Source organism: Manacus candei, unplaced genomic scaffold, assembly GCF_025592945.1.
Source record: "Manacus candei isolate 608988 ecotype Guabito, Panama unplaced genomic scaffold, ASM2559294v1 h1tg000026l, whole genome shotgun sequence".
NCBI lineage: Eukaryota > Metazoa > Chordata > Aves > Passeriformes > Pipridae > Manacus > Manacus candei.
In genome coordinates, this window is record NW_026138074.1 from 4,175,087 (window position 1) to 4,247,175 (window position 72,089).

The 72,089-nt window shown below is 44.8% G+C and overlaps 2 protein-coding genes across 14 annotated transcripts in view; one reads left to right on the plus strand and one right to left on the minus strand.

Moving 5' to 3' along the window:
- GASK1A (golgi associated kinase 1A) overlaps positions 1–1,059 on the plus strand; it is a 9,625-nt gene extending 8,566 nt beyond the window's left edge. The window contains exon 5 of the mRNA XM_051789082.1: positions 175–1,059. Within this exon, the coding sequence (XP_051645042.1) occupies positions 175–385 (211 nt within the window). The 3' untranslated portion in view covers positions 386–1,059. The remainder of the gene's footprint in view (positions 1–174) is intronic.
- Positions 1,060–22,613: 21,554 nt separating this feature from the next.
- POMGNT2 (protein O-linked mannose N-acetylglucosaminyltransferase 2 (beta 1,4-)) lies at positions 22,614–54,155 on the minus strand. 13 transcript variants are annotated; one of them, XM_051788997.1, is made up of 4 exons: positions 51,318–52,004; positions 33,989–34,093; positions 28,332–28,479; positions 22,614–24,920 (listed from the first exon to the last, which is right to left on the minus strand). In XM_051788997.1, exon 4 carries the CDS (start codon positions 24,826–24,828, stop codon positions 23,092–23,094), a length of 1,737 nt encoding a protein of 578 aa, XP_051644957.1. In that variant the 5' UTR covers positions 24,829–24,920; positions 28,332–28,479; positions 33,989–34,093; positions 51,318–52,004; the 3' UTR covers positions 22,614–23,091. The 13 variants fall into 13 exon arrangements, with proteins under 13 accessions (XP_051644957.1, XP_051644960.1, XP_051644961.1 ...); XM_051789000.1 differs by lacking the exons at positions 28,332–28,479; positions 33,989–34,093; positions 51,318–52,004 and adding exons at positions 48,194–48,340; positions 53,644–53,661; XM_051789001.1 differs by lacking the exon at positions 28,332–28,479 and having other exon boundaries at positions 51,318–52,005.
- Positions 54,156–72,089: the final 17,934 nt, after the last annotated feature.

The window sequence follows — 72,089 nt, forward strand, 5'->3', positions numbered from 1 at the left end:
GCTCACCATGGGCAGAGCTTTAAGCAGGAGGCTCCTCACCCTGTGTTCCTCTGGGTGGGCATGCATTTGTTCCTGAAGCACCTTTGCTCAAGTGCCCTGCTGCTTCCCTCCTACCTGCCCAGAGTTCCCTGTGTAACCCCTTCCCTCCGTGTCTCTTCTGCTCCTCCTCTGCAGCTTTCCAGCGGCGGCAGTGGCCACGCTGCGATCAGGCAGACTGCAGAGCCTGCTGCTGGAGTCACTGCGTGTGGACCGGGAGCTCTGGGACAGCCAGGGCGGTGCCAAGGGCCTGATACCCCTGCTTCAGACCATTGACAGGCGGGCACGGATCCTGCTCAGGTACATCCAAGAACACAACCTGACGGTGTTTGAGGACTTGCCATGCTGAACTGACCTCCAGTCAGCACAGAGTTCCTGCCTGGCAAATCCCAACGGCAACAGATGTGCCTCACGCCCTCAGCATGGGTGATATGAGACTGCTTGGCTCTCCACAAGGTGTTTCCCTCCACCTTGTAGAATGCTCTGGAAAAGCAGATGGGATCACAGGGAGTGGGAAAGACAAGGAGGAGATGTCTCCTGAGACAACCCACAACTGCTTGAGAAAGGCAACAGTCATCAAGTCATGGTCTCAGCATGGATTTTCAAAGGAGGGGCATATCCATGAGATTTTTGAGTGCCTTCACACATACGCACACGCACACACACATGCACACAAACACAAACATACACACACAGCTACTATAAAAACTGGAGGCTTGGACAATTGAACATGGACTCTGGTAAGGGTTAAAAAGCAGTGGAAGAAGTCACTGACAGCCTTTCCATGCTTGTACTGGACTTTTTGATGATGCTTTCCAAAACATCCCAGTCAGAGAGGCAAGGAGAAACCAGAGGTGAACTTTCTAAGTGGATTAAGCAGGGACAAGATGCTAGAGCTGAGCTCTGTCTGGCACTCCCACGGAGGGGATCATGTGTGCTTGGGAGCAGTGTAAGCCACTGCTTGAAGCTGAGGCTAGGCAGGACCTGGGACTGCAGGAGCACTGGGCAGCAACAGCCTTCACATAGCCCATGGTACCATCCCTGGTGAGTGCCATGTGCCGTGTGCCTTGTGCCATGCCTCAGCAGGCCTGGGCTGCTGCCAGGGTGCATTCTTGATTTGAAGATTCAAATCTCTTGCTCACTGCTTCCCTTCGCCATCAGGGGATTAAAAGGCAAAACTCCCACGGTTGTGTTTAGCACTCCTGACTGCTCCCTTGGGCACGGCTGTGCAAAACTCTTTCCAAGGCTTGCAGAAATATGTTTTAACAAAAATGCCAGGCTATTTCAGCAGAAGGCAATCGAGTGCAAAACTCTTTCTGAGCATGCTGGCACCTCCGGCAGAGCCCATCCTGCTCCTGTCATCCCAGCAGCCCACTGTGATGAGGCACAGCAGCATCCCAGCCAGGCAGGTCTTCAAGTGTCAGGGCTGATAGATAACCCAAAAGCAAAAAGAATAGGAGGAAAAAAGATACAGGGATGGGCTCTATCACTCCCCACAGTGTGTTTCCCAGCTGAGGCATGCAGTCAGTGTTTGCTTGCCAGGAGCTGCCAGTTCCTGGCCTGTGGGCCAAAGGTTTGCCACCAGGACAAGGCTTTTTAAAGGGGCCTCAGGGAGCAGCCCTCCATTTTTCCAGCCCTACAGGTAGAGGCTCCATGCTTGAGGCACCCCAAATCACTTGTGCCTTTGGGAAGCCTCAGTGAGACTGGTGTGGGCACACTTGCAGAGCTGCTGTCCCATTACCATAGCTTTGGAGAACATGGCCACCCATGTAGGAGGGGAAGAAAAGGCAGGTATTGATGCCTTCCCCACCCCATGACTCTTAACATCATGTTAGTTTGAGAGCCTGCAAGGGGATGCTTTAACACCCATGCTGATAAGCGCAAGCAATTACCTTTTTTCCCCTTTTTCCTCTTGCTGAAGAGAAGATGAAGTGAGGTGTGGGTGACATGAATCAACAAGCACGAGTACTCTCAGGAAGCGTCAGCACTCGGCATTGCAGGCACATCAGCATCCAAAGTGCCATCAGCATCTTCCTGGAGTCCTGCCCTCCAGTTAACCAGGGAAAGCCTTTCCCCCAGCACCCTCTCCACCCCATGAGTTATCATCCCATTTGCCATGCCATGGGATGGATGACTGTCACGGAAGCCTTGCTAAAGCCTGAATTGTGGAGATTTATTATTGGTAGGTGAGCTCAGCTTGCAAGCATGGAGGAGAGTGAAATAATTCAACCTGGTTCCTACGAAAAGCCATGCCCAGGCACGACTATATAAGAGTAGAGGATACTAAATGAAACATAATTAAATCCAAAAAATATGCTGTGAAAAGCTGTGAGGTAAAAAGAGAGTTAGGGTGTGCAGCATTAGTCATAGCCTTGTTTTTTCTCATTAAAATGAGAAATTTCATTAAAAGATAGGTTTTCATCCCATGTAATCCAAGTTCTCAGTGAGAACTGAGAGGCAGGTGGGGCTCTGTGCAGTGGCCAAAGCTTGTGGACTTTGCTGTGCTGGAATAGCAGCTTTTGCCTTGCTTGTGGTTGCATCTTCTCAACCTTAACATTGCACAGTGGGGATTTTTCTGGGGTTTTTTTTGCATTTCCTTAGTTTTAATGTGAGTTTGTACACATATGGGTACATCTGTAAGCAGTGACGCATGTGAATAAAAATCACTCATGATTTAACAAAGAGCCATGTATGGATAAATGAGAGAACCAAAAGCCATGATCTTGCTGAGACTGATCATTAATCTTCTTTAATTTGTCATTTGTTCCATGGGCTTGCCTATGTAACCAGCACAGGCTCTGAACTGTAGTAATGGCTGTTCAGAGGAATCCCGTGGACTGCTTACATCAGCCATGTAGTGTTTGGTTCAGTTTGCTCCAGCTGTGAATGTGTCATATTTCCTATGATAAACTTATTTTCATGGTTATAACTATTTTATAGTTATAAATATTCACTTGGGACCATGCTTGACAAACAAGATTTCATCTGAGCAGTGATCCTGATTTAACCAAATTTTACCGGATATTATTATGGATGCTGTTGGGATGTGGTAACAAAAAAAAAGGACATGGTCCAAGCTGGCTGCAGCACTGGGGCAGGATGGCTTTGGCTTTAGGAAGGCAGCAGCAGCTAAGCAAGGGAAAAAGCAGTGGAGAAACAAGGGCTTCTTGAAGGAGGGCATTCCTGCAGCACCCTCATGCTCACCCTTGGCACCACAGGAACGTGCTCTGAGAATAGCCTTTGAGAGCACGGGCATGCACCTTCCCAGAGCTTCACCAGTAAAGAACTGTTTCATGCTGCAGTGATCCAAGTGACATGATCTGTGTTTAACAGATCTCTGGCTGTGCACAGCCCTTCAGCTGGCAGAAAATAGGGCTGGGGGATGGAAGGCAGGGGTCAAGCTGGCTCCCATCTGCTGGACACGCACACACGTGTGCATGCCAACACACACTGTTTCACTACTCCTATTCAGTCCCCAAAGTTGTTGACCCCCAGTCATCCCCCAGCAGCCTGCTACAGTGCTTTGCTGGCCCCACCCTCCATAAACTAAATACCTTTTTGCTGCATTTAAGGGCTATTTCTTGAGCTGCCCATTGTGGCCACAGGACACTAAATAGTCTTTGCAGCAGGCCTGCATGGACCTCACAGAGCAGCCTGAGCTTTCATTGAACCCACCCACTGGCCAGGGGTGGCACCAGTGGGGTGGCACTCGGGGGTGATGTGACGACTCACCCTTGTGCTTCCTTCCCCTTAAGGGTGGGTTATTACAGGTGGCACGCAGAGACCCCAGAAGATGCTTGGCAAAATCCTCCCAAGCATCCCTGTGCCATGCAAAGGAAGCGTGGGCTGACTGCTGCCTGAAAGGCAAGAGCTAGCAAGTAAATCCAAATTTATTGTTAAATAACTGGATATAAAAATAATCTGGCTTTTAGAAAGCAATTTATTTATGCTTTCAGTACTTACTTAAATATTTATGCGGAAAAGGAAAAAAAAAAGTCTGCTCTGACACAGGACTATTGTTGTAGCAACGGCCTTTAAGATAAATGGAAGTAAATTAGCCTGATGTTTTATTTACATCCAGCGAAGCAGTAGATAAACTCTCCTTGTGATGGATTTTCTTCATTAGCCGGGCGAACGCCTAAGGTACAGCTTTTGACATTGTTTCTTCCATGTGGTTAGACAAACAGTTTATCAAAAGAGTATAAAATTGTCAGGAAAAGGAGCAGATTAATGGGCAGTAAAGTGAAGATCATTGAATTTATGATATAAGTAGCAGCATCACTGGAGCTTAAGAAATGGCTTATTAGATAACCGACATGTATCCGCACACAGAAGCGCTGAGCCCCCTGGATCTGCCGCGCTGTCAGTGGCTGCTTCCCAAATCCCAGTGCAGGGGTCCCCACGCTGAAGCTTCACCTCCCTCCTCCCTCCCTTTCCTTAGGTCTGGGTTTGTGCTGTAACTCTCTAATTGGAGCTTGTGAACATACAATTTCCTCCCAATTAAAAACCCCTAAGACTTTTAATGGCTTCAGGGATTACAACCTTGTCTTCATGTCTGAGCTGCTGTAACTGTTTCCACAACATATTTTGTCAATTTTGGCTGCTTTTACAGCAGTGATAATCATACCTATCTCAACAACAATAATGTATAGGTCTTAAGATTCTTTGCAAAAAAACCCCTTCACATTAGCAGCTTATGGATCCCATATGGCTCCTGCAGCAATTACCTTTGGAATGATAATTAGCTGTCAGATAAGGCAAATGGGAAAAAGGATACGGGGAACCTGGGAGAAAGAAATGTTCCTGGAGATGGTAGAGGGGCTGTGCTTGTGGGTGCCTGACATCTCTGCCCTGCCAGGTATGAGCTCAGGTTTTCAAGCTTCAGAAGAGGGATTTGGGGTGCAAGGACGACCAAGAAACACGAGTTTAGCCGGTGCCATGAATCTCGGTCTCCAAGAGCTGTCTCCAGCAGGTGGCATTGTCTCGACAGGCTGTCTTTTCCCCATGCTTGCCAAGGGCGTCTTAAAAGTTTCATCTCCGGACCAGCAGATTTCAAGCTGCTAAAGCATCATTAATTCCCTAATTCCCTTGCAGCCTAATCCGCCCAGCTGTACTTTATATCCCTCCAGCAGCACTACCTTTTCCCCTCTGTTATTCTTTTTCCAATGAAAATCTAGATTTACAGAAGCAGAGCATTGCTCCGAGCTGGGAGCAAGAAAGAGAGGGATGAACGGTGGCTGCTTGGAGAATGAAATGCCACAGCACCCAGGAATCTGCCCACCCAAGTGTGGACCCCTGTGCACAGCACCCACAGGATTTCTGGATTGAAGACCTCAAATGGTGATCATGTTTCCAAGAACCTGTCCTCTAGAGATATTTTGGATACCTGCTGTTTTGGTAGGATTGTCTCTGTTCAGAAAAACTCATAAACTTCAGGATTTTTGAATAGGCCCTGCAGTCGTCCCTGGGATGGATTTTAAAATGATACATCTCTCAGAGCTGTGTGCTGCCAACCAGCAGATAACACAAACCCAACCATGCTTTGGGGCTTTGAAATCCTCTGGTTTGTAAGCAAGGCGAACCAAAGACAGGAACAGCCTCTCCTAAACAGGAGGAGTTTTCCATCCAAAACTATCACCATGTGGTCCTTGGGGATTTCCTTGGGTTTTACTGTTTCACTCCTGACTGAAGGATCAGCCTCACTTTTTCTCCTTTTCTGAGTTGAGCCAGGTTTTATTCCCCTCAGTCATCATCTAATCCAAGGGATGATGCAGGTGCAAAGGAGTTTCTTGCATCTGGCACCCTGTGCTCGTGCCGCATGCACAGGGTGGCGAGGTGATGCATGTCCCTCCAACTTCTGAATGAAGCTTGGGTTTGGATGCCACGTGAGGTTTTTTTCCCCTTCTCAGTTCCTGTCCAAGTTCCACGTTAAGCAATCAGACTTACCATTTTACTTCCTTTTGGGATGGGAGGCTGTAATTTGTGACACCTGTGCATCATCAGGCAGAAGAGGGGCGCATGCAGCAGGAGAGATGAGGAGGAGGAAGGACTGAGACTTTCCTTTAAACCCATAACTTTTCTTGACCAATACCAGGAACTAATATTTCAGTCCACAGGGGTATTAACTCAGCTTATAGGTTGCCTGGCCTTTCCCTGGCTGTCTGGAGGAGGCAGCATGTGGTGATACCTTCAGAAAGTACTTGAAAGGGATGGATGAGGATTTTTCCCACTGGTTGCTTAGCCTTGGGAAAGCAAAGAGAAACTCTCCAAGTATGGCAGTTCAGTCCTGTCCCCACCCAGTCCAGCCAGATGAATACAGGTGGGTTTCAAACCACGTATAGGGAATAGCCCAAGGAAAACCTGAGTCCTCACTCTGCATGGAAATGGAACATTTCAATGGATGTGCCCATGCGGGGGTATTTCCCCAGTGAGAGGTGAGCACGGCTCCACTGTGCTGCTGGCCAGGCTTTCTGCTCAAGCAGGTATGGGACCACCTCTTCCAGGCCTGCTTCTCAAGTGAGTTTTGCTCCACTGGATTTAATTTTTGGCCATATCCAAGCAGGAATGGAGTTTTTATTGAGGATGAGGCAAGTAGATATAGTGGCACAGCCTACACTGCAGATGTTGCTGTATTTTTGCATGTTTTTGATTTTAATTGCCCATTCTGGCAGCATCAGGGAAGGCTTGGAGTAAGAAAGGCATCTCCCAGGGCTCTTTATGCACATAAACAGTTGGAGGTTTACTGCCTTGACCTTCCCTGAAACAAGTTCTTGGCTCCTCTGAGTTAAATCATGGGGAAAAAACCCAGATCCATTAAGCTGAGCTGCAGATTTGGGCTTCTAGGCAGCACATCTAGGTGCCAACAAGATACCAGGAGGGTATCTTGTCCCACAATTGGGACAAATCTTTTTTAATGGTTTTTGTTCATTTCACTAGGGTCTGCCAGCTCTGTTCCTTGCCTACAGTAAATGTTCTGGGAGCAGGGAAATGGTGATAATATTCAATTTAAGGCACTTCAGCACGGTTTCCTTGATTTGGAGTGAGGGGGAGAGGTGGGGCAAAACATATGCACAGAATGGACTGCTTAGGTCAGACACTTCCTGCTTTATCTTCTGAGTGAGAAACCTGGCATCACATGCAAAGACCCATAATCAGGTGTTCAGGAAGAGTTTATCCTGCCCACTTGAGTTGAAGTTGTATGCTCAGGATGCAGAGATCAAAGGTCTCTTTTGCTGCACTGAGCAATTTGCTGAGGAGCTTTAACTGGAGGGATAAGATGGTGTAGCTTTTGCACTGCTTCTTCCTTACCTCAGATAAAAGAGATGAAGGTCTCCAGGACCTTAAGCAACACTAACTGATCTCAGAAAATTTAAATGTGCAGACACATGCCTGTAGCACATGGAGACAGGAGACCCAGAGGCCTGCTTTCCTCCACTGGCAAAGCCAGGGGTGTTGGCACAGGTAAGCTGTGCTCTGCCACAGACAGCTGGAAGCCTCTGCAGGGTGCTGCAGCTGGTGCACAGGCTGAGCAGCCCTCTTCGTCTCAACCCCACCATGGAGGCCTGAGAAAGGACCTTCTCTGCAAACATAAATTTGTAGACTCCTTTTTTCCCCCTACATGTAGGAACTATATGGAGGGTCACCCTAAGTTGGAGACTCCTGGTGTGCCTTCAGCCCATCCTAACTAGTCCCAGCACCAAGAAAAGTGATTTCTGTGGTGGGGTTGAACTAAAGCACACACATCAAATGGGATGACATCACAGAATGGATTGTGCTGGAAGGGACATTAAAGGGACATTCCAAACCCCCTGCCATGGGTATGGACACCTTCCACTAGACCAGGTTGCTCTGAGCCCCATCCAGCCTGTTGCTGAACACTTCCAGGGATGGGGCACCCACGACTTCTCTGGGCAACCTGTTCCAGTGCCTCATTATCCTCACAGTAAAGAATTTCTTCCTGATATCTAATCTAAACTTGCCCTGTGTCAGTTTGAAGCCATTCCTCCTTGTCCTATCACTACATGTCCTTGTAAGAAGTCCCTCTCCAGTCTTCTTCCAGCTGGTTCCTTACTGGCAAAGCAAACAGCAGAAGGGGAGCCATTGCTTACTGTCCCTGTCCACTTGCCAGGGACTTCAAGCCTTGGGCTTGGAGAGCATTCAGGACTGATTTCAACCCAGCCTCCTGCCTATGCTTCTTGCTGAACGGCTGGTTTCAGAGCAGAGCTGCTGGCTGAAGTGAGGATGAAGTGGAAGGGCTGATGCCAGTCAACTAGGGAGGCTTTGCCTACAGAAAAGTGCTGGCAAGGGGGCTCAGTGCTCCTGACTTAGGGAGGAGGCTGGGGGAGCTGGCCAGGCATAGGCATTTCACCTCTTCCATGCCAGAAACAGCCAGAAAGCCATTGCTCATCCAGCACGACTGACCTCCAGCGCTGAGCCGAGAAGGCACTGCAGGGCAGGTTGGGGCAGGATGCCTTGGCGGAACAAGACCAGCTGACCTGCCCAGACACTTTGCTGTGGTCCCAAGGCTTAGGAAGTAGCTTTAGGAAACCTTTTGACTGCCATTCCACAGCTGTTGTTATTCATGGTCGAATCTAATGAAACATGGGTGTTCCTGAACAAACTGCATTTAACACTGAAAAGACATGGGTTCAGGACAGCTTGGAGAGACTGCTGGGCAAGAAATGCAGCCTCCCTCATCAGCTTTGACTAAGCCAGAGGCAAACAACAACCATGGAGGGGTGAAGTCAGCCACCATGGTCATGTCCAGGGTTTTACAAGGAGAGCACACAACTCCTGGGGGAGATGAGGTCTGCTGAGCTACCTCCCAGGCAATGCTGGGGCCAGCCCTGTTTCACAGCAACGTTTTGGGGCACATGGTGCCACCAGTTCCCATGTCACCAAAGTTCCCCATAGGCTCTGTGGAGATGCTGGCACCATATGGGAGTCCTGTACTTCAACTACGCTCAAATAAGCTTTTGGTATCAGCAATGAGGTGATGTATTTCCTGCTTTCTTCCTCCATGAAGGTGAGATTAGGACATCGGAAAGTCCTGCTACTTAATCTTCCTTTTTAAGGGACTTGGAGAAAGAAAGGTATGAAAGAAGAGGGAAGAATAGAGCACTGAGAGCGGGAAACAAGCAACATGTGTGGGAGACATCTCTACTTCAGCTGGGCATGGCCTTTTCAAGCTGATTACTGTTCAAGAGGTGGGAAAAAAACTCCAAAACCACGTGGGTGCGCTTCTGTGGCAGCAGAACCCAGATAGGTAACATGACTTCACCCCCCAGGGCTCTGCTCCAGCCTGACCTCAGGCTGTGCAGAGAAAAACGCTGCTCAGTCCTTCCCTTCCTCTCCCACCTGGTGATGCTTTTGCACATACCCTTCTAAAAGATTTCATCTTCCTGGGGCGTTTTGATTGCTCTTGGTAGAGACTGCCTTTTTTACACCTGCAGTGTTATCCCTTCCCTGCCCCTGCCTGCTCGAGCTGCCTCTTGCACGCTCCACAAAGCATCCAGGCAGTCTTCTGTTTTAATTGCCTTTGCCCACCTCCTGGCCTGCCCTCACATTAGCTTTAGGGGGTGTAGGGCAGTGGAAGGGCTGGGAAATGGGGAACATTTGAGCGCTAAGAGGCAGAAGAAGGGAGGTAAGCAAGTACCTGCTGGGCTGGTGGATTCGAGCCCTGGCATGGTGGGAGCAGATGTGTCAATGCAGGCACCTGCATGGATATGGGCAATAATTTCTCTGTCTTCGCAGAGCTACAGCCTTGAATTTTGCCTCTTTTATTCTGCAGGGACCACTGACTGCAAAAAACAGATGCCATCTGTCCACCATGCCTTGTAAATCAGATTTCAATCATCTCTGGGAGAGGGCTGTCTCCTGCTGAGTGCTGCAAACCAGGTCTGCAGGAGTTACTCTGCAAAATTTACATTTCTGAGATAGATTAGTGTTTAGGGCTCCAGCTTCATACCGAGGAGGCTGAAATTCAATTTCTCCCCCTCTCACAGATTTCCTGGCTGATGGTGGAAAGTGGCTTAGGCCGTGTCTGTGTTGATCAGATAAGTGCAGATCTGGTTTCACCTCTGGGATGATCTCCCTCCCCAACACACACCGCAGCATATCTGCATACAGTGTGAGCTGGGGAGCTCCCATGGCCAAGGGCACCATCAAGCTGGGACAAACAGAGGCACCTCCAAGATCCAGTCTTGCTCCATGAAAACCAAAACCACAGGTAGCAGAGACACTGGTGTTGGAGTTGCCGTCTCCTCTGGCGCTGCCAGTGGCTGATTCACACCAGCCATGGGCTTGCTTGGTGGATAATGCCCTTGTTCCAAGGGCTGGTGGGTGCTGCAGTAGCTTACAGTGGGCAGTGAAGGAGAGAGAGACAGGGAGGAAAATGGCACAAGGTGTGACTTTGTCTGATCTCGTACAGCCCTTATACAATTCTATAAGGCAAACAGTGTCTTCCCACAATAATAAAATGGGCTGCCGAGGATGCTCACAAGTACAGGTGAACTGTCCTACTGTCCTTGTCCCCTTTTTTTTCAAATCATTATATATAGCAAAATCATTGCTGGTATTACAAGGAAGCTGCAAAGCTACCTCTTTGTGAGTAAGGAATCAATAACTTGTTTTCTTCTTCCCTCTATGAAAACAATACCATTAAATCATGTTGGTTTATTAAAAAGGCAATACCCCCCAAGCACAAATGGCAAGGCTGATCATAGTCTTCCTGTGTGGAGATATAGCTCTTTTATCCACAGTCTCTGTAGACTTACTTTTCAAAAAAGAGCTTAGGAAAGCCTCTACAGACATGGTTATTTATTAGTTGGCATTGCCAAGTTTTGATCCCCCCAGAGGTACCCGCAGAGGCAGAGCAGACAGAGACCAGCATCACCAGCTGGAAGCTTTGAGACGAACCTCTGCCCCTTCTCCTCCATCCCAACCAGCCCGTAGCTCACTCACCTCTGCTGTTTCACACAAAAGAAGTGCACCCTTCCAGAGCATGGATGGAAGAAGGTTTGGGCAGGGTTCACGAGGCTGGTATGAGGTGTCTGATGAGCAACTTCTGGAATTAAGGACATAAAAGCTAGTTTGTAAAAATGGGCTAATGAGAGGTAGCGTGGTACCTGGCTAATGGGGAAAGCCCATCCTCGACTGCACAAGCCCCCTGCAGTGCTGGGATGCATTCTAACCAGCACTCAGATATCAGACAGGAAAAGAAAATATTTTCCATCTTTTTTCATAAAGATTCAATTCTTCATTCCACCAACACCCTGATGAGGCACCTTTACAAATAGACATGTCATGAGCAAATATTTTCAAAGTAATTAACTTAAGTGTTAAAAAAACCCCCCAACATCTCTGTTCTACAGCTAGTAGTTGTGGAGCTGGGGTGGGGAGAAGGCGGAACACCCTCCTTCCAGAGGACCAAAGGAGACCATGGATTAAACCAACTATTGAGCTGGTTTCTAATGAGCCTGCTGCAGCTTTGCCAGCTGGATTAAAGAAATTAAAATCCTTGGGCAAAACAAATATTTCCATTCAAGTCCTATTAGTCTTCCCAGTCTTCCCCAGTCTTCCCCCCAGATCTTTATTCCTAACCCAGATGCTCAGCCCAGTCTCATTTATGATGATGCCTGGACTGATGTGTCACATCTATTTCCAGGTGAGACTGTGATGTCTGGAGGATGTTGGGACCATCACCTTACTGGAGCCCAGAGAGCTCTCACTGAGTCTGGCTTTGTCCTACACCCCTCCGTGAGATCCTTCACTTGTGGCCCTTCTCACAAGCAGCATCATTTCTCCCTTCTTTTTCCCTCTGCAAAGGAAGATAATATAAAGACTAACCCCTGCTGAGAAATTAAAAATTCATAGGTCCCTTGAGACACAAGGTACAGCTACACAACCAACTGCATGAGCAGGGAAACAGATTTTCTACGTGTTGGGGGAGGTTTGGCAGGTATGAAAATATTTCTCAGCTGAAGACTCTCCCTCTGGTTTGGATTAATAGCTTGGGTCCAGCTTCACTCCTCCCATAACAAATAAATTTTAAGACATAACTAGCCCAAGAGAAGAAGTATCTGCTGGATGTCTTCTTAATGCCATAATTTTTTCCTCTGTAAAGCATTCCTCTTTTAAAAGCTCTCTGGCTCTTCACAACTCATTTTTCTTGGATTTTTATGAAGATGTCTGTACTGAGCACATGCAGACAGACAACCAAGTTCTCATGTGGTGACATACACGATACACGTGGCAAAAAGAACAAGGCGAGCTGTTCCCAGCAAACAATTTATTTCTACTTCTGAATTCTCAATGAGGAGACACAGACAGGGTTTTTTTAAAATAGTCAGCTATTAGTCAAAATTATTTGACACTCCACATGGCTGTATTTGGCCCTGTTGCTGCTCACCCTGCAAGGCAAGCTCCCATCACCAGTGTCCACAGCCCCTTTGCCACCACCCTGTCACAGGCTTCTCCTGCCCAGAGGGATAGAGGTTTGCACATTTTTTTTCCCATGGTTTTGGGATCTTCTCCTGCTCTAGAGAGGACCCTGAGCTGTGATTAAGCTGTCACTGGGATAAAGCACTGTGGGAAGTTATTAAACAAGAACTCAATACAATCCTTTGTACTTTTCTTAAACAAATAAACGACAGATGTTCCCTTCAAAGTTAAAAAAACACTCACAAGCTCTGCCTTTCAACCCCAATAATATCCCAGCAAGATGCTGCCAAAGAGATCCTTAAACCCAAGCATTGAACTTGATGTCGAAACATTAGCCCCAAACACAAGAGAAATATGTCCATTTCCTCAGTGTGTCTGGGAAGAGCCGGACTTTGGAGGGCTTTCACTTTTGCTGTCAGGTGGAACAAGATGTTTCACCTAAAACGTGGTAGTTATAAATCAGGACTTAGAACTCCTGCATAAAAGTCATCGAGCAGTTCTCAGCTCCAGGTGTGGCATGGGTTTGGACAAACCTTTATCTCCCTTTTTGGCAAAATGGAGTAAAAGACAGTCTGCTACACAATTTTTTTAGTCTCCCCAAATGAAACCCTTCATCGAGTGCCCTTCACTATTCATCATGCTGTCTCTAAAGGTGGGAGGAAAGCAAGTAAATATGGAGAATAAAGGGGGACACAAGTGGCTCCCACTGAAATAACCCTCTTGCATGGCAGAGGTCCTCTCTCTGGGGGGAGAGCTTGAAACTCACACCTCAAGGAGGAAACAATTCTGATAAATGATGGGGAGCAAGGCCAGCACATCCACAGGTGCTCCACAGTCCTTCAACTTGGCCAGAAAACAGTGACAGAGAACAAGGAAGCTGCCACCAAATGCAGAGAGGCTTTAATCCTGCTTTTGCAGAGTGCAAGAGAAAACTTTTGAAGTGGGAGGTGATGCACCGTGATGCACAGTCCCGTCCAGGCCTGGAAAAGGCTGGCCTTACTCCATTGATGCAAGCCCACTTGGTCCTTTCCCCTGCTTGCTGCTACTCTGCTGGCACCAGGGGGGCAACTGATGAGAGCTGGCAGGAGCCTGGGCACGTGTCTGAAAGCCAGAGAGAAATGGGAAAGACGTGGTGTTAATTATGATGGCTTGGGACCAGCTGGAACTGTCACGCCGAGTTAACTGAGGAGAAAACAGCTCACGGCTCGGGGATGACGCGACTCGGGGTCTTGGCAGGGGACACCAGATGAAAACCACCACCATGTGCCAGTCCCCTGCCCTTTCCCAGCCTCCGCCCTGTAGCATCACCCTGGTGTCACCAGGGATGCAGCTTGGATAATGGGAAAATAGAGCGAGCCCACTGGCAGCAGCATTTGCCTTTGAAGCCCTGCCATAACATGTGGGCTCCCAGACTGGCAGGGTTTGAGCTGCCTTCTTAGCTAAACTGGGAAATTAATTACCCTGAGCCATAGCCCCCAGTGAACGATGGGCAGGTCAGTCTCAGAGGTGCCTGGTTTCAACTGACTAAATCAAGCTCAGCAAAGTAGTCCGGAGCCTCCTCGCTTGGTGTGCTGCAGGACTGTGGCTTTCAGCAGAGAGGATGTTAAGGGAAACACCATACATTGAGGTCTGAAATAGCTGGAGCCCTTGGTAACTAGAGAGCTGAACTGGAGTAGCAGCAGACACACATCAGGTGGTTATTTGAACGCTTTGAATGGAAGCGGACAAAACCTCCTAAAATAAATGGCACTGGGTTTATGTTTCTTTTTGCCTCTGTTTCAAGTAGATTTACAATTGCCTTGCATTTATGGGTAGTTTACATTTTTTAAGCATTTCAAAACAGTTTAGCCTAAAAACACGCGTTTCAAGTCTGTTTTAATCTTGTGGTGAGGAACAGATTCCCCTGTGAGTCAGGGAGCTTCCGAGTTAAGCAATAAACAGGTCCCTTTTATTAGCCATCTTCAGATTTGCCTTTGTACTATAAATCTGTGCAAAGGTAAGTAGGTTCCCAGGGCAGCCAAGGTGGCAGGAGCCCCCAGTTTCACAGCCCCAGCAAACTTGGCTGGGCCTGCAGCACTGCACACATATTTCATGGATCTCTGCTTTGGTCTTTTTCCCCGGTAAGCAATTGTGTCCAAGGGCCTGATTTTTGTTTATTCCTCTGCAACCTCCGTGGTTGTTTACATGAAGGTAAAGGGTATGAAAAAAGCTATCAAACCAGAACCGAGATAAAAAGGGAAAGGCTCCATGGAGCTGCAGTTGGATGCACTGACTGCTCCAGTCTGGGTTCAGGCATGTTTGCTTGCTCCTGAAGCTGCTGATCATCCGATGCTGGTAATATTTTCCTACAGATTATAGGGGTTCTTTTTACTTCCACCATGCAGAGAGATTTCCAGGTAAGCGGCTTATGTAGCCTGGAGCAGCACAAACCGAGGGGCATTACTGCTCTGTGTGGGTCATTTCACGGGGCTTTTTTTCCCTGAAATGTTACTGCTTTGAAAGAGAGCTGAGAAAGCAGAGCCAAAATCCTGGCCTAGAATTGAGTGGCTTGTTTATGTGTGGTGCTTACCCGTGGGGCCCTCACCTGAGCTACTGGTGAGGATGCATCAAACTGGCCACTAATATCCTCTTGCTTTTTATGGGATAAGGATCAACTCAGTAGGAGTGGGCTAAGACCAGTGGTGCTTGCCTTGGGAAAAACCATATAGGTAGCTGTGTTCATCACAGCCTGGTGTTACATACCTGCCAACCTCACCTACACCACTGCTCTACTAAGTGTAGTCTGTTGGTCAGAGATTTCCCAAACCTGGGTTGTAAAAAATGCACTTTTTTTCTGAGGAGAAGGCACTTAAATTAGGTCCTTTCTCAGAAAGGTAATGGCACATAAAAGGGGAGCATGCAATATGGACAATGAAGCCAACTGCTCTTCTAAAGTTTTCTTTCTGCCTACAAGCTTTGCAGAACAATTTTTTGGGGAAAAGGCTGAGATTTTCACCAAAAGTTCTGCACTGCAGACAGGGACTCTCAGGTCAGCCCCACTGATTTCCCAGCCCCTCCTAGTCTCCCTAATAGAGCTTTTCGTTTGGTTTTTTTAATGCAGAGGAAGGAAAAGTTGTCAGAGAAACAAAATGTTTTTCATAGAAGTGGCTGGGATGTGCAACCAATGGTGTTTGGCCCCTTGGAGCTGCAGCAGAGATGTCTCTTTGTCCACCTTCTCCAAGGACACAGCATCTTCCAGTCATCAGCATCAACCATATGTCCTGCAGTCACCTTCTGGCCAAAATGAAGCAAGTGGGAGGTAGGAAAAGAACAAGAACCTGAAACCCTCACTCCCAGACAACTAAATCCCATTCTTCCCCTCAAGCAAAATGCATTTCAAATTGCTCCTCTGAAGCACCATCATAATCCTGAGGAAGGAATTTGGAGGAAGAGGGAAGGAAAGAGATTTTTCACAGCTGTTTGGCTCTGAAACTGAAAAGTATTCATGCATGGAGGAAAGCACCTTTCTCTGTCAGAATGAAATGCATGAAAAAAAATGTTTAAGAAATATGGAAGGAGCACTCATCTTCCATTGTGCTGCACAAGTGATGCTGTCAGGGGGTTCCTGGCCATAGCTGGACATACGCTGGTGTTTTCCCATTGAGCTCTCACCCCTGCTCCTCTCTGCCTAAAGTCCAGCTCAAATTTGTGATCTTCTAATGGCAAAACAGAAGATGGAATCTAGAGAAGACTGAATAAATAGAACAAAGTAATAGAGAATTATATAAATTCTTGAAACAGAGGAGCAGGATTGGGAAAAGAGCTTGTATGAACAACAAATTTCCCTAGCTAAAACTGATGGCTTGGACCTACAGTCCTCCACTGATCTCTAACCTAAAAAACAGCAGACTCTTCAGTAATTCACCCCAGATGGCAGTGCCCCGCATGCCACGTCCCTCTCCTCCATGCTTCTTGCAGTGAGAATCCTGCAAAAAACCAGAGACATTTCATGAAAACTTTATCTGGATGGCCACTAGTGTCCCTACCCTGCTAGTCAGCTTGAGCAGCAGCCTGAGCCTCTGCTTCCTAACCTAGGTCTGTCACACCTTGCCACCAAGCAGCCATGACCCCTGAATACAAGCAGACCTGGTCCCTGGGGCTGAAGGGTAGGGAAAGGCCAGTGTTCAGCTCTGTTTATTTCAGCGCTGATAAAATCACCCCAGCGCAAGGGATCCATTGGAGTCCACACAGCAGCTGCTGTCTCAGCACCCATTCCTGGATGGCAACAAGGACCTGGCAGGTTTTTGCCAGGCAGATTGAAGAAGCAGGAAGAATTGACTCATCATGGAAACGTCACACCGCTAGAAACGTCCACAGGATAACACCGTCGGAAATCCACAGACACTGGGAAAACAACATTGCTGCTGGCGACGGAATGCCTGCAGAAAGTCCCTCCTCCATTCACCTTGCCACATGCTGGCCAAGCTGGAGGAGGCAACTACTATTCCTAGGGGCCAGAAGAACATTAAAGTAAGGAAGGACAAAAGAACAGGGAGCCTCTAGGACAGAGAAGAGAGATCTTAAACTGAGTGAGAGTGTCTGTGGATGCTACATTATGCATACAGGGACACAGCGAACCCAGAAGGTAAATCAGGCAATTGGAGCGAGCTGTTTGAATACACACCAAACAAAGGGAAACTCAATTAAATTTTAAAGGCAACACATTTGAAAACGGTAGGACTAAGCGACATTTAAAGGTGATGATCATTGCCAAGTTATTTCGAGCAAACAGGAGGCTATTCTGTGTATCTGTTTGAACATGCCAACAATTAATTTGGTAATCGGCATGTTCCGAAGGGACGATTTGAGAGGGTGACAAGGAGGGCCAGGCCCTCAATCAGTGTAAATTCACGCTGGCTTGCTGCGTGGCAGCCAGCCCCACACTAGCAGAGGGTTTGGCTCAAGCCCCCTTAGGGGGGATGTGCTGGGGGAGGTGACTTCTCTTACATAAGGACGGTGATATGCCTCACACATGTGCAGATGGTGATGCTTCTCTTACCACCCACAGCACAGATGGACTGTCAGTCATCACACTGAAAGCCATTCCAAGAGTGTGCCTACCCCAAGTCCAGCAGGGAAAATTAAGTGCTCTTTTATCCACGAAACCTACCCTGCCTTACACAACATAGACACCAAAAGCAAAAATATTGTAGAAACATGTCTACTATTTATAAAGCTCAGTAGATGAGACAGAGCAAGAAAGATGCTGAAGTCACCCTTTTGTTCAACATAAATAAAATTATGGTGTACTTAGAGTCCCTTTCACCCATGGATCTCAGAGAGCAACAAAGGCTTGGGTCAGAGCCCTTGCCAGTCCACCTGCAGTAAGTGTGGCTCTGCCTCGGAGCCATCTATGCCAACAGCCTAGGGGTCTTAAAATTATTTATTTCCTAAGTGTCTTAATTTGGGTCCTGTGAGGTGCTGATGTCTCAGGACAAGACATTCACAGATCCCAGAGCGGTGGGTACACAAAGCCTTAAGAGATGGGGGCAAAAAGGTGGCCTGAAATGAAAGAATAAGATTTTTTAAAAAAATGATTAAACAGCTCTAAAGAATATTACTGTCATAAATTTACCTTGAGTAATGTATTTAGTTGTGAAAGACTGAGATGATGAAGCTAAAAAAGGCACTTTGAATCATTTCTTACCAAAATCTTCTAAGAAATGGTCTGGTTTCATCTGCAAACATATTTCCTAAACTGTCTCTCAAAGGATTTGGTTTTGCTTCATATTTTCCACCCTTTCACAGTAGTTCTTAAAAGTTCCAGGTTATTGCTCTCCAGAATTATTATTTCCTTAAGAAAAGGATCTGTCCAAAAGAATCAGGGAAGGGGAACAGAAGAGGACAGAAAAATCTCAAACTGAACTCTGTAAAACCAAATATTTTTATTATCTCCAGTCACTTTCTGGAGGTGTAAAACCCATATTGGGTGACCAATCTGGAATGCAATTAGCCCATCACTGCCAGCCCCCACCACCCACGAGCAATGGGTGACAAGAAAGAAGCCAAAAGCTTAAGAAATCCATACGGCCAGTAAAACAAAAGTGCGATAATTTTGCCATGTGAAAGATAGCCAGTAATAATTTATAGCAGCCATTGGATGACATTTAGGATTCTGGATGCTTGACAAGGGCTAAGTGCACTGCATAAGCACCAGAGCATCTCACCTCTGGCTGGTGAGATGATGATCAGCTGGTGGCCATCAAGGTGCCCCAGCTGTCTGCAGAGGGAGATAAGGAGGAACTGCTCTCAGGGAACCAGCATCCTCACTGTTTCTCCCCTAGCCAAAAGCTTAGTGATGTTGTCATGCTGCACTCAGCCATGGGACCGAGCTCGGGACACCGACCTCTAAGCCACACTCCATCACACGGAGGAAAATTCCTGCCTGGAATAAGGGTTTAAAATCCACACAGAAGATGTCGATAGTAGCTTGGCAGAACACAGGCTATCTTCAATCAACTATTAAAACAAGATTTCATCATTATTTCCCTGTGTGTTAGGTTCCTGGGAAGCTGGCAAACAAGTGCCATAGAAATTTTCTGAGGTGAGCTCCCCAGGTCATCGTGCCAAATGCCACCTGCCAGGCTGCATGGAACAAGTCCCTCCCACCACTTGATAGTCCTACAGATAGTATGACTTGGTGGCTTTTCAGCCTTATTTGTGCTACTTTATCCTGCTCCCCGCTCTTCCAGGCTACCCCTCCAGAGCAACTGGCCTTCTGCTGCGTGGAGCAAGGGCTGGGCTGTTTAGGACAAGCCACATCCGTTAAGTCTCACCTTTCCACAGTCCTGGTGGCAGAACGTCCTCGAGAAACACACCTGAGCCAAACTAGAGTTGAGCCTCTTCAGAAATGTTTCTATTCTTGGATATGGTCTTTGAGGGTGAGTATGGGCCATAAGCAGTGGAAGGTAACAGTAATATGAATTGCTCTGGCTCTACTGAAGTCATACTTGAAGGGTCCTGTCCCATAGGGAACTGTATTACCATTAAGCTGCAGCTCCTGCTCCAACACTTCACAGGTCCGAGCTGGTAAGTGCTCCATTTGGTCCTTCTTTGTCCTTGTATGTCAGTAAGAGCCCTCCCACCGCAGCCACAGGCTGCTCCTTGCACTTGGGCTAATTAAAAGCAGACATGAAACTGCAGCCAGAGGAAATCCTTCTCAATGATCCATTCCCGTAAGCATGGACAAGCCCAAGAACAGCGAGTTCAAGACCAGCATCGTGCACTACCCCCAGAGTTCTGGAAATAATCTCAGCTATTTCTCTTCTTCCAGGACAGTGGGGGCAAAGAGCACCACAGAACATAATGTATTTGCTTTGGGAGCAGAAACAAGCTGATAGAGTGGTGGAAGTTTCAAGCTGCTTCCACAACTGAACTCATTAAAAGGAGCCCCATGAACCCACCAGGGGAAGTAACTCTGCTCCAGCCCTGCATTCCTATGCATGTTAGAGATGCAGCCTCAACTCCTGTGCACAGAGAGTCCATGTTCATTACAGGGCAAAACTTTAAGTGATACCAGGCAAACATTCCTTCTGACTCACTAAGCGGCACTGACAGTGAAAATACCAGCGGGTTTTCTTGAAATGCAAAGCTTAGAGACTGTGAGAGGATATTCACGTGAAGGAAGAGAAACAAGCAGCCCATGGGACAGGGGAGGACAGGGGTGAAAAATGGAACAGGCCTGCAGAGCACTGATGGCAAAGCTATTAAAAGGAAAGAAAATTCATTATGGAAAGAAGCCAGCACTCCAGAGCAGTTCTTGAGGTAGTATAAATCAGCATTACACTACTGTGCCCAATTTATGAAACTACAGGCTGGACCACAGGCTCTCAGTGCTGTGTGCTCTGGCAGAGGAGGAATTCAGGTACAGCAGTAAGGCACCAGCACAGACATTCTTACATTGGGCAGGTGTTGGAAGAAAACAGCAACATCACTGTCACAACTTCAGTGTTCATCTATTTCAGAATTTGTAAAGGAAAAATACTTTCATTTTCCTTCCACCCCATAAAGCACTCATAGCACTGATGAGGAAGACAGAACCTGAATGCACATTTTTGAAAAGCACATTTGATTATCCTGGAAAAAGTGAGTCTCCCTCTGAACACAAGAGGCCGTTTCATGCCAGAGTTAAGAGCATGGAAACCCACATATATGATACTTCATAGCTCCATAGCCAATTCTGTTGATTAGAGTCATTAGAATATGAGAAGAAAATAGTTAATGTGCTGTAACCAATCTGCAAATATTAGAAAATCCGCAATCATATGGAACTAATTTTAAGTGAAATGGGATGGTCTACAAATTACAGGCAAAGGATTACCACAAAAGACATGGAGAAAAGCAGGCAGGAAGGTACAATGAGACTGATATCCCGTCCAGGAGGAACACTGGTTAGGAGAACACAGGCAGTCACACACCCATAGAAAATTACTTCTGAGAAATGATGTAAACCAAATGCTGACTAAATTCCAGCTGTCTGAAGACTCACTCAATACTGACTTCACAGGGTGCCAACATTACCACCCTCGCAACAGCCAGCAGGACGGCCACTGGCCACAGGGCTACCTTTAGCTTGAATGGATGTGGGGATGCAAGACTGCTGCAAAACGCTTCCGTGAGAGGGAGCTCATCAGCCAGCAAGGTCCTGGGGAGCCACAGGTCCCAGAGGCTTCCCTGAACAGCTTGCTATCACTGTCATCTGTTGTGGAGTTTTTCTCACCTCAGCTCTGACGTACTAGCATGGAATATGCAGCCACATGGAGACTTTGAGGCACAGCTTGGATACTCACTTCAGCAAGAAGCCCATTTTGTCCTAAGAAAACAGCAGGAGGAATATTCATGTGCCCCTTTAAAATATCAAGGCAAAAACTACTAGTTGGCAAGGTTACAATGGCAAAGCAAACACAGACTTTGGGACTGATATTCTGATTCTTCCCCTTCTTTAAATCATAAACATATTTGAAAACAAAGCAAGACATAATGAAAATGAATATACAGAAGTAGCACTTGCCTGAAGGTCAAGTGTTGTACTGTGGTGTTTTGCTCATTTTTCAACCCTCCTGTTTCTTGTCTGATTTGTACAGCAATGTTTTTCTCCCCCTCCCTCTAGAACCCGTATTTATAATCCTGCCTTGAGATGCTCATCTATCAGCCCACCACTCAGAAAACAAGATATTTATCCTACTGTTCAAATGTCCATCCAGACCTTGGGAGGAAGGTGTGAAAGGAGGGAGAGAAGAAGAAAGCACTTTTCCTGTTGCTTCAATGTTGGTGATGAACGATGGAGGATGTTAACATCTATCAGGGGAACATCTCACACTCCTGACTCTTTTCTCTCTCCCTCCCCAAGACCTGTACTGGCAACTAGGAGCTGTCCAGGATCAGGCCCAAAACAGTCAGTGTGCTACCCCAGCAATGAAGCCAGATTCTGATCTCAGGGAAAATGTGTTTAAGTCTAGAATAAACTACTCTCCTCACTGGAGCAAGAGAGACGAGAATGTCATCAGCCCAATCCCTGCCATGTGCTCTGTCCAGCCCAATGCCATGGCATTCACCTACCTGTTTCCTGCCTGACTCTGCTTCTTCCCACCAACATCCAGGAACAGCTGTGCCCAGAAAGCTTTGCCTTGCCATCATCTGCCTATTCCTTAGCAAAGCATGTACCTGTTGGTAGCTATTATCAACAGATTTTTCTAATCAAATAGGAAAAAAATGATTTTCTTGAGTGGATTTCTGTAAGTGCAATCGCTCCCACCATCATCTCTTCCAAACCATCCCTTTCCTTTCTCACACACATGTACACAGCTCACAAAATGAGTTACAACTTAAAACACATCAACACAGAAAGAAAACATCTTAAAACACAGCAGATTATTTTATCTAGGCCACCCCTTCTACTTCTATCTCCTACTCCAGCCTTTTGCAATAGGAGTGCAGTAAAATCTGATTTTAAACATGAAGTTGACACTGTAGTCTCATTCTCTTTAACCAGGATATGGAAAATAAAAAGCTACACATATACACATTTTACCACAACAACAGATAAATCTATCACAGTAACACTTTGACAAATAATAAAATGCAAATAAAACATCGAGGAGGTTTACAGTAGTTTAATGAAGGCTCCAGTACCAAATCTTGAACTCAAAGTTACAGTCAGAGTTCTTGAAAAAAATAACTTACAACGAAAAAGCTGATGAGAATTGCCCACTTAGCCATGGAATTAACTGCAGTTCAATGCTGTGCTTAAATAGTCACCACACAATAGGAACAAATTTAAATCACGACCAAGGTACACACAATTCACTTCCATTCTGTTTTCAATTACACGTATTCAGCATGTAATTTAACCTCTGGAAGTTACTCTGAAGAACACAGAGGTTTCTCTTTTTTTTTTTTTAAACACTTACTGGAAATAAATACCATCTAAAGAATACACATGGAGTGCAATAAAATAGACACTTAGGCACTGGTACAGTCTAGTCCTCTTCAGCCCTCTACAAACTACAAGACGAGAAGTTTTAAACCACAGATGGAGTGGAGAGCAGGTTAGAGCTGTACAGGTAGTGCAGCAGGTTATGTACTACACAAGAGCACATTTGCAAAAGGTCCCAGGAGATTTTTGTTGAAGATGCAGCGTATCCACACCAGGTATATCGTGAAGGGCTTAATGTTTTCTGAGAAGGTGTGATTCTGATGGGACAATATATAAGGCATGTAAGTGTTCTCCCCTTGCTCTTGTATCCACACTTCGTATTTCACTTCTCTGACCTTGAGATACCTCAGATTCCAGGGGATCTGCCAGGACACAGCAAGTTTAGCTTCACTTGTGCCCTGGACAGAGGCCTGACACTTGGCATCCCTCACTTTGCCAGGGTAGAGGCTACCAGACCATTTCTGCTTCTTGGGTCCAGGCTTAGACTTCACAGTCTGCCTAATTGTGTGGATTAGAGATGGGATGTTCACCTTTGTGTCCTGGTAGGCACGGAACAGCCACTCGGGGTTGCGGCAGCAGAGGTGCCGTGGCACCTCTGTGCTCTTAATGATGCGCTCTTGCTCAGCCTTGTCCAGATGAGCAATGCCACCCTGATCCCAAGGCCTGTCCGGGTAGGTAACTGTGTCTTCCCTGTCAGTGTTCTGCCAGGCAATGTACTGCAGGTCCATGCCAGGAAGGGTTGCCAGGGTTTTGTAAGGGGTATAGTGTTCGGGATTGATAGCATATGGAAAGAGCTCCACCACTGTGGCACCTCTTGGCAGGAAGAGTGACATGACTAACTGTGCCCCGTGCATGCTGAGCAGCATGGACGCGTTGCTGATCAGCCGGACGATGTCAGAGAACGAATGCTCCTCCAGAGAGACGGAAATGGTTTTCATCTGAAACTCCTGAGCAAGAGCCAGGATTAGTTCTGCCTCATTTAGGATAAGTCTGTTGATTGTTCGACTGAACACCACAATGTACTCCTCACCAGAGCTTTCCTCCAAGCTGATGTTCAGTTTCTGCATCATGAATTTGGTAAACTGCCTGATCTCATTACCAGAAACCAAGATGTTAGCCTTTGGCCCTTGTGGCTGGACAAATCCATACTGGTACCAGGTGGTGATTTTGGACAGTCCCACATACGATTTGGTAAAGCAGAGGAGCCTGCCCAGGGTTTTAAGCTCCTCCCTGAGGAGCGGCTGCTTGTTACTCAGTAACTTGTAGAGGTCAAAGTGAACACCTTCACTCCACCCTTCCATGAAGAAGAGCCGTGCCTCCAGATCTAAATCAGAGAACTGCTGCATGGTGTAATAAATTGGCAGGAGGTCATCATGAAAGACGTGCATCAGGTTGTCTGGGTTGAACCTGTTGGCGATCAGCGCCACATCAGGCACAAAGACTGGCTTTGGCATAAATTTCAGTGCAGCAGCTGGCAGCTCCACAAAGTTGAAGTACTGGGTGTTGTGATCTTCCACAGAGGAGAGGTCGAGCAGAGCTGGCTGGAACCTCCGTGAGCCCAGGTTGGGCAGCATAACCGAGGAGTTGCTGTGAAAGTAGACAAACTCCTCGGCCTCGGTAGAGTAGCAGAGGGACTCAAAGCGGCAGATGCGGTCAGTGTGCATCCTGCCAGTGCACACCATCCTGGTACCGTTCTCCACCAGTGCCTGGAGAGCTGCGTGGTAGTCAATCTGAACCTCAGAAAGTTCCTGGGACTGGCGCGTGAGGACCAACTCCTCTTCCACCATGGAGGCATGCTCGCGCAGTTTGATGTATTTCCACAGCACAGCAGCGAGGACGGACACGAGTAGGGCATTAAACACAGCTGCTATGTTCATTCTGTAGTTAGATCCTAGCAGGATGACAGGTGGGGAAGGCAATGGAGAGGGAACACATCATTAACATTCCTTGACATGGTGAGGGCAAAGACCTGTGGAAAATAAAACAAGAAGGGAACCATTTAAACATCCGATTTACAGCTCCATCATAAATCACATTTTATGGACTATTCAAGAGAGTTTAGGCTTTTTTCAGTAATTTTCCCCTCTACCAGGGAATGAAGGGAAAAAAGGAAAAAGTGCCAAAGCTTAACCCAAAACTGTAAGAAAAAAAAAAAGCAAATAGAACTGGGAGTTGCTCTACAGGAAGGCTTCCTCTCTTATTTTCATTTCTATGCTTTTGGAAAAGAAAATGTAAAAGAGTTTAGGATGAAAAATCTGTGAAGATCAGTCAGAAAAAACCAGTATGTACTCTGGGACTTGGGCTCAGCTGGTTTTTGCAGACCACTCCCACAGTGAGAGGAAAGAGAGCACTGCAATCACTGGGTCACTCGCAGAGGGGTTGGGAGACCAAGCTCCTCCTCTTGATCTGCCACGGGCTTTTTGTACAGCTGCAAATGCTCAACGGTGCCTCTCACCTTCACTTTGCAGACAATAATAATACAAGGAGTATTGCCAAGTACAGATTTCACAATACTCTAACGTGGAATGTGAACCAATGAACATCACATTCAATTTAATTTTATTAGGGGGTTGGGGGAGGACTTGCAGGTCTATGGGCTGCCCTGTGGGAAACTCCCAAGTCATTTGGGCATTTCTTTGGCTGCAATCCAGGATCAAAGGCTAGGAACTGCCATCATCTTCCAAAAGAAATACTGGCATGGGAGAGAGGAGAGCTCTGGTCTTTATGTGAGGAACCGATATGTCATTAAAGTAATCAAACCTTCATTTAGTGAGAGTCTGACCTGCAGCAGCCAACTCTTATACAAATGATAAGCTAATACATTTGAAGGGTTTCAGTGTTGGCATTTTCCTACCCCCAACCTGAGAACCTTTTCTGTGCTGCTCCATAGCCTCCCTGTTTATTTTTTTGTTAGAGAGATCCTGCCTCTGTTTTCTTTCTTTGTAGAAACACTACTGGCTTATATCAGAGTACTGATTATATTTTCAACTGTGAACTTCAATTGAGGTATTGATTCACCTACAGTATTTATGGGCTCCAATATTCATTATGCATCAAGATTCACTGCTAGTCAGGCTGTAAATAATTGCACCAATGCCTCACAGGGAACTTCAGGAAGGGAAATTTCTATTGGTATACACCCGTTTAGACTGTTTCTAGCTGCTGTTTTTAAAGGTAGCAATTTTAAACTTCCTTTGTTGTAAGTTTGCAGGGAGGGGGAAAAAGCAATGTCTTGAGCACACGTTCTGACATCCCAAGCAACCCTTAGCATTTTAACTGAGAGATGCTTCTTATATGGCAGAGTGGAGGAAGTCAGCCAGACATATTTGGGACCAAAGCAAACACCTAAACCTCTCCTGCCAAGGGACTTCTTTAGAAAAGAGATGCTGCAGCCTAAAAGCTTGATCCTGCAAGTTGGAATTGAATGGAGAATCGTTTATGGAATTCAATGAAGTCATAAGGGATTCCTACAGCTTGTAAGATCCCAACAGCCTGCAGGATCCATGAAGAACTGAAGGGATGTGGGAGCCTGAATAATGCCAAAGAAACAAGTGCTAGCTGTAAGCCAAGCAAATTCAAGAGGTGGTCTCTGGGGATCTGAGCAACAAATTCATTTCAATTTCAGAGCAGCTCTAGCTACTCAAATGAAACAGAAATGAAGTCCACCTCCTCTGGCAAGTGGTCTGAAAAACTGCCTCCCTAAAAGCAAGCAGCAAATTAAAAATGGTGTTGTTTTGATTTCAACTATAGAAAAGAAAATGGGAAGGGACCCACAGTGGACATCTAATTACCAAGGCAGGATCAGTTCTCCATAAACCACTCCCCAAAGATGCTTCTCTATCTCATTCTTAGTACTCATTCATCTCTTCAGCCAGTCTCGATAGAGGCATGGAAGGACTGTCATAAACCCTTTCCTAACACTTAGCCTTTGTTTCAACCACATCGATTTAAATCTGGTCTTGTCCCAGGGACCAAAGATATCCTGCAGAGACAAATGATGGCTGTCATCTGTCCTTCTCTGTCAACTACTGCTCCTGATGGCTTTGCAACTCAACCACAATTGTTCCATGGACAGCCTTGAATGGAAACTCACTTGGGACAGAGGTACATCACTCAGGCTCTGCTAATGCCATCAAACCAATTTTCAGAAAAAAAAATAAAAATTGATGGAGACAGATCTTAAGTTATTTTGTTGGTACCAGACTTTCATTTTACTTCTTCACTGTCTTTGAAAGATGTCTAACGATATCATCCCTCTCTCTACATAACCTCTCCACTACAAACCTCTCATCTTGTGTGCACAGCTTTAAATGACTTCAGCAGCACCATTGAGAAAAGGACCGAGCCCCAGCAGCCACATGCAAAGCCTGCTAGTCAGTAAATGAAGGACACCTTTAACAAGCAAGTCCTCTGCTGCAAGCACACACTTCAAATGAAGGCCAGTCTGTGGGCATTGTTAAAGTTAATACTGAGGGTCAGAAGAACAAAGCACTACAAGTTCAATGGAGTCAATGCAAGTTGCAAGAACTTGGCAGAGGGGGGAAAACCACATGGCCTCTTTTATTATTCCATTATGGTGAGATGAGTGTGTATGTGTGGGTGTTTCAAAGGCATCAGAAGCCCACAGTCCATAAAACCACCACTGATACCACCTATATTTCATAGGTATTTTGGTGATGGAGAGCTCTGCCGACCATTACAAACCCGTTGAGCCAAACAGGCCTTCTTGAAAATATCCTCTTCTAATGTTTCACCCCTGACTGATTTGTTCTCTCCTCTCCACCCCCAAGGGAAGGGCATAAGAGGCACTTCAGAGATGCAGCCTGATGGATGTGGCCAATGTTCAGAGGTTAGCAATTTTCATTTCAGAATCTGCTACAGCCATACCCACTAAATGGCTAAGAATGAACAACTCAGCTTTTTAACAAAAATCATGTGCAAGGCCCTGTTCCACCTCTTTCCTCACTGCAGCTCTTTCACTTCCCTGCACTTAGCTGAAGTGAGTGCATGTGCTTTAGCCAACCAGGTGTCAGGGATAGTTGTTAAATGCTAGCAATGCTGAAGTAATCCATCTTCATTTCTGCTCCTCATTGCCAGTTCCTAAATCCTGGTTCATGCTGCTTAGCTGAAAGCTGCTTTTGATGAAAGTAAGCAAGGGGATGTGGACAGGAAGGGATGTCGCAGGCAGAAATGAGAGGAGAATTTCACAGGTACTCAGGGAACTGTCTTAATTCTTTGCCTGTTTCCCACATTTTATCAACCACCTTTTTTTCAATCTGACACTTTCAGTAAAAACAGACCTTCGAGAACTAAAATTTTTGGTCCTTCAGGGAATGACAGAACATAAATAGTAACAAACAATCCCACTGTTTGCTTTTACCCAGGAGAGGCTGCACCAAGGGGGTAAAGGCAAGCAATCATTCTCCATGTCCCCAGGTTCCTCAGTCCCCCAAGCTGGGATCAGCTGTTAGGAACTGTGAGCAGCAGCAGTCCTGGGATGGGAAACTTTCCCAGGAGGCAGCAGGTAACTGTGGAATAGGTAGAAGTATTTAGTCTTCCACCTAAAGAGAGCTGCTTCATGATAAAAGAAACCTTCATTACTAAAGCTCCCTGACAAAATGGGTCTAGACACCTGTCACTCCCCTCCCACAGCGTCATTGGAGAACATCTTAAGAACTGGAAAGCACTTGCAGAAGTGGCACGCTGGACACACTGCTACCCTCTGTAAGAGCAGAGTGCTCTGTGCTGTTTCTTTCTACATATAGGTCAGCATCTAGGCCAGTCACACCCCCAGCTGCCCACGAACTACCTCCTCCCCACCCCACCACACTCATTGGCCCTCTTGCTTCCCAGTGACATAGGATAACCACGGCTTTGCTCCATGTGAGCAATATGTCCCAGTTACCAAGGAAATTGCATGGACTGACATTTTTTTACTCTCTGCTTTGAAATGCTAAAGCACCATCCTTCAGCACCAGGAGACACGACAGCTGACAGACCAGAGCCTAGCCAGAAGAGACGTGCACATAAAAGCTGTGCAGAGCTTCTCGCTGCCAAGCTGGCAGAGGGCAATGACGCCCCATGGGAGGGGATGGGACATGCTCTTGAACACTCCTGAGAGGAGTGGGCTGCAGGGGAGGAGCAGGAGTGAGAGAAAGAGGAAGAAGAGGCAGCGATGCTGACAGGACAGTGGGGCAGCAGACTTACAATCAGAGACAGGGAGTTCAACAAAAACACTGGCGTAGGGGTGGCTCACTATGCAATGGAAATGAGAGCATGTCCTGAGGCTTGCAGCTCAGCCACAATGGATGCCGCTCCAGAGGCGAAGAGCCTGTGGGAGGGACTCTATTTTGGTCAGCTCGTCTTTACTCTTTTCCAAAAGAGTTCACAGGCATGAGGAATTTACCCCATTCTCTTCCTCCACCTCCACTCACTTAGCAAAAGTATCACAGTTTCATCCTCTCAGCCCAGCTACCGCCTCTCTAACTAGCACTGACTGCTGGTGAGCACATAAAGCCTTCAGGAACGTGCATCTGGTGTGTTCAGCAGGCACTTCTGGCACAGACCTCCAGCATCTTGCAGGTCCGTGGTACTCTCATACAAGTTTGGACACAGTAGCACCTTCTGCCTGTTACCTACTGGTCATCTGATGTTTTAAACATCCTCAGGAAGTGGGAAAGCAATAGGAAACAGAGATGGAGATGTGGCTCTTCATCTCTCGTTACCATGTCTAGGAGATCAGAGTGGGTGGGATGAGAGGGGAATTTCTACTAATAGGCAGTTGGCATAAAGGACTGTTTGGATTCATTTAAGAGATGAGGTCTGTTGTTCTTTTTTTAATTGTGAAGCTACAGTAGGATGAATCATTGAAGCTATTAATATGATGGACAACGTTCCAAATCTCTTCTCCATTTTAAAAATTACAATCTAGATAAGAAATAGAGAGAAAAGCTACAAAGCCTGCAAAATAAAAAAACAGCCACAAAAAAAGACATAAACATACATTAATAAAATCCCCAAAGGAAAAAGCCAAGGGTGACCAGGGTGAACAGTGTACCTAAAGAAGGATCACCTAGTCCTGCAGGTATTAACAGAATGAAAAGTGCTGGTTTTGTCTATTCATGTTTTGACAAGCTTTTGTTAACAATGCCCAAGCATTTTCAAGGCAATGTTCAGTTTTCCAGAGATACTGCAGGCTAAAAAGCTTCACAAAATGGAAGAGAAACCCCATGAAGGATACACACTTCCAGAGAGCATCACCACTCTGTGCAGAGAAATGCCTCCTCTCATAGGCCGACTTGGGTTTGGCCCAGCTGACCAGCTCCCAGGCACAGCCTGCCAGCTGTGGCCATGGTGTCCAAACAGAACCATCTCCACAGTTCCCAGAAATGCAGCATAACTGGAAGAGTTATGCCTTTGCCACAGGACAGGGAAGGAGCTGAGCCAGAGCCACATGGGCAGGAAATGCACAGGGAGTCCTGACCTTCTTCTTGTTATGGCAACACAGTGGGAGGGGTGGGAGGAGATATTCCCTCCTCAAGGATATTTTCCCCACCAGCGCTCCCTACCCCCAGATCCATCTCTAGCTAGACTGGCTTTCCAGGACCAGTACAGGAAAAGAAAGGCGTGCAAACATGGCATTTCACACTTCCCCTGCAAAATGTCTTCTGTTCTTTCTCCCATCCCTGATGCAAGAGGCTTAGCTAAGGATGCAATGTATATAACACATGCAATTTTAAATACCTACTTCATTCATACTCAAAGCTGAAGTTGCTAGAAGGCAACTTTCCCGATTGGAAGGAGGGGGAGTTAGGATTTGGCAGCCAAGAATTTGCTTTTATTCTCATCTCTGTCACAGATTCCCGCAGAACTACAAGCAAGTCAATCCCCACAGCCCCAAAAGCTGTTACCATCTTATTCACTGTATTTATTTAATGAGATACATATATCTTTCACAGTACATAGCACATTAAAGAAAGGATGGTACACTGAATGACTGATATACTGGAACATTTTCTTTGTAAAAAGCAGTCAAGTGTAGAAGTGCTGACTTTTTAAACAGGAAAAGAGCAGATTCCTGAAGGGAACAAACCCAGCAGTTAAAGATAAAAATATCATTAATGAAGCCTGATACAAAGAGGAGATACAAAAAAATAAGAATATCTTAACTATGTAGTCTCAAATAGAATTTAAAAAATAGAGCCTTATTCAGAAAAAATAAAATCAAATATTACAATATATTAAAAAAAGTCTTACAAAAACCTTATCTATAGACAGTTGTGATAAAAATTCGGTCTATCTCCAGCTTTTATGGTTGAGCGTAAGTGAGGAATAGAAAGCAAAACTGTAAATCTTTCTAAACGAGACTGCAGCCAAGGAGATTGAGGCTCTGTGCAATGGTCCCTACTGCAAACATACCTTCAGTAGGAACAGGACAATGCTGGTCGCTACAGGACACCTACAGGCTGCACTTATGGATAGAAAACCTAAGCTTTCTTCCATTAAATTTCAGAGTCTGTGACAGCTGGGACAGAAGGAGGTCCAACCTGATTTTCTTTTTGACTAGTGACCATTGATTTAATATTTGTTGATACTGCTGTCTTGATCTACAAAATAACAGGTTAAAAAAAAATTCCAGCACTAAGCAGTCAAAGCACAGAAGTAAGCCACAAAACTGAGCTAAAAGTACAAATCTAAAAAGAATACTTTTGGGGCTTTTAAGGTCCACATTTTCAAGTTCTCTCCTCCACCCATAATGACATGGAGAATGAAAACCTTCCCTCAGAAAAAACTAACCTAATCTCCAGAAAATTCCCCTAGATAAGACACATTTCTGATAAACAAGCCTGAGGCAAGAGATGTAAGAAAAATGAGCTAAAAAACATTAAAAAAATTTTAAAAAACAAAAAAGGTACTTCTCTCAGCCCTCAAGTCTTCTCCACGTTCTGGCAGTCCCAAGCCTAAAGATGAAAACCTGAGTTACTCCAAATAACCACAGCTAGACAGAAGGGAAAGCTTAACAGACAGTTCATTCCAGCTGATCTTTGTTCACCCGAGAATCCCATTGAAACCTATCAGGTTATACTGGCATTAACAGCTCTGTCATAAGAGTAAAAAATCTCTTGTTTTGCCTGGTCTCTTGCTTTTAGTCTGTAAGCAAGATACCTTTGTCAGAAAAAGAGGTGTCAGAGAGCAGCAGCTTTATCTTACTTCAGTGGTCTGCCTGAAGTAAAGACGGAGTGAGGGTGGCAGAAGGGAAAATTTACCAATGCTGCAAAAGTGAGTTTAAAAGAATATGATGTAAAATCCCAAAGTACTGAACAAGATGAGCTTCAGCCACTCCAACTGTGCCTCTGTGCTCTAGCTGCCATTTGTTTTTCTCTGTATTTTATCTATCCTTTCTTTCTCTGTTCTCCAACGGGCAGAGTACCTGTGTTATTTTGATACTGGGACTGGTGCTTAGAAGCATTTACAGCCTGAGCTCTCCCTGCTTCCCATCAGCATGGTGCCCAAGATTGCTCCTGCGTGCTGCAAATTCTAAACAGGAGCCAAAATTGTTGGGAGCACAGCACAGCCAATAAGAACATTGAAAATCCCTCCTTGGTTACCACAAGCTCTACATTAGCATGCTTTTAGGGGATGGTAAAAAAAAAGTAATCCCATAGCAGCACCTGTCCAATAAAAAACACATTTCTGAAAACCTACAGAATTTGGTCCAGCTCACAGATGTTCTCCCCATGAGACTTTTGTTTTTAAAACGATACAGCAAACCACTAGTCAAACAAAGAGGGACTACAAAGACCTGGGATTACAAATGAACTACTGCCTCCCTTCCCACATGTGCACAGGCACAGAGGAGAGACTCAGTGTGAAGTTGCGGGGAGGGGGGAGCAAGGAGATATCATCAAAAACATGCTAACCTCCCCCCCTCCCGAAGTACACTGCAGCCAGGACTGCCAGCAAAACTGAATTCAGAGCCGTATGTGATCAGCACAGCAAACAGAGCACAGTTACAATGACACCCAGCAAAGAAATGCAGTAATTCAGAGCATCTGCAACCTCTCTAGTCTTGGAACTACTATCACTGGTAGATCAGTGTTTCCAGCACATGCACGCATACCTGGTGTTGCTAAATAACAGGAAAGGCTATCCAGTGCCTCTCTTTCACAGGAGAAATAAAAAAAGAAGACACCTTAAGGCTATGCTTTGCAGGGGAACGAACACTCTCCAGTCCTCTTCTTTCCTCACCACCACAAAGAAAAAGGCAAAATCCTTTCTATCGGCTCTCGGCACCGTAACCCGCGCACCATCTGCAGCCTGAGCTACCTTTCTCCCCCAGGTCTGAGCATGCTCTGTCCGCCGGCAGTGTCCTATCGCTCCAGCTGGCTCACCTCAATTTGTTAGCCTCCCAGAGGTCAGCCTTGCATGCAGGATGATTTGCTGCAGTATTCCCGCAAATCCCCAACGGGCAGCCACACTGAAACAAACACCGCCGCGCTGCTTCACGGAGCCGAGCGTGTCTTGGGAGACAGGCGGCAAACTGGTTTGGGGAGGGGACGCGCACACACACATGCATTTTAGAAATCCTGCTTTTGAGTATCATTAATGCTACTGTTACTCCAAACACATCACACGAAAGAAGAAAACAATAGGAGAGAAAGGGGAAAAAAAAAAAAGCCCCTTGCTAAAGGACGTGAAAGCCTTTTGTCATGCTTTCTAGCAATTCCCTTGGCACCAGGGAAGCAATTTCCCAGCTGTGACGGTCAGCAAACGGCTTGGCATTGAACCTGGCTGTGACTGCCCTCCTTCAGAGATCCAGGGAACAGTATTTTCAAAATAAAGTTATCTTTTTCGGTGGAAACAAGTAATTCTTAAGTATGAAGGCACAGAAATGATCCTGAAGCTTATGAAAGTCTCTTACTGCACACAAGCTGAAGGTCATGGAGGTGAAAGTGTCTTACACCAATCTTCTCAGCAGAGCTTGAACCTGGGGGGACTGAGCAGCTTCTTGAAGACGGCAAATCAGACAGTACTCACCGGGAACATTTCCAGTCGTAATCCCACAGCAGGATCTACATGGGCATGATAACCCAGCTTTGCCCACAGCATTCACCAAAGGCTTCGTGGCAGGAAGTCACATCACTGAACACAGAAGGGAAATTCCAGCCTCAGGGATATACTTGCAAACAGATCACAGGCAAACATACAAGGCTCTCTGTAAATGTGTTGACTGTATATTTGCAGGACACATCTTGTTGACTATCTGTGAGGATTTTTCCCTTAAAGTGAAACCTAACAGGTGAAATAAGAAGGATGAAAAAAAGAGGAAAAGTTCTGTAACACCTCTTTCCACCCACTTAAGGTGGACTTTGAACTACAGCATGACCCTGTGCCTGTCCTGAGAGGATCTCAAAGGGACACTGGTCAGTCACAGCTGTCTGGGGGAAATAAATAATTAAAAAAGAGCAAATAGAAGAGAACCTGCCCAGTGTCTCCACCCTGTCCTGTTAGGACTAAGGATATCCAGAGACACACTTCTCTTTTTAGACCATCTCACTGGCCCCTAGCCCCTCTGAATACAAAGGTGCTGCCTCATGTGGAACAAGTCTGATGTTTTTCCTCTGAATTTTGAAAGTCAAGGAGTGGAGTTAGATTTGTAGCTGACTTCACTTGAGAAAACACATCTTGACTTTGTGTTTTCTGCACTTCAGAAAGCTCCACTGCATGACCTACCACTGCTGCTAACAGAAACCTTTCCACTGACTCTACAGACTTTCGGCTGTGTCCATGGGACCCTTGATAACCAGGACACGCCATGTCTGGTGTGTATTTTAGTGGGGAAGAAAGGACAACATACAGAGCCTGGTCCTCTATCTATGAATACGCTTCTTCCCTACCAATGGAATGAGTTATATGCATAGATTTCACAGGTACAATTTATCACATCACATAGAGTTGGATAATTTAATCCCAGTCCTGAAGAGGGTCCTGTTGTCAATCTGCCACACCACAAAGTACAAAACTACATCATTAAAGTGGAACACACACACACAGCATAATCAAATAATTCCAACAACTCTGAAATAATAACTGTCCATTACTACTGCACCATAAGGCACTAAGTGTGGCAGTTCCAAGCTCTTCACAGTCAGCACCTACTGCAAGTCAGTGAGGTCTGAATAGGAGGTCTTGGCTCAGAACTAAGGGTTTGATAAATATTTAATACCTCTCATAAAGGGCCTTCAGAAACAGCACCACAAAAGAAATAGAGTTCATGTTTTAGAACTCCTAAAAGGCAGTACAGCACAAACAAAACTCATCAAGCTAGCAAAGAAGTCTGAATAGATCCCTCTTGGTTTAGAGCTGACAAAGCGCAGGTAAATCATTATTTACTGAATCTTTACCTTGCACATGTATGTTGCCTGCATCACTCTGAGTCACAGCATTTATTATTTATAGTCCCAGGACACTCTGTAAGAAATTGTTCTTCCTGCAGTGCTTTTGAACCACAAGTGCATCTCAGTTTGAGAGCACAAAAAAATTTCATGCTTCAACTAACAAAAAAGTCTTTGTACTGATAAGTACAAAAGGAGACAAAGGAAGCAATTGGTATCTGGACACCAAGACTGAGACTCCACACACAGAGGATGACATTTTGATTCTGCAAAAGCTAACATTAAAACTCATGTCAAAAGGACCAGGACTTCAGCGAAATATTGAAAATTCCTAAGCAAGAATATACTTTGACAGGGAAAAAGGTATTTTTGGAAGAGTATCTCAATGGCCAAACGTCACTTTGCTCAACTGTGTTAAGCATAATATTCTTCCAGGCTTAAGAGATGTAGGGCACAAGTTTTAAAAAAATCTTAGGTTTACAAAGGCATAAGTATGATCAAACATGTTTTGCACACACACACACACACACACACACACAGAGGTTACATCTCAACATCAACCTGAAATTTAGAGATATTTATTCTCCTCCACAGATATGTGCATATTTTTTACATATAAAATATATGCTTGCTTGCTATGTGATTTTGTCATACTAAACTATTCACTCTAATAACCCCTCCATCCCCGCTAGGAACTACCTAGCAGCACTGCAGGGAGATACCAGGCTGCTCCTGCCACTGTATGCAATGTGTGTGCAGAGGAATGGCGTGGGAGAGTCACCTGCTCATTCCCAAGGCAGGAGACGGCTTCAGTAGCTGTTCTGACTCAAGCCAGGTGTCACTTGAGCTCTTTCAAGTTCCCATTTTGTCATCAGTAGTGACAGGTCAGCAGGGTGACAGAGATAAACCAATTCCCTCTCCTACAGCTTTGCCAACTGCAGACCTGCAAATGTAATTAGTGCCAATGTGTCTATAAAGGAGTCTGAGATAATTCATGCTCCTAAGAGCAGCTTGGTAAGTAAATGATGTTCACCTAGACTGACATGAGAAACCAAGGGTAAGACATTGCCTGTGAGATCCCTGGGTATGGCTCATGGCCTCACCCTGGTGCTTCCCACAGCCATTACTTGTTAACTGTTTTTGCCTAGGCGGCAGAAGATCATCTGCCCTCTCTCGGACGACACCTTAATATGAAGCCTTTATCACCAAAACCTCATCTGAACAAACACATCTCCCATTTTACAGAGGAAAAGACTGAAATTGTCAAAGGTATCTGGGTAGAATGCGTCACACCAGAAGCCACAAGGACAGCAACAGCTTCCTGGTAAAAATCCACCAACAATCAAACCCTCTTGTGTACTCCAAGGCTGTATTCATCTCCATGGGCTCCAGGGCTGAAGATAGGAGCCAGCCTCCATGACTACAGGTGACAGTGTAAACATGATAAAAAATAGAGAGGAATAAGTTATCAGCTCTGTCACTGTTGCTCTGAAAAAAACTGCTGGAGTAGCAGCTATAAGCCTGACAAACTCTGCTCCCAACACACCTTCCTCCCATCTTCTATTCCCACCACAGTTGCCATGCAAAGGGCCACAGAGCCTCCTGCATATCTGGCTAAGTCCCCCATGGCCACAACTTAGCCTGAAGCTGGAGGTCCTGCCAGCATGGACTTGTCCTGAGAAGGCTGGAGGAAAAGGAAGAGAACCCCTTCTTCCTCTCTGTTGAGACAAACAGGGTAGTCAAAACCAGCAAGTCTCACAGATGTCTTAGGAAATTAAGATATTAATATCACAGCAAAATACACCTGTTGAAAGGAAAAACACCCTTGAATGTGAACATCGTAAGGGTGCCAAGGTATGCAAAAGAAGAGACATAACAGAAACACAAAACTTGCATTTTAGGGACTGTCAGGCACTTAGATCTATGGCCTGAATATATAAAAACTGTGTGGAAGTATCTGAAGGATAGGGCTTAAGATGACCAAGAATTTCACTGCATTCACGGGATTATGCAACTGGTTTGGAAGTGGGATGCAGTTTTTCCAGAACTGTTGAGAACTTCAGTGATCTTTGTGGGTCCCTTCCAACTCAGAATATTCCATGATTCTGTGATAGGATTGTTCCCTGATGCTGCCTTTGCCCTAACCTTCCACTTTTTGCTACATTCAGAGCCTTCGTGCTTTCCTAAAAACCTTGGAGAACCAAAACCTACAAACCAAAGTCCTAGTACTTCACAGAAAGAACTCCACAAGGAAGCAGCAGTAGCGTCTACAATTTTAATCAAAACAGCAATTTCGATCCAAGCCGGAGTGTGTGCTTCAATTAGCCAGTCTCTGACAAACGCCCGGAGGTAGCTAGAACAGCAGCATGACAGGAATATAGTTCAGAGTCAAGCTAAAGGAGAACCTAAATCAAATCAGGGGAAATAAAGAGGTTTACTGCCATTTTGAGTCTCATAATTGCAAACAGATTGTTTTACCTCCAACACCCCCTTCAGACGCACCTGTACTCCACATCCTCACATTTTAAAGGGATGCAGCCACCATACAACCCAAGCCTACTCATATGACAGTAACAATATTAACACAAATATTAACAACTGATAGGAGCACAGTATCACAGGATACCCCTCCCCTAGTGTAACCACTTAGACTGATGCTAAGGGAACTCAAAAAGTCCATGTTCCGGGTGGGGAGCATATCCTGGGGGTGCTAATATTCACATGAAAATTCAGAATAGAGCATAAAGTCTCACAAATCATATAAGATAACTTAGATGGGAGGTAAAAAAAAAAAGGGGTGTTTTCTGACAGCATAGGCCATAGGACTGAAAAATATTTGCTGGCCAACTTAAATATGTAATTAAATTTTTTTTTTTATTAAATACCCCAGTCTGATTTTCCCCATGGAAAAGAACAGTTCCTATCTTGTCCCTCATCTGATTACAGTACCATCAGAAGGCCCAGCAGAGAAGTAGTAACATGTGGCTGTGGGCCAGGCATTTCAGGCATTTACTGTTTCAAATGTTGCTCTGAGGGCTACTGCTGCTACTGACAGGGGGGAGAGAAGAAAGCAATATGAATCATCTTTCTCAGCTTCAATGTGAACCACTGCATGCATTAGAGAAAGTGTGATGAATACACTGAATTACTTGTACAAACCCATTCCAACTCCTCCAGGTGCCATATGCAACAATTTACAGTTCAATAGCTGGGAAGAACTTCTTCATGCCCTTGTCAGTTTGAAAATTCATGGAAGGATTATTGAATCTAGGCATATTTATCAGGGGCACAGCAGGGAGAGGAAGAGCTTCAAGCCTGATTTGAGGTCGGCTTTTTGTTTTTGTTTGTTTGTTTGTTTGTATTAACATGCTGATATACTTATTGGAATCGTAATAAAAAATAAGGTGGTTAATTGATCCCACCAATAAATCAATGCATCATTTCCCTACTACCCTCCTTGTGACCCCACGCGTGTGGAGGTTATAACACCCCCAGAAATAGCTGATATGACATTTAATACATGCAAGAAGGTTAAAGTTTCAGAGAAAATACAAAACGTATCTGTTGGAAGAGGAACATCTGCAAAACTACTGACACAGCTGCTATTCAGTGGTGGACCTTTGTTGATGGGAGGTTTCTTACCCAAGCCTGCCACAGCAGCTCATTTCTGTTCCCCTCCTTCCTACTGACAAGATCTGCTGCCTCTGTTGCATCAAATGCTGAGTCAAGTATTTCACAATGAGAATCTCTTCAAATAACTGAAGTGTAACCTGTCACTGAGAGAAGAGCAACATCAGCCTGATAAACCAACTGCTGCTTAAAACAGCTCCAGTTAGAAACATCTGCCCTCATTCATTTTGTACAGCTTTGGATCCACGTGCTGATATTTGCAAAGCCAAGAATAGAGTAGTCTTTCAGCTACTTTACACTGTATTTCAAGACATCAAGGGCTCTCCAGATAGCTTCCTACATTGGAATGTGCTTTTCTACCTCCAGGCTTCTGCTGGCACTGCTGCTGATGCAGCCTTTCCCTGCAGAAGCCACCTAGCCATTATGAGAGTCCTGCAGCACTACCCAAGCACAGGCAAGGCTGAGCAGGTCTGAACCCTCTCATTTGCAAAGCATTCCCAAGATGAGCCATAGTAAGGACATACGTGCTGTCATACCCATCATCCTCAAAGAGGAAGGTTCTTGTGACCTTAAAGAAAAGACAAGACTAAAATATACATATATATTGGCCATAGGCAGTGAGACCCATTCCAGGTCTGGAGGGGTCAGAGATAGAGGACATTTATCATCACAGGCAGAATCTTCCCACTTTGGCTCATCCAGCTTCACCCTTTCTATGGCAGAATGATGCGCTTATAATCTATCCTGGAGGCTGACAGGAACAATCTGCTGAGGTAGCCAAACCATCTTTCCAGGCAAAGGGATTAAAGCTACAGCCACAGAAAGCTTCTCTTGCAACTAGAAAGACCCAAATCTGCACCTGTATTAATGCAGCAAGTATGCAAAAGGAGAAAGCACCCAAGTCAGGGGCTGGGGACTGACTAGAAAACAACCATCTTGCCAAGGGACACAAAATAACCACCATTTTTTTACCATTGAAGTGATGAAATGCACCAAACTGAAAACCAAAATATACATAAATAAAAACCCTCTTCTCTAATTTGTTTGAATATATTTAACGCTTAAAAATAAGCATGTACCTAACAGTGTTCCAGTGTGACAAGACATGCACATAAATTAAGCAAGAACTAGAGATCTTTGAGTATAATAGCTTGATTTTTGACCTCTGTGCTGAGTATATATATACAGGTATGTAATACATATGACTGTTGCAAAATTCATATAAAAGTAAGACAGAGACTACATTTTTCTCCTAAGTTTATACCCACATTAAAAGACGACTAATCAGTGGCTTTATAAATCCAAAGAAATTGATATGAATAAGCTTCTCAGCTTTAGTTTTATACTTTGATACAACTATAACACACTCAGAAGCCAAGAAGCTGCAAAGCCATATATAAATGTGCATGGAGCTGTCCCAGGCAACCTTACAGGAGAAGGGGGAAGGTGAGAGCAACTCCAATCTTCATTTTCTATTAACTCTCCAGTCTCTACATGAACATGAGTAACAACCTAAGTAGTAAAGAACAAACAGCCAGAAGCAAGGAGCAGAGGTAAGAACAAATCATTAAAAAGTGATAAGCACCAAGGGCCCTAACTTATCTAAGGGCAGTAAAAATGGAGACACAGAGAAAACCACATCATTTCTTCTCAAAATTAATCTGGTCATATAGTTTTAGTGCTGAGTAAGTGACTGCCTCGATGTAACACCACAGTGTCTATTAGAAAGCAGAGTATTTCATATATGCTTAGAGGTCTGATAACCTATTTTCCCAGGTGTGTCTCTCCCCTCCTTCTAAAAGAGGAAATTACACAGCATATTAATCTTTGTGCACCTTTTTACTTTTCACCCCTCCTTCTCTTCCCTCCCTTCACTCCTCCCATCCGTTGTGAAAGGTAAGCAGGAAAATATTGAAATAGAAATTGAAATAAATGACAACAGCAGGAACAGCCTGAGTCTGGTTTGGCTCACAAAGGTGAGTTTACGATATTGTTGAGTCAGTGCAAAAAAGAGGTCATGAAAGTGCTGTCACACACCTTTCTGGAGAGGGCTTTTTGTCCTTATAGGTACAGATGAAAGGCTCATCTGCTGGGGAAGCTAATCTTCCAGTGCAAAGGGATTTCAATTCACAAACCACCAACATTGCACTCAATTTACATTACAGGTGGCCAGCCAGGAGAGGGGAAAACAACAGCAAAGTATGACACAAAGCAATTCACAGCTCACTCATTTCCAGCTCATCAAAGGCTAACCAGTGAATGTCCCATGCAATGGACTGTGATAATTCTGTAACTACATTTGACTGTCTGCTTGCCACGAGCAAATGCAAAACCCCATCACATGCAGGGAATCATTGACAATACAAAGCACTTCCCTTCTGAAGCCCCTACACCCAAACTAAAGAGGGTTTTTTCCCCTGGGACAAAAGAAGGGACAGAGGCAGATGGTTTCAAATATCTTCAAGGCATTTCCAAAGACTGTGCCTAAATATTTCATTGGTCACCAGTGATTCAAAATTCACATACAGTTTAAAACTGCAAATGAGTCTGAGTTAAAAAAAGAAATCAGGGTCTAAACTCTCAGTTGGGTACCACTCCTAGAACAAAACACAGTCACACTAGTACACCACTGCAGGGAAGTGTTATTCACAGAACAGTGTGCAAAATTTGGCCCTAAAACATAATGGGTGAAATTTTATCACCAAAAGAAATTAAAATCTCTCAGCATGGCTTTGAGAAGAATGTAGCAGAAACATCCCAAACAGGCTGGTTTAGAAGACAGGAAGCTGAGAAGGGAGAGCAAAGCTTATTTTTCAGTTGTTAGCTGTAAGACTTTGTAAGAGGAATCTTTAAAAAACTATCTGAGAGCATAACTAGATAAATAAGGAAGATCTGTGTGCAAGCCCACTTCATACAAGGGGTACATAGAGCACAACCAGGAAACTCATTAGAATTCCTTGCAGTCATTAAAGCATGGTCCTAACATCTACAAAGCTCCAAAGTGAAGAAAGAGATGGTTCTCTGAAACAGAAGTCACCTATGTCAAATTTACACAACAAGGACTTGCAGTCAAGGACTCAAACCCAGTAATTCAGCTCCTCTTTGCTTCTTGAGCAACAAAGAAGCCAGGAGATCAGACTTGAGAGACATCTTTCCCTGCTAATTACATGATAACAGTTTATAACAGAGATTGTATGGCACCCACCATCTCTAGAGAGCAAAAATACATGCATAATCAAATTGTTAAGGTAAAAGAGTAAAAAGATGGAAAGGCAATTAACACCATTACAAAGAAATCTTTGCAACAGAAAAATGAACCATTTTTACTGAAAATTACATTTTCTCAGTTGAACTTAGGCAAGTAAGCTGGATAGTGCAAAACCCACTTTTTCAAAAATACAAAAAAACCCCCTTCTGTTATCAAATAAACTCTTACGCCTCTCACCTTTAATCCCAGGCTCCATATACGCCATCTCCACACAAGAACCAAGAAATCCTTGCTTAACATCAAAATGCCCCTTGGCCCCTTTTTACTCACACGTGGCCCTCAGAACATCTAGTAGCTGAAGAAGGGGCTTCTGGATGCAACTGGGCAGAGAAGTCCTGCTGTCAGTGATTACCTAGATCTCTGTTTCAGTTTTATAAGGCAGAGTCAAAGGCCAGAGGGGAGGAGGACACTTGCATGCGTGTTTTGAAAGGAAAAGCTGAAATATTTTACAATGGAAAAGGGAAACATCAGTTGGTTCGGATGTAAGAACTGTGCAGCACAGCCTCTCACAGGTATGACAAAGAAAGCTTTGGTGCCCAGGATTATCAAATGGCAACAAAAGCTGCGTGCAGGATGGGAAAAGTTAGGGAAACTTTTCAGCTGTCACTGGAAAAAGCTTTAAGAAATGAAGGGGCAAATTACTGAGCCATTTGCTTACTTAGCATTTGTAAGGAAAACTTCCAAGTTAAGTCCAAATAGCCAACTATACTTAAACTCAGGTGTGTCTCTTCTCAAACCTAAACAAAAACAACCCAAAAGAATAAAGAGAACATAGGACTAAAATAAAGGGAAAGAAGAGAAGAAACAAGTAGGAAGAGAATAGAGAACAGAAAGATGTCGCACTTGGACAAAAGATATACAGCAGAGGAATGTGTAACCTTCAAAGACTGCTGTAGAGAACAAAAAAGACCAGACAGGGAAATTAAAAACAGAGCCTTCCACTAAAGGACAACCAGGAAAAGACCCAGATAGAGAAAAGATCACAGAATCACAGAATGTGCTGAGTTGGAAGAGACTCATCAGTATCATTAAGTCCCACTCCTGGCCCTGCACAGGACACCCCAAGAATCACACCGTGTGCCCAACCAGTGTTGTCCAAATGCTTCTTGAACTCAGGCAGGCTTGGTGCTGTGACCACTTCCCTGGGGAGCCTGTTCCGGTGCCCAACCACCCTCTGTGTGAAAAATCTTTTCCTAATATCCAACCCAAACCTCCCTCAACTCAGCTTCCTGCCATTTCCTCGAGTCCTGTCACTGGTCACATGAGTGAAGAGATCAGTACCCACCCCTCTGCTTCCCCTCGTGAGGATGTTGAAGACCGCAGTGAGGTTTCCCCTCAGTCTCCTCCAGGCTGAACAAACCAAGTGACCTCAGCTGCCCCTCATACGGCTTTGCCTCCAGACCCTGCACCATCCTCGTGGCCCTCCTTTGGACACTCTCTAAGAGCTAAATGTCTTTTTTATATGGCGGTGCCCAAAACTGCACACAATATGCAAGCTGAGGCCGCAGCAGTGCAGAGCAGTGCAGGACAATCACCTCCCTGGACCGGCTGGCAATGCTTTGCCTGATGCCCCCCAGGACATGGCTGGCCCTCCTGACTGCCAGGGCACTGCTGACTCATAATCAACTTGCCATTGACCAGGACCCCCGGGTACCTTTCCATAGCGTTGCTCTCCAGCCTTTCCTTCCCTAGTCTGTACACACAACCAGAGTTGCTCCATCCCAGGAGCAGAATCCAGCACTTGCCTTGTTAAACGTCATAGGGTTGGTGAGAGATTGCCCATCTCTCTAATTTGTTTAGGTCTCTCTGCAGGGCCTCTCTGCCCTCGAGGGAATTGACAACTCCTCCCAATTTAGTGTCATCAGCAAACCTACCCAGTATTCCTTTGAGTGCTGTGTCCAAGTTGTTAATGAAGATGCTGAAGATTTAGACCCCTCTGCCTGCTGCACACGGCCATCAGCAGCCAGAAAAAAACCAGCTAGCCTCCTTTAGCCACTTTTCCAAGAGATTTCTTTCTCAGGCTGGTGGAGAACAAGCCAGTGTAGAGTTTCAGTCCAAAGGCTTTTTACATTGGACAGGAGGGAAAGAAGTTGAATTGTACATGATTGAAAATTTCTACATATTTCCCTGTTCACAAGGGAGGAAAAGCTATGCACTCCCATGTAACATCCTCTGTCTCTTCTAACGCTTCCACCCTTCTAGGCCAAGGTGCTGTGCTACAGACAAGGTGTTATTAGCTACTACATGCAAGCTGTTCTTCTGCTCATGGTTAGCAGACATGGGCAGAGTGTGAAAAGCAAGGAGGAGAAGTGGATGGATGCATCTGTGAGGCAGCAAACACCAAACCATTAGGGTTTCCATCTACAACAGTTCACACCATAGAGTCAAGAACAGTAGCACAGAAGAGCAACTACTCTCAGACTACTCTTCCAGGGGATAGGAAAAGGCTCATTTCCTTATCCTACTTCAAGCCACTAAAACAAATCAAACTCCTTTCACAGAAAGAGCTTTTCTTATGCTACTCAGTGTGGTGCCAGGTATGCACCAATGGAAGCAATGCTTGTGCTTAGATTTAAGGATGTACCTAACTCCTAGCTGGATCAGCACTTTCAACCACACATCCTTGTAGGCCAAGGATTTGCATTCTTACACATCTTTAAACTTTCCAGGACATGTCATTTATCATTCTGACCGTGATAAAGGATGGCAATACCCTGCTCATTTATCTTGCTCTTAGTACTCTGCAGAAAACAAAAATATAGACTTTTTAACAACGAGGTAGAGGACACCACCATCCCTCTCCCTCTCTGATAATTTAACTATAACATATCGCCACCAGGCTTAAATCAGAAGAAGGAAGAAAAGAACGCAAAGGAAGAGAGGAAAAAAGTGGGGGAATTGACACTTCCTGCAGTAGAAATAAACAAAATATCTGTTTACAGATCACATATGAAAAGAACATCTCTATTAAATGTGATTTCAGAAGAACTGACAAGGATAAATCTACGTGAAGTTTCAGGTAATTCAGCCAAAACATGGAAAATACACATTACTCTGAGTTTATGAAGGGCTTAGTTTTATTGGTACTATTTATACACACTTTCTTCATTCATTTTAGACATACTGAAAGATTTTAAACCAAAAGACTTCAGCACTCACTGATTTTAAAAGACAACAGCTCCCTATTTTTTAACATGTTTCTACATTATATATGGGCTGTGTACTCCTCCAGACAAACAAACCCTGATAAATTATGTTCTGCCTCTAGCCAGGCACTTCAAGTAATCTCCACCCTCCCACCTCCTCATCACATGAAATAAAGATGAAGACCAAACAACGTCAGTCATATTGCAGATCTGCTCAACCTCCACCTCTACCTGAAACAACACAATACATGTGTTGAGATCTTCATCAGTCTCCACCCACTAGAAGCTGAAATTTTTGCTGCAATGGGCTGAGGCAGCTCCTGAGAGGGTGCTGGCTAATACACGCCCTACCCAGCCAGCATTAAGTGAGACTGCATCCAGCTCCTCTCACCAGTTTCTCCTGGTGGGATTGCTCTCCTCCCTGACTTTCTCTTTCATGCCTGGATAAGTGATTTCAGCTGCACCTGCGGTCTGCGATACATTTAACCAACAGCACAGTGTGCTCCATGACCTGGCTGCTCCCCAGCCACGTGCCTGCAGGAATGCTGCCCGGAGCATTAAGCCCACTGCATGTGCTTGAGCGCACACGTCCCATTTCTGACCTGCTTCATTACCCTTTTCTCAGCAAGCTTGCCCAGAGTTAATTTAAGGACTGAAGACCAGCCTCGCCACCATGCAGTGCTATCAAATATGTTACAGGCTGAGAATTTGGCCATATTCCACCCGTGGGGTTTCCTCCAAAGTCCCCTTCTTCTGAAAAGAAGGGGAGCTGAGCTGATGCTTGATCAGTATGAGAACAGTGCTCCATCCAACACAGCCCACCACAACCAGAGAGCTCTTTGCACACCCAGTCTTCCCCTACAATGGCACAGGAGCTGGATCATTTCCAAATCTCCTGATCTGATACTCACAAAGTATGGAACGAGATTGGAGTACAAAACACTGTCCCTATATTCAGGCTCTACCGGCCTTGTCAGCTTAACACAAGGTCTGTCTACAGCTACAGAAGGGCATTCACATTCCCCAGGCCAGGAAGTGGCATTGAGGAGACACAAGAATAACTAGAGGCAAGTAAATACTTTCCAGCTTCTTCCTTAGCAAACTGCAACACGAGTCCCCTGAGCCTGAGGACCGTCATGTTCAGCTTCAAACCCCCATGGAAGAAAGTCTTTTCCTTTCCAAGGGTGACTTCCAACTTCATCAACAGTTAGCAGGATGTAACGATCCAGAGGCCCAGTACAACCACAACTTTGAGAGAGAAAAAGGGGACAGTCTGTGGTAGAACCACATCTGGACATGCCTTTGCACTGCAATCCCATCTCTGTCTACAAACAGGCTTCCTCCCAACGCCTTCAGAAGTCCCTGTACTATGCTTTCTACCAGTACTATATAAACTAAAAACCTTGAAAGTTCAAACACAAATCACTTCTTTTCTGATCTGGCCAATTAAAAAATGAAGAATGATAACAAGTCGTGAAATTTATCTTGTCACCAGCCTAATTGCTACTAGGAGTTTCAGATTATGGCAGAAAAAAATGAGGAAAAAACTGAAGTGCTTATAGGTTGTTCAGATTCTGGTTTACAAAGTACAGCATTATCTTTTTCATTGTGTGAGGAAATGCAATTGCACTGTGGACCTCTACATCAAACCCCCCCACTTTAATTAATTATTTGAGTATTAAATCAGCAAGAAAAGAATTACTCTAGCTATTTCAGAGTTGCTTATTGCTTTTATACATGTGGTGTGTCTGCAAAGGTTAATACCAATTTGTCAAAAATGTTAGTTCTTTTTACTACAGAATTATTATGGTATTAGGATATCGAGATACTATGATTATTAGGATACCTGGTGGTATCCTAATAAATACAGAAATGTTTTGAGATCTCCTTTCTGAAGAGGGACTGTGTAAGGATTGAGGAGTAAAGGAGGAAGAAAAGGCTCCAGTGTAAGTAGGTGTGAGCTTGTCTACAGATGGAGAGGTAAGGATAGAGAAAGATTAAGTGAGGAACGTAGCGTCAAAGAGAAAAAAAAATCAACAACAAAACTACGAGTGGACTACAAACATTGCAAGTAGAAGTACAGTACCCTAGCTGCACTTAGATGCATTTGGTTTAAAGTTACTCATTCACCTTTCTTCACTCGTTCACTTCTTCACTAAAAAAGTCACCTGTAAGTATCAGAAATAAAATCCCAACAATCAAAAACAATCAGAGTTACATTTTTAAAGCTAATTCTGCCCCTCTCTTCTTCCCCCCAAGCTTCCAACTTCCCATCTCAGGGCTGTCAGTAGCTGTCAGCAGATCATATGAGAAATTCATCTGAACATACAACATAACTTGACAGGCAATACATCAGAAAACCTAGATGTGACAACAGCAAATTCCACCAGATGGTCCTGGATCATATCTATCTATTGAAAAAAAAAAATTGACAGAAAAAAAATCCCAACCACAGAAAAGCAGAACTGAAGAAGAAGAAAAAAAAAATAAATCTGGTATATATTCACTGTTTCACCCTTTGTCGTATCCATGCTAGAAAAGCAGACACACAATACCTCCAGCTTGTCCTCAACAGCTTGTCCTAAATATCTATATGTATATTTAATCCTCCTACCCTAAGAAAAGGCTTCTAAATAAAGATGCCTCTCCATTAAAGGCAGTATGTGCTACTAATAATGCTGCTTTCCAACTGAGAAAACTCTGTCAATGACTCTGGAGCCTGGTCTGCTTCAGCACCAACGTGGTCTCCAGTACACCATAACCCTGGGAGTAGCTGCGAACTTGAAGCACTTTCAAGACTCGCTGTTTGCTGCCCTTCCCATCTCCCTGATGCTCCTGTAGTCAGCACAGATTCTCTTTGGGTTCAGGCTGCCTTCAGACCTCATCAGCCTCTGCAGCGACCCTCTTGGGAGAGACCTTGGATTGCCTTGTCCACTGTCAGTCATGCAACCTGAGGAAGGCAGATGAGACCAGCAGGTCAAACTGTCAGGTTGTCACTGTTCAAGTGAGACCTTCAGGGACATCATTCCTTGCTCCTGTTCTGCCCCTGCCTTCAATAGCTGTGTGCAGATACATGTTTGGTCTGTGAGAAGTAGTTGTGTGTAAGTGCAAAAAACTACTGTGCATCCTTGTCCTCCCAATTACACACACTCTGAAGTAAGAGGCATGTAGTCAAATATAGTTTTTAATTGGTAAAGCAAAGAGTGCACACGAGGAATGAAGACAGTGAAGGATGTGGTGTTATTTTATCAAACATTTAACAGGACAGGGTAGTTCTCCAAAGTTCTTTGGAAATCTGACAGTTTCTTTGAATACAAAGCTGTGGCTGTGATAGAAAGCAGATCCACTTGCTGCCAGTGCACAAGCTGCACTCCACAGCTTAGGACTCAGCAAATCTCTCTTCAGGCCACTGTGGCAAAATCAGTTTCCACCAAGAAACCAGACTGATCCTTTAACAAAGGAGTATTTCTGCATATCATATATACCTGTTTTCCTTCCCCTAAGGAAAGCTCCTTCCATTATAAACTCTCCTTTGTTGTTAAAGAAAGTACACCCGTTTCCTGAGTGAGAAACACCTTTGAGGGAGGATTACTCCAGTGCACTGCTGGGGAACTGGGCTGCAGTCGACTGCGAGTGAACTGGCTCCAGATTGCTAATGAAAAAGGCTTTTTTAGCAATGACAGGTTGCTACTCCCTGACTTCTGAAGAAGCAGTTTATTGTCTCCATCCAATCCATTTTACAATTATCACCTTTAGCACAGAGACAGAAAGCTACTTTTACATCATAGACCTGAGAACAAAAAACAAAAAAGTCAATTCTCCCCTCCTCCTTGAACTTCAACAAGGAATATTAGATTTTTTTTACTCTGCCTTTGTCATTTTAACATAAAAGGAAAAGTCAGTGACATTTCCAAGTTTTGTTGTTGTGCACCAGTGGGGTTTCAAATACTGCAGAGGAACATAATTACATTTACACACACTTTTGACTGGAACTTAAATGTTGAGACAGCAATAACAGTCTCTTAAAGATAAGAAAAATAGGCATTTAGCTCAAAATCTATGTTCTGGTTAAACTGAAAATGGACACCACCTTTATAGCGGAGTGGCTTTTTGCATTTTAAAGTTTTTCTATAAATACTAGACTATGATTTTCCAAACCATCAACTCCCTACAGAGAGAAAAATACAGATCTTACTATTTAACCATTCTCAGTAGAAATACTGTAAAACAGGAGGCCTAAGAATAATATGTATTTAATAAAATTGAGGAAACCTCCTCTCATTCTGATATTTAATTATATCTCATTAGAAAAGCAAAAATAGTGCAAATCAAAGTCCATGAATCAGCTGTTTATTTATTTATAGGCATTTATATAGCACTCATCACCATAGCAACCAGGAACCTTTTTTCCTTCTTGTTCAAAGGAAAAGTTGTAATTTTGAAATGTGATCCTTTGATGTCACAGTGCAAATAGGTACTGAGGTCCTGTGCTGCAAACACTAGGCAGATGCTTAAAATACATGAACTGACCTAAGTCAATCACAGACAAAGGGAGACAGAAACAGATAAAGGAAAACTGAAAGGAAAGGAACCATGAAGCAAGCAAGAACAAGGGAAAGAGCAAAGAAGTAACGGCATGTGAAAATTCACAGTGCACTGTGTCCAACAAGCCATGATCTCCCTGGTACTTTTTAGCTGTGGTAACAAGTGACTGGTTCATGAAGCACACTTCAATTAATAAAGACTAATCAACAAGTTCCAAATTTACGCTGAGGACACCGGTGAATATTCTTGAGCAAGAATTTCCAAAAGGATAGTAGCTTAAAAATGAGGCTGCAGAGAGGGCTCTCTTTTGAGAGCAGAGAAGTCACAAGCCTCACTTTGACTGCTACTCTCTTCTGATCCCCCAGCAATTAGCCATTATCAAATTCCCACAGAATTTACAGACCTTTTTAAAAATGCCATCTGCTCACAAAACATCAAAGAAATGAGTAAATTAGAACATTGCTCCTGTATACACCATTATAGAATGAATTACTAGGTATGTCCTGCAATTGCAGTTTCCCCATGATACTGCTGGGAACTACTTTTCAGATCCTCAAAAGAGACTGAAACTGGTTTTATACTATTTCGTCTGGTTGCTTCCCACCACTATACAGATTATACCCATACAGGCACTATGTAGTACTCCAGATTCTTTTTAAAGCTAATGAACTTCTAATTGGGACAGAAAAAAAGAAAAAAAGAAAAAAAAATGAGATCTTTGGCCTGTTGTCACTTTGTTATATAAGAGATGTTATCATGAATATTTCCTCAAGACACGGGTACGTGAAGTTATACCTCAACTCTGCACTTAGTTTGATGCTACTGTCTTAATAAACCAATACTGTCCAAAGCAGTTAAATAAGGAATGTTCAGTTGTTCCTAAACCAAACATAAATCTTTACACAAGACTGGTGGTTATTTTGTAGTCTTTTTTTAAGCTGTATTCTAAATAGGGCAGAAGCTGCATGTATGACAGCAGGAGAAGTGACAAGTTCCTTATCTGGAAAAGCACCAGCAGGCACTGTTATCAGAGCAAACCAGCTCTTTTAAAGTGGATTGATGAAGCTATTTTTAAGAACACCTAATAACATCACAGAGGAGACTCTGATCTCTGCAAAGGTGAGCCGCACAGCTCGATACTCCTGGGAGGCAGCTAATGAAACTGAAGCTTGTCATACATAGACTGCGTCCAGTAATTGGCTTTGAAAACTTGCAGTTGAGGCTCCACCCTGCTGAGCTCAATGCCCCGCTCACAGCTTGCTCCAAAGGCCGGCAGAGCTGGGCGCTGTAGGACCAAGTCTGAGTGGCTGTGCCACCGGGCCCAATCTGCGTACTTGGAAGGCAAAAAAGAAACCTGCTTCCTTTCAGCACATTGCACCTACCGGTTCGCTTCCAGGACAGGGAGAGACAGTTGAGGGGGGAAGGTGGCAAAATGGTATTGGAGCAGGTGGCGTGCTGATGGAGGAGGAGGGAACACGTGCTACCACAGAAGGTGAAGGAAAGGGGTGAAGACCTAAAAAGAGAAGGAGGGTCCCATGTCATGCATTCATACAGCACAGCAGAACCACCAAGTGCTGTCAGTGCTCTGTGCCCACTGTGAAAAGTCACTGGCACTGGCTCTCCCAGGAAAGCAGCCAGCAAAACAGGGAAAGCATCACCCATTTTCACCAAAACTCCCCTGACCCTTTCTATCTCACTCTTCTCCAGGCTTTGTGGACCCACAGACCCATTCTTCCCCTCGATGTGAACCACAAAACTGAATTTGCATCCATCTTGAAACACAGCCAAAGAAATTACCATTCCACAGTGTGAGAAGACTACGAAATTTCTTGAAGAAATTTCTTGAAGAAATTTTGTCTGCACAGCTGAGGACCTCTGATCTGGTTCTCTGATCTGGTTTAACGCTCTCTTTTGCACCACCTTCTTTTTTCATTTCCTGCCTCCCACCACTTCCTAGAAAAATCTGCTCCTTCACAGCCTAGATACATCCCAGTTGGAAAAGCCATTTTAAACAGAAAACAGGTTCTTCAGCTGAGAAAAGTCATCTGTGGCTCTGATTATTTGAATAAAGTGATAGTTTTACTTGTGGAGGATCTCTAAGCCTCTGTGTCTTAAAACACCTCCTAAAAACCTTGCCGTGTTAGAGCACAGGCCAGATATGTTAAAAACTCTGAGGAGCAGTAACTGAATGTGGGCTGCTTTTACAGGGAACCATTTAAACCCACAGCACTTATGGAAGAATTTAAAGCAATAAATTTTAAGAGAAAGGGAGTGAGAATAAGGAGGATGAGAATATTCAACTGATTGAAGCAAATCTCAGTAAGTTCACAGTGGGACGTGATTCAGGAGATTGGAAATTTAACTGGAAAAGAATTTCCACACAGTCCATCCATTTTGCACATTGCTTAATACAGAAAGCGCTCCAGGCAGTTAGTCCCAAAACATCAGCCAGGTACCTAGAGGGCATGTTCATGGCACACTTCATGAATGTTGGAAGCCGAACTCCAGCTCTGATGACAGCTAATTAAAACACAAAGTCCAAGTAAAGCTCCCACCTTGCAATCATAAACTGCTCAAAATGCACCCCAGCACAAAAGCAGTCTGCAAGGCAGGTTTCCTATATCTAGTACACGCATTTGGTATCTACCACGGCTTTGAAAATGACACTGCAGAATACACATCTTGTCTTACAGCTGATGTGTTTAGCATACATCAGATTTGTGTCGGGGAGAACGTCCTCGCAGAGAATAAAAGCTTGTTCTCAGCTAAGTCAAGGCTTGAGCTAACAACCCAATCAATCAGTTCGAGTGTTTTGAGATCCCTCTCAAAAGGAGCTGCTTCTATTTTATTATCAGAGTCAGCAGTCACCGTTTAAAAGTCAGCATATGTCAATAGTTAACCAACTATGGTGCTGGTGTGAAAACACCGATATGTTCCCTTGGCTTTAACAGTTGCTCAGATACAGTCATTATTCTCAACACCAGAGGAGAGTGTGCCTCTTCAATTTGTTTTTTTTTTTTTCCAAAACAGCAGCCTTTATCTTAATAGCCCATTTAAACACCCGTTTAATTGTGAGGGGCTGGAAGGAAGGAAGGGGACACCAGCAGCCACTGGTGAGCCCGACCTCAGAACATGCATGTGCAACGCATCCAGAGCTGACACAAGCAAGAGAAACTTTTCCACTATGCTTAGTCAGCACACAACAATTAAACGGGGCAGGATGCGGAATCCGGATCCACGGGGGCCAAACTCACAAATTCACTGCTAAGCTTTCAAAGCGGAAAACAGGTGTCTGGGACGGGGAGGGGTTCCCAATGCACTCAGCCATCAATGAAAATTGTCAGGAGAACATAATTACATCTTTACCTGCCCCGGTAGGCTTTCAACCTGCAGCGTCTTTGACCTCTGGGGAGGTTACCAGAGTTTTAATTGAACAGCTGCCTGTGAGAGCAGGCGCTGCAAGAGCAGGCACTGCTCGCCCTCACCGCTCGTCGCCGGGCCGGGCCGGAACGGTGCCCACGGCCGCGGGGCCAGCCCCGCTCTGGGGGGGTACCCGGGTTATCCGCCTCCCGCCGTGGGGTCGCCACCGATCACGGGGGGCACGGCCCCACTTCCCGCGCCTCCCCGCCACCCACTTTCCCCTCGGAAAGGAGGCGCAGCCCCGCTCCCTGCGGGTGCCCGGGCCGCCCCCACGCCGCGCCGCCTCACCTGCCGCCCGCGGCAGCGACCGCCCCTCGACCCGGCCCGGCCCCGCCGCCCCGGCCGCCGCCTCACCCGCGGTGTCCCCGCCCAAGGCGGGCGGTGACGGGGCGGTGACGGGGCGGGCGGCCCCTCGGAGGCGGCTGCGGCGCATGCCCGGGCCGGGCGAACGGCATTGTGGAGGCGGCAGTTCCCGGGGCCCGGGGTTCCGTCAGGGCGGGGGTTCTGTTGGGGTATTCGGTGCTAACCCTCCACCCGGTCCTGCCCAGGGGTATTCAGTGCACACCCTCCACCCCGTCCTGCCCAGGGGTATTCAGTGCACACCCTCCACCCGGTCCCAGCCACCTCCACTCCCACCGCAGTCCGGCGGGTTCCCCTCACGGTTTTGTCCCCAGTTTCCTGGAGCTTTCTGCTTCTCATTGCCCACTCGCAGCTCCTCATCTGTCCCCCAGATCTCCACCAGCCTCCACTTCGTAGAATTGTGGAATCATGAGGGTTTGCAGAGACCCTCAAGATCATCCAGTCCAACCGCCAGCCCACTGTTACCACTGTAACCCCATAACCACTAAACCATATCATCCAGTGCCAGAATCAGGCGCCTTTTGAGCACCTCCAGGGATAGTGACTCCGCCATCTCCCAGGGCCAGCTATTCCAATGCCTGACTACCCTAAGAGTGATTTTTATTTTTTTTTTCTTCAGGAGAGCTTTTCATACTGCCTCTCACAGTATCCTTCTGGACAAAATGTCCAGCATGCAGCTGGAGAACCACGCTACGTGATGGGTGAGCAACTGGCTCACAGCTTGGGTGCAAAGACTTATAGCGAATAGGCCTGGCATCCAGTCACTAATGGGGTTCCACAGGGCTGCATTTCTCTTCAGCATCTTCATTAACGACTTGGATGCAGCACTCAAAGGAATACTAAGTTTGCTGATGACACTAAATTGGGAGGAGCTGTTGACTCCCTCAAGGACAGAGAGGCCCTGTAGAGAGACGTGATAAATTAGGGAGATGGTTCTCTCCCACTCATACTATACATGCTAAAGCAGAAGGCAGCCATCCATATGATGAGTACATGGCTCCAAATCCACCAGGAAAACCTAGCAGATCGAAGGCACCTGCATCCTTACTGGAGGAAGGTTCCTTCCCGCTGGGGAAACTGTGACAGCAGTGGCAGGTCACATTCACATGTTGGGGTTTGATAAGGTCAGGCTTCACCAGAGCAAACCAGAGACCATTAGAGCTTGAATAAACCACCGAGAGCATGATGAGCCTGGTACAAGAGGTTGAATCTCCTGAGCAGGTGGACACCTGTGCGTACAGCACCTTTGCTTGACCCAGCCTCTCCCAAAGTCAACGGGTCTTTTGTCATTCAACTCACTGAGGCTTTGTGTTTCTCATGGGAACCTTCTATTCCGATGCTCACACAGTGCTCTCAGTCAATGGGAAGGACTGATAGTGGTTTGGCAGCATCTTTTGCGTTAGCTGGTGTTTGTATGCATAACTAAATGCTCCTAGAGAGACAGGATTGCTAAACATGCGTGCAGGAATTTAATATAAAAGTTAAACTGTTGAAAAGTTTGCTCCTGAAAAGCTGCTAGTCATTTGGGAGAATTCAGATTTAATAGCTTACTACTCTTTCCTCCAGCCTCTTTTTTCTGCCTTGCAGATTTTGTAGCTAATGATCTGAAGAATTTACTTGTGTTACAAGAGATACACATGAGAACTAAGGCTTTTCAGAAATGCTCATTGCTACTCAAAATTAACTTTGTTACAGTGTCTGTGAATTTTAGCACTGAGCTCCCATGGACTGACAAGGCAAATGTTAGGCTTCTGAGATTTGTTTTCCAGAGTTTGTTCAAGAACTATTACACTAATGAAATCCATTGCAAGAGATCTCATCTACTTTGTTTCTCATTACATTTGTGAGTTATACTCCAGTCCTAGAGAGACTACAGAATGCTGGACCCGCATCCCCATAACTAGAGCAACAGTACAAAATAATCATTATCATCACCATTTTCGTTAACATTTCTTGGAATAAAAAGTCACTATTTCAACAATGTTTAGAGATCTCTATTAATCTTCCCAAAGCATTTGTGAGTAGAAATCTTGACTAAGAATATGCTTGCATATTCACATAAATGTCATCTGCAGTGCTACTTTTCCTCCTTGTTATGAAATATTTAATGAACCAGTCAAAAGCCAGACATTACAGTAATTTGAATTAAGTGGCCAGTCACGTATCACAGACGATGAATGGCCAAAGACACAGACATAATCGTTCAAGAAAAAAAAGAACACCCATAAGCTGAAATGTGTTTCTATGAAATATTCATAGGATTGCGGAGATTTATTGTCATGTCTGCTTCAGAATAATCTGCAGCGGGAAAAGAGCATAATCTGATAAACTTTTCATGCAAAACAGTTCATTTGTTATTCCTGGAGTAAAAAGTTTGTAGACCCACATCTGTTTAAGTCTATCGCCTGTAAGGGCGTAGGGATGTGTTTTCCTTAATGCAAGATTTTACAGGGGATACCCGGTGGAAGCAGTGTGAATGTGCTGATGACAGACACACTCCCTTCAGGTGCCCAGACGTAGGTGCCTAGTGCGATTTTAGACAGTTTAGGTTGCCCAAGACATCTGCACAAGGCTAGTAGATACAACATGGGACCTATAAGACACTGCCTGGCCCAAACTTGAGCTTCAACATTGTACCATACAGTTATATTGCCCAAATCACTTCTGATGTGACTGTCAGCTTTTAGAGAAATAGGCAGAGGATGGGCTCACAATTAGGAGCTAGAACAGTTGAGCCACCTTTTACAGTTCAATACACAGAGCTGTATCACCAACCTGAAGCAAACATTGAAATATTTCCAACTCATACATCCTGTCCTCACATCACCTTCTGCATTTGGGTTATAGCTCTCTTTGTGTGTGCAGCCTCTTTGGATGAGAAAATATCAGAGGGATCAGTCCTGTAAGCTCACTTCATCCAGCAGAGCCACTGATGTGCCTGCTTATGAACACCAACACACTGGACTGCAGCACTCCAAGCCTTGCCCAGCTGAAGTCAACTAAATCCACCAGTTTCTTTGTCCTGTCTTTCTGTGTGATGTTGCCTCAGCTTTTTTGGCTGTTTACCTAACGCCTCTGCTCTCCCTTGGTTTTCAGTACCTCTGTGTGTGCTGCACATATTGTGGGAACCTGTGCTCTTAACCTTTCTACACTAGGACAGACAGAAGGATCTACACAAGTTGTTAGTAGGATCTTGCTGGGATTTAGCCATCCAGATATGGTCTGCCTATGGTGTAGTCACAGCTCAGCAGAGCTTGTGGGCCAACTAGCTGTTACGTAAAGCTGGATGAGCACCAGTGATTCAAGTCTTGTAAGAAGTAATAAGGGACATCCATGGAGTGTGCTGCTGCCTGATCATCCTGCCAAGGAACATTGTTTCAGACAGAAACATCAGTGAAGCCATTTGGGACTGAAGGCACTGTGTAACTCTCTGCACATCTGCTCAGCGTAATGCTAAACGTGGGCAGCAGAGAGAGCTGAACGAGGGACTTTGAAAGTGCTACATGCCTCAAAACTCTCTTACAAATTCATGTAATTCACTAAAGAAATTATACATATTCATATCATTCTACCTCAGGACTATGAATTTGTGTGGAGGGGCTAAACATTTTCTTGCCTCTGAAGAGCAAGATTTCATTAAACTGTCTCTCTTTTGGAAAAAGCAAGCAGTGACCCCAATCTCTGCAGTACCTGGCAGCCAGTAATAGCTGTTTCATGATCAGTACCTGCCCCCTGGTAGCAATTTTTCACACGCTGATGTCGAACACATGCAGGAGTAAAAAAATAAATAAATCCACTGCTGAGCAACACTGCCACTGAAATGACTGTGCCTACGAGGTGGTGAGGGCACTTGGTGTGCTGAAAGGGCTGCTCTAATCCTAGTGTTTTACTCCTCGAGCCCAAAGGCGGGTAATTGCCAATGTTGCCAAGGAAGGTTAAGGCTTTCTTTCTCTTGTTGCAGGTAAAATGAGGTGAAATGAGTACATGTGCTGTTGAACAGGTAAGCAAACATAAGTATTCTGTACAAAGTGATATAAAAAACCTTTTAAGGACGCCAATCAAAGCTATCCACTAGTTTCATGGTGGTATTAAGAGAATAAAAAGACTTCCCAGTCCCACAACCAGGGCACCGATCCCTGCTTCTGCCACTAGCAATCAGATCCCACTGACTGCAGAAGTGAGCAGCATATGGCAATCTGCACTAGCACAACAGCAAAGCAACAGAGAGGGGGGCTCTTTCCTAGCTCCTTGTGGTGTGGCAACAGCTTCTGCTTGGTTTTGGAGTGGTCTGCTTAGTTTGGAATGCAGGACAGTTAGCTAAGCAAACACTCTACTTATTTCATTTATTTAACAACACGGTACAGGCAAACTATTAAGGAATAAAGACTTTTTCCTTGAAGCAGGAATGTAGAGAGATTCATATAGGGACTTGAAGTAGATGTTCCTCTTAAATACAGAAAAAGACTTGTGCTAATCTAATACCATGAGTAAATTCAAACCTCCACAATACAAAGAAGGAATAGGTAGTAACTAGTGACAATGAATAAAAAAGGCAGGAAAATGGAAAAATCCAGTGACAGTCAGCATCGATAGATGTGCCAAAAGCTCCCTTGTATGACAAAGTGACTGTCTCATGAAATATTAGCAACTATCCGAAACTGGGAAAGTGTGAAAATCTTGTTGCTGTATAAATTATCTGAGACACTCCTGCCAATTATAGACTTGCTGTGAGGAAGAGAGACATTGGTAATCATGACAGCGACTGTGTTCAAGTGTCATGTGAATATTCTTGGGCAATTATTCAAATCAATCATTTCTTGTCCTGGTAGGAAAGATTCATCACTCTTAGTACCTCATGTCATTCAGTGATTGAATTGATGCGGCTCTGCTATTTCTAGTGTTCTGTAATCTGCCTGTTTAAGATGACAACACTGTCATGCATTTAACTGCTGAGGTGGAGAGCTGTCCAGCAAAACCATGAGAAAGATTACACAGGTCATAAGCGTCCAGTTCCCTTCAGCACTGAGCAATGTCCAACCCAGAGGCGTTTTTGGAAGTGGCAGGAGTGATGCTGGCCATTGCCACTGGCAGGGCGTGAGAGGGCATTAAACGCAGGGGGAATGAGGTCCATTTAATCACTCTTCTTCCACACAGGATGGTTATAAGACCTGCTAACCATGTCTTGTCATTACAAACCCTCCAACTTCAGTGTCTGGTGTCCCTGTCATTGAGAATGACTCCCACATTCAATGACATTTCTGCCTTTTGGTGGTCTGACTCAGCTTTCCCAGCCCTGTTTGTGCTACCTACCTTTTAGGTTTGTGACCTACCCTTTTACACCTGCTGTTTTCCATAAAGAGGAGCTCCTATCACCACAGCTTCTTTCATTCTTGAATCCTTGCTGACAGGAATCCCTCTAACATTGGACTGTGTCCTGCTTCCATGAGAATTACTATGGGTAAGAGACATGACTAAAAATGTGCAAGGTATCTGTGTATTCACCAAACTGTTACAACCCAAACCATGGTTACATAAATCTGGATCTTTGTTTTGGCCTGATACAGCTGGTCTTACATTCATATTTATATCATCATGGCTAGGCTTCGTGAACGAAGATTTGGGAAGGCTCTATCCACATTTGTTACAATATTTATATATAATGAAGCATAATTTATCAGTTCACTTTTTTTTTTTTTTCACATTATGCCCCATTTATTTTTTCTGCCTCTTCCTGTAAACTTTGCATGTCTAAAGGCTGATTCCAGCCTGTAGTCATGAGGGAATGCATTAACGCTGCAGCTCTTCCTTTGCCAAACCTGAAGCACCTGATTTTGCAAACTAAATAAAATACCACCTACGTGTTACTGCCTAAAAGTATTAGGGAGATGTACCAGCTGGGTTTCAGTACCACAGGGCTTCCCTGCTACTGTTTGAGAAACAAAACTAACATCAGCAAGTGGTAACTTGAATTAGCGTTTGTTCTTTAATAAAATAACAAAACAAAGTCTCCACAGAACAGTAGTTTCCTTTTTTCTACATGTAAGTGTTTGTAACAAAATAAAAGAGCATTTAACTCTTCAGGCTGGTGATTACAAACGAAAATGTAGTTGACCTCAGCTTTCACATGCTCTGTCTCTCTTTTCAAAGAGCTTCTTTCCTTTATTCATGAGCTCTTTGGGGACAGGATTTTTAACAGTTCTTTCTGCCAACTTGTGGTTAGCAGAATATTTGCTTTCCATTTTTTCTGAAGCCTGTGTTGTGGCTCCCAAGTATCCATCTGTAACTCTCAGAAAAATATAGAGTAGCTTGCAGCTAGAATATATTTTAGGATGCCTAATTTGTCACTGGTTAGCTCAGATGCTGAAGTTTAACCTGACATCTGAAATTCACTGAGATGGGCAGTCCTTTGGAGACCCTCTCTTCAGCCACCTCTTTCAGGTCACCCCTCTGAAATCCCAAGAGATATGGATGTTGGTACTGATTCATCACACTGGGGAGAATTTTGATTTTTTTTTTTGCTTTAAGAGTATTTATTCCACAGATCAGCCTCACTCCCTGAATCCCTTCTGCACCTCTACTGAGCTATGATGCCCTTCACTCACATAGGTTTTGAGGGTGTGTATCCTATTTTTAGCAAGTGATTTTGGAGGAAAGGAAAGAGTTTTATGTCTTACACCTCCATAGCAAAGGTATGAGGTCTGGACATAGAAGATAACTATTCCTGCTTCACTTGATGCTTGAGCTGTGACAGCAGTCCAGACTCCTGCTCCTTGTACCTGCTTTTCATAAGATGCAAGCTTTGCCTCAGTGTAGCATAGCCTAACTTTTGTTACCTGCATTTAGTGACACACATATATGAAAGTGAGGAGCTGTTATACCTCCTTCCAAGACTGCAGCTTTTCACTGGCTGCAGCTGAGAGCTGTGTCCATCCTGAAAAACAATGGGAAACATCAAATCTAATGCTAAGAAATCCTTGCTTTTCATCCCAGTCTTCCTTCTGAGCAATTACTTTCATTTTCAGCAATTTATTTCTTGTTCTCATGCAAGCACAAACACTGTGGTTCCAAAGTGTGAGTAGGTGTGAGTTAGAGATGATTCTGCTACTCCACAATCCCTGCTGCCCACTGCCTGGGGAAGTGATGATGGTCCCACCCTTCTCTCCACATTCCTCCATCAGATCCCATCCACAGAGGAGGCTGCACATGCTGGCTTCAACCTGAAAGCCTTCAGATCTTTCTTCTCAGGTGCCCAAAGGTACCATGAAAAAATGCTCTCTATATCTCCTCTTCTGAGGCTGGATCATGACTCAGAAGGGAAACTGGCTGTCCCAGTTTTCTAGATGATCCTGATCCAGGCCAGCCAGAAGACAAGCATGCCCACTGCCAAATATGTTCCTAAGAGCTCAATTTTTAACTAACACAGCAAAATAAATGAAAACAAGACAAAGAATAATGCTCCACTTCTCTGGGAACACAGGGCCTCAAGGATGTATTATGAGTTCAGCACTTGTCTGTTTGCTGGAGAATTTATGCGTAGGATGGAAGGGAAGTCTCCAGGGTGACAGCAGACAGGTACTCGTTTTTCTGGCTCTTTTTTCTTTCTTTTTTTTTTCTTTTTTCTTTTTTTTTCTTCTTTTTTTTGGCTGTATCTGAAAACATATAACATTTTGCTGTTGTATTTTAGGCAGGGAATTTGGCTCCTTGCATTCATGTCACAGAAAGGCAGTGGATCTCTCAGACAGCATCATTTCTCTACTTGCTCAAAGCACCACTGTCTGTGAGAGTGCCCCAGCTCTCCCCTCACGCACTTTGTGCTGACAGAAAAATCATCTCCATCTGAAGCTGCTCCATCTCCCTGCAGCTACAGCCCCCTGTGAACTGCAGCTGCCTTCCCCCTGCTCCCTCACTTACAGATGACACATCCCATCTCATTTATATTATTAAAATTATTCCTGTGGGGTCACCTTCTGCTTCACACTTGAGACGATATAGAAAATTAAGCTCCTCCTTTTGTACAGCCTGGATTTAAATTGTAGATTTTAAACTTGTCCTCACTTCTCAATCCTTTAATTTTCCACAGACATCACCACTGCAGTGGCAACTCCTAGTGACTGCATTAGATGTTCAAAAAAAAAAAAAAGAAATCAGAGGCGCATCGACTCATATGATGATATGATGAGTGAGGTGGATAATAACAAACATGCAGTACTTCAGTCACCCACTGGGTCTCTTTCCATTTTCTTCACAGAAAACCTAAACAACCTGCTGTGTGGAGTATGAAAAAGGTTGCATCAAAAGAACATCTGCACATTAGCGTAGTGATTAGCTTATGGAGTAGCACCCAGTGGTGAAAGAGCTTTTATCTTCTTTTCCACACACAAAAATGATGTATCATGTGAAGGAATGCTTACACCGAAGTCAAATCTGACGTCTGTTGTGAATTCTCAAATATCTCATCAAAAATAGTTCCTTTCAGATAAGTCTGGCAAAAGGCATTTGGGCTGTTTCAGGTAAAGTGCTGGACTTTTTTAGGAAGTTTAATTGCAATTACTCTGTTTCACAGGCAAGAATGCTGCCAGGAATTCTTGATGTGGGATGCAGACTATACAGTAAGTATGCAAACCAATACTTTGGAAATTGCTTTTCACTTAAGCTTTATTTAAATGTGTGAATTGTTTGCAGCTTTCTGGTATTTCCCAGTCTTTACCATTGTCTTTCTTTATCATCAACCTGAAAGAAGCTGCTGCCATATGGAGAGCTGGAGCAGCCAAGAGTTATGTTCACCAGCAATGCATCATTCAAAGCATTTAGAAGCTGCCAGCCCTCATGGTCCCAGACCAAAGCCAACCTTTGTAGCAGCACTGTTAGGTTTTCTTGCTTCTTTTTCCAAGTCTGTTGATGTTGGTTTTCTCCTGTGAAGAGCAGCAGATAAGATGACCTGAGGGGTCACTCCTGATGGCAATTCCTGTGCTAATCCAGACGAGGCTGGCATCCTCAGTTACATTCAGTTTAAGGGATAGAATAATCCTCTGCACTTCTTCACTGTGCTTGGTGCAGATGTGATAGGTCTTACCTGAATACTGGAGCAGGGATGGAGAAGAGGAGGAGTTTTTGCTCTTTCTTGGAATGAATGACTGAACTATTCCACAGAGAAGGCTATGCAATAAAAATTAATCCAACTCTTTCATAGTGGCTTGTGACTAAATACACAACTGTTTAAAGAAGCACCAGGCCATCTATTCAGCCTTCCTTGCAGCATATCCTTCTACCCAGGGCAGACTCCAGAATGTGGCTGGGAGTGAGATGGGACAGAGATGCTAGAAAGATGAAAGCTATTGGATTAGCATTTTTGTCCCAGGGCTGTAATAGAAATCTTTAGTAAGTAAAGCCCAGGCATGAAAATCACATTGTAGCTTGAAGACAAAGTCCAATTTTGAGCGGAAATTCATCGCCATTAGTGGTCTCAAGGCCAAAGTATGCAAAGAGATTCTGTAAGTCCTATTTTTGGAGTGTTAGCGGCACACAGATCCCTCTGCTACTTCCTGTGGGTGAAATGAATCGAGAGCACAAGCACAAGCTCATGTCACAGAGCACTGCTGTGGGTTATGTTTGAAGATGACTTTACCACTTCTGAAGTCAAAGATTAGTGAAAGAAAATCTGACTGGAGAAGAGATACTGAGTGCTGACACATTGTGAAAGTTTGGGAGTGAAAGGGCTCGGGGTTCTTGTAATAATCTAAGTGTTATAAAATTAAAATTGCAAAATACCACTCTTTTAGGTGGAAACCTTGAGACGTGTTCCTATCTTTGAATCTAACTTGCAATAGACTATATTCCCGTTCTTCTGTTTCTTCTTACAAGACATAGTGATATTCAGCCTAGCAAAGAAGGTGCACGCAAAACTCGTCTGAGCTATAAACATCTGATTCTGCTGATGGGACTGTTATAGGCAAATTTATGCTACAGAACATCGCTTCAAATAGATAACAGGTTTAATGAGTGACTGTGAGAGTTATAGTTCCAGTCTTTCAGCTGTGGCTTTGGTTCTATGATCATTAACTCCTGGTAGGATTACCCACCAAAGTGGTCTTAGTTCTCCAGTCACCACAAAATCTGCTCATGGACACAGTCTTTCTGTGGAATAAGGAATGGAATAAAGAATCTGAGACAGTGCTCTGAGACCAAGCAATCTCAGACAATAATGCCCCCTACTGATATTTGAACATTTCCAAAAGAAAGAGATGTCTCAAAGAGCCAGAAAAGGCAACAAGGCTGATAGAAGCAGCAAGAACCCACAAGAGGAGCACAGGCAGATAGCTTGATGCTCTAGTCAATTAAATGACTAGAGGAGGAAAGCAACTGCTCGAAAAAATCAGATTTTGAAAAATCAGATTTTGAGGAAAAATCAGATTTTGAGAAAAAATCAGATTTTGAAGAGCTTGTATTTTAGGGGGAAGGAGCTTCAGTAGCTGAAAGTTAAACTTTCATCATTTCAACTGCCACAGAAGCCCATGGATTGTCCCATTCAGGCCAAGGGAACTGTGGGCATGGACTGCTGCAGGGCATCATGAGCACAGCTCACACCGGAACACTCACAGACACATATCATGGGAGATATTGCAGACCATGGTCACCTTGCTTGCAGGGAAATCAAGCCAAGTGACATGAATAAGGTGTAATCATGTATGGGTAGGCAAATGACTCTCTTTCTAATTAGGGGTTATCTAATGCCCGAGTCCTACTACCAGCCTGGCAATTATAGCCCTTTACAGCCAAATGCTGACAGTAATTTCATTGCCTATATACCACTACTTGTAACAGCTTTACTGAAATTTGGTGTCTGGAACTTGGGTTACTCCATGTTATATTCCATTATTATCTATAGAACAGGTATTTCAAATGCTTCCAAGGAAAAATGCTTTATGTTTTATTCTGAGTATCTGTAGCTTAGGAATTACAAACCTGCCTTTTTAAAATTAAAATAAAGCTCAGATATTTGAGCAAAAAAAGATTGCTGTTTAGTTCCTTCTCTTCCCAGAAGCAAGGCCAGCCATCCTGTTACATCCACTGAGGGCCAGCCTCAGCTCGGAAGAGCTCCTGTAAACTGCCTGTGAAATGCAATCGACTCTGTGGCTTAGTGGAAGTTGCCATACTTCCATTCATGTGCCTTGAGAAAGCCTTAAATGATCCTAGGAGCCACATCTGTGCAAAAAGCACAAGGATGAGTATGCATCCATGCTCATGGAGGAAGGAACGGCCTCCACTTCTGCAGGAAAGCTGCTTGTTCTCTGATGACCAGGACATGGAAAGTGGGTTGATACAGTCCTGTGGACTGGGAGGCTCAGGGCAAGAGATGAGACCTGGCTCTGGTCCTACCCTTAGGTGAGTTACTTCCCACTGTAGACACAGCCTGTGTTTCCAAACAGCTTCTTCCTGCCCACAGATTTGCTTGTACAGTCAGGATACTGCCTGTTATGTTTGCTGTGGCAGCCTGTCAGCATCAGACGAAGACAGTGTTTGCAAAAATAACAAGACACCTTAAGAAATCTGAAAAGTGAAGTTGGATTTTACTGTTACCACTACCCTAAAAACACTGTATATAGTGTGCCCTTGGGAATGCATTCAGACAGTGAAATCCAGTTTTAACTGTGAAGTTAAAACCCTCGGTGCCTTCTTATGCTTTTATCACCAGGATTTATGTCACCAAAATATCATGGAAAGTGTATTCAAGTGGTTATTATGCACCCATCATTCCACTCTGATCAGGCTACGTGAAGTTGTATCTGGCACTTCGTATGCAAAGGAAATCTGCTTTTGATGGAAACTAATGTATGGTTAGTTTGCTACATTAGCATGTGATAATTAGTACATAGGGCTTATGATGTATTACAACTATATCTTAGTATGCATGCATGCAAATACACATATAATACATCAGTCAGTTAAATGCAAGGATCTCTAGGACAGAAGGTGATCTAAACAAATCTAAGCAGAAGTTTTGGACGTAGAATGAGGACTGCATAATGAGTGCCCAGATTTACAGTCCAATAACACATTATCTATTCCTCTCCACACCCTGAACAGTGTGCATATATTAAAATCTCTAATCTGTCTGCTTTTATATTCCTGAATATATTCGGACTTTCTGGGGTTCTTTCTTTTTAAATTGCACAATCCAGGGTCAATTAAATGGTTGCAGCTTGAAGATGTGCACTGTGGCCGTGGCAGAGCAGGACGCCTCATCGCTCTCAGTTTTGTGCATCCGTAACCATGGCGACTTTGTGGCTGCAGCTTTCCCCAGACTTGGTGTAACCTGGGGTGGGTAAAGGCATGCTTCTCCGTCTGGTGCGGATGTCACGTACAGGATCTCTTAGGATACATTTTTAATTACTATGTTCTCTTAATTACTCCTTTTGATTTCCCTGGTGAATTGCCTTTCTTGAGTTTCAGTGACTCATTGTGAAACCAAATGATATCTGCAGCGTCTTCAGGCAGGAAAATTCATCCCAGACCTCTGCACCTTCTCAAGGGCAACACTTACCTGAAAAACAACACAACCTGGTGCTTTGTACTTGTGGCTACAGACCAGACACAGTGTTTTACAAGTGCAGATTCCCTTCCCTTAGCTGCTGGCCTTGCCAAACCGTGCTGGAGAGTGTGGCCATGCTGTCCAAAGTGGCCTTCGAGGGCAGCCCTGCTTTGGCTGCCTGCAGGTTGCCCACAAGGTGGGCTGCCCATAGCATCTCATCTCAGGGAGGTGAAAGGATAGCGTGATGGTGACCCCAGCAAGAGTGCAAAGGCAAGATGCGTTGAGTTGCAAGGAGAAGAGAGGGTATCATCACCCTCTTGACTATTTGATCCCCTCCATGGCTGTCAGGTGTTTGCAGAGATAGACTCTTGTGCCTGTGGGACATGGTACCATAGAACAGGTGTCTTGGTTGGGCTCAGGGGGAAGCTGTGGGGTGCCCAGCACACGCATCCCACTTTCTGGGAGCTACAGGCAGCACCAATCTATAAGTCTACAGTGTGCAAATCTTGCCAGCCCCTGCTGTGAGGTGACTTAGCCAGACAGTGTCCCCTGACACGATACTCCTTTTTGATTGCTCTGCTACAGCACAAACAACTCTGGATTTAGCCATTTCTTTGATAGGTGCACTGCTAAGATCTGTAATTTATCCCTTTAGAAGCAATCACTTCTCCTGATGAGTTAAAGCCACCCCTGGACAGAGGTCCAGACAGCACAAGCCCTGAGCCCCACGCAGGTGGTACGGACCATACACACATTTTAGAGCCACACAGCATAGGACTGAGCTACAAGAGCTGGAGAGAGGCTGTGGCAGACTCTGTGTGTTTTTCTCCCAGTATACCTGGGGAGCTTGCTCTCAACTTGGCCTTCATAAACTGGGAAGTTACCTTACACCCTGGGTTAGTCAGCATTTTACAGAGCATCAATGTATTCTTCCACTTAAACGGCACTAAACACAAGCAATTACTGCACTATTTCTTTTTTTTTACCTGGGCAATAATGTATCTGCTTTTCATGAAGTCATCCTTAGCTTAGCCATCACTGTAAATAGCCGAGCAGTTGAGGTGCGTTATTTATCACTGTCAGATGTTTAGCACATGAAATAGAGCAGCGGACAGCAATCGGATCACTCCTCACCTTTATGAGCAGGCTTGGATGGAATGAGGGGGATTTATGGTTAAAAGTTCTGCCGCGGAAAGAACACATAGTACTTGTTAATTAAGGACAAGCAATTGAAGACCAGTACCGCTGTATTTCTGACAGAGGGCAGCATTGAGTTTTGTATCATATAAAATAAAAAACCAACAAAACAATTCTTGGCTTTCTAGTGATTGCGCAGTTCAAAAAGCAGAAGGGAAGATGGCTTTGATCATGACAGAAGCAACAATTATATTGCTATTTGCAACTAGTGATGCTCAAAATATTCTAGGTATAGATGACCATGAAGCAGGGCTGCCACCATGGTCAGAGAAGGAGAAATATTTACAATACAAAGTACAAGTCAGCCGACATTGCTTAATTGTGCTTTCTGCAAAAACTTGGCAACCTCTCACTGACTATCAGCCTTGTGGAGTTAATGTGAGGACTTGTTTGCAAGAGACTAACCATCTCCTGCCCAACTCCTGTGCTGCCCCAGCCCACCGATCCACTCCTGCAGCCTCCTCTGCCTCTGCTTGGAGCCACGAGAGTAAGCTGCCGTTACACTCACAGACGGCCTCACACTTGGAGCAGATGTGGCAGCAGCAAGCATTTGGATGAGAGAAGTGGCATGACCGGCTGGCAGGAGCATCTGTGCGTGCTGTCATCCTTCTCCAGGCTTTCTTGCTGGCCTTCTCCTTTCCCCAGCAGCTCTTTTACCCCTCTTTTAACAGCATCCTTCCCCCTTGCACCAGCCCCTGTAAGCATTTCTGTTGTGCTTCATGGCTCCTGGTGGTTTTCCCCCTAACTGGTAGTCCAGCTGATCACTATTTGCTAACCAACCACCCATGACCGCCCAGCCCTCTCTTCCCGTTGCATCCACAAAATCTTCACAGGTATGATACCCATGTCTCAGGCTGCTGCATAAATAGCATTGCTAGCATGGGATGTGCTGTGCCACCACTGCTGTTCCTGTGTCCCTCAGTGACTTTCAGGAGATAGCTGTGCAGAGCTTTGGGCTGATGAGCCCTTGTGAAGCCCTCCAAGCAGCCACTCTGCCACTGTGCCTGGCAAGGAGAGAGCAAATTGCAAAGAACCAGAACCAGAAGCCAGTTCTGTTTATGCTTCCCCATCACAAAGGACTGTTTTCATGATCAGAAATTTCCATGGGAAAGTTTTTCCCCTCGAAAGAAATGTTCATAATGTTTGCAAAATAATGTTCATAATGTTTGCTCTGCTGTGACTCATTTCTTTGCCTATCACTTACATTTTTTAACAAACTAATATTTCTAACTAAACTTTCCTTTTAAAGCTGGCTATTTTTTGAGAATATTTTGGTGGAGGGAGTGCAGGGTTGGGGTTTTTTACTCACAGCTTCGTGGAAAATTCTGCTTCCTGGACTGCTCTTGTCAGGGCTGTGCTGCTCCTCCTTTACCCAAGGCCATGAAAGTTTCCAGAATGAGATACTACCTGGATGGCCTTGTAAGGGAAATGCGTCCTGTGACTCCCTGCTGGTTTTCCCCTGTTTGGGGGGACTATGAAAAGGCAGGATCTGGGGAATACTGAGAGATTATCTGGGGAGCCACCAGCTCCTGCTGCAGACAGTGGTCTCGTGAACTAGCTTTGGACTCGAGTCCCTTTCACAATAAAAGACTCCATTCCCTCCTGATTTTTAATAGGAGCAGAGAGCTAGGAGGGCATCCCCACACCTGCAGCAGGAGGGGGTGCTGCTGAATGGCACCCTGGGCAAATGGCTGGGCTCAAACAGTTTTGAAGGGAGGACTTAGCTGGTGCAATGTTTATGATGGGATAGACATTGTCTCTCCCTCTCTGTTAGAAACACATGTTGTCTTTTCCCTGCCAGCAAGGAATCAATTCCTTTAATTCCTGAGCAATGTAACTTATGATTAGGAACAGTCCTTGACCTGGGAGTTTACAGTAAAGGCTGTGTTTAACTTTCTAGTGTTCCCAGCCTGTTGCATCCCTGGGCTCTGGCTGCACTTCTGTTTGTAACAGAAAGGAGGGAATTCCTATATGAAATTGCTAGAAGAGTGAGTGCACCATGAACTTGAATGGTCATTTAGAAACTTGTCCACATAGGAGGCATTTTCCAGTAAATGTGGTTGTTTCCCAAAAATGGCAGCTGTGCATGTGGGGTGTGCTTGTGTTATCTGCTGCAATGCCATCTCCCTGTAGGCATTTTCATTATAACTTTGGGAAAGAACTGCTGCATATTCCATCTTTGCCCTGTCTCATTGATATTCATTCATTCCCTAGTGGGCTTAATGTTGCTGTCTGCACAGGGAAAAAAATTAAAATAACAAGACAAGGAAATAATAGAAGAAGGAGGTGATTCTTTTTAAACCTTTCTTGCGAGTGAAGACAAGGATTCATTTGTCCCGAGCCTTTCTTCCGGGAGCCCTTGGCGCAGCAGTCGTCAGAGCAGGTAACAGGAACAAGGTAGCTGGTTGGAAATACCTCAGAGCACATCTATAAATCATGTCACCACTTTTCTCTGCAGGAGCTGAAGAGTAGGAGGGAGTAGGGATGAGAACAGCGAGCAGATCAAACAAGCAACCTTCAGAGGAGACATCAGCCCCACAGTGATCGTTGGCGTGATGTGAGCGTCTTTGAGGGTCCCTGTAGGTAGTTTTGTTTGTCTAAAATAGGACTGACCCTAATTAAATATTTATGTGCCTCTTGAGTGGCTTTAAAAATATTTAAGGGTCTTTGCTTATGTAGACTGAAAGTTTTCAATGGAGCACAAGTCCTGCTGACTTGCAAGATGATATAAGCACCCATGTCACTCAGCTGCTTTTGGAAATACTCCCCACAGGCAGGCTGATGGATACTGTCCAGCTGTCCCAGCAGGCAGAAATTGTGCAACCCCTCCAGGGCAAAGGATATTTGGACAATGAAAGGGAAATGAGGATATTCCTGCCTCACCCAGCCCTGATTGCCTTAGGAAGGATGTGTCTGTATAGCTTTACCTGTAGGCCAAATAGGACCTGATCAGGCCAGGGACTGTGGAGGGAAGCTCAGATAAGTTGTCAGGTCTCATATGCTGGGGGTGGGGGTCCTGGGGCCACTCATGGCTCCTCTGCCATAGGCTGGGTCCAGGCAGTGTGGTTGCTCCCCATCCCTGGTACCTGTCATGCCATGTAGCCAGACGCCTAACGTAGGCACTGCTGACTGTGGAGCTGTTGGCAAGTCACTGTGGGGGGAGAGGTTACTGTGCCCCATTTCTGACTCCTTGTGCCCATTGTCTCCCTTTCATCCCCTGCACGTTGCCAGTTACTGCCTTTCTGCTCTAATTTCTGCCAGATCTCACTCCACGTCTGGTCACCCCTTGTGGCCCAAGGTGTGTCACTGGCTGCCATTGCTGTTCCTTTGGTCGCTGCCCATCCCAAAGGGACCTTGAGCAGCTGTGTGCTCAGAGCAACATGACATTTTGGCTGTAGCTGCCAATAGTTTGCCTACTTTGAAAGCAAAGGGACCTTTGGAGGTGGAAATCTTTGCAGCTCCACTGCTTTCACCTATGGACCGCAGTAGTTGTTCAGAGAGGTGCATGACAGATTTTATTGGTCTGGTTTTATGGGCTTTTAACTACTATGCTTCATTTGTGCCTTCACTTCCCCTGTCTGCCTCTCTATAAATGCATGTCTGCCACGTGGATTCAAAAGCTGTTGAAGTTAATCTTAGCCACACCATCTCCTTATGTGCCTTAACTACTCTAGCTCAAGACCAACTTAGGACAGCCTAAATTTGATCCTGCTTGCATTTGTCCCCAGAAAGAGAGCAGATAGCCCCAAGTTATTCTTTGGGCTGTGCGGGAATGGAAAGATCCAAGTCACCAAGAGTTCAACCAAGCATAAAATTGTGTCCGTGGCACTACCATGCTGCTGCCTGTCAGATGCATGAGGACTGAGATTTGCAGAGATCAAACCCAGCAACTCTGTTTATAATCTGTGAAAATCCAGAAGTCTATGTTGTTTCAAGATTAATCTTAACCTACCAAATTTTATGTTTTGGATGGAAAGAAACCTTTTAAAGGTGGCAAATGTTTGCAGTTTTGTTGTCAGCATTCTTTATTGACCTGCAGCATTCCAGATATCATTTTTACTACATCAAATGCTAGCAAGCACCAATGATCCCATTTCACAGAATAAAACACAAATTTTAAAGAGCAGCAAACATGCTGCCTTTTGAGCTGCTGTGCTAGATTAAGCCTCTTGTAAGTCTCAAACAAACAAATAAAAAAAAAGGTACTTTCCTATTTCGTATCTTATCTCTCACCTCAGGATAACCGAGGCATTTACCGAGTGCTGATAACATACTGTGTGGCTGTAGTAGCAAGCAAAACAAACTGGACCACAGAAGAGCTATAACATCAGAGAAGAGCAAAACAGTGCCATCGAGCAGATGATTCCATGCCTGGAGGAACGACTCTCCAAATTCAACACTTGGAGAATGCAGAGGCTGTGCACAGTCCAGACCAGTCCAGGGCTAAGGGCACTGCACAAACCTTTAGCAGACAATGAATCACCATTTTGTGTATGAGCTACCTCCATACCAAGGTGGGAAAAGCATTGAAGGTTCCTCCCCTGGCCAGCCTGGGCACGGGGCTGTGTGTTTCATCCTGCCTGGTATTTAAGTGATGGATGCCAGCAGAAAAATGCATAAGGGCATTAAGCCAACTTACTGAGAACAT

Coding starts and splice junctions, on each gene's coding strand:
- POMGNT2 (XM_051789007.1), bottom strand. CDS start 24,828: ATGAACATAGCAGCTGTGTTTAATGCCCTACTCGTGTCCGTCCTCGCT.